This window comes from Homalodisca vitripennis, unplaced genomic scaffold (genome assembly GCF_021130785.1).
Source record: "Homalodisca vitripennis isolate AUS2020 unplaced genomic scaffold, UT_GWSS_2.1 ScUCBcl_57;HRSCAF=856, whole genome shotgun sequence".
NCBI lineage: Eukaryota > Metazoa > Arthropoda > Insecta > Hemiptera > Cicadellidae > Homalodisca > Homalodisca vitripennis.
This window is the reverse complement of record NW_025776193.1, coordinates 62,495-134,583: the sequence shown is the minus strand read 5'-3', so window position 1 is coordinate 134,583 and position 72,089 is coordinate 62,495. Positions and strand designations below refer to the sequence as shown.

Here is a 72,089-nt window from a genome sequence, read left to right as displayed (position 1 = left end):
ACAATGTTTGTATTACGGATGTGAATACAAAGAAGCCTGAATTTTTTATGTGGTCTGAAGAGCAGGCGGGACGTGGATCTACAGAAGTTGGGTCTGCTCTGATAAATTTTTTGAGCTCCTACAAATTCGATGAATCTATCACCCATCTTAGACTTTTCTGTGATGGGTGCACGGGCCAAAATAAGAATAACCATATTTTGCATTGTTTGATGTACTTTTTGGCTAAAACGGAAGGGAACTTGGAGACAATTTCAATTACTTTTCCTGTCCGTGGACATTCTTTTTTACCCGCAGACAGAGTGTTTGGCAGAGTAGAAAGAATATTGAAGAAAAAACCAACAATAATAAATAAAGAGGAATATTTGGAAGAGTATAGGAAAGTGGGTCCTGTCAAAGTTCTAGGCACTGACTGGAATCTAAAGGATTTGAAGAGTTTGGGGGGGAAAGAAGGTTTTCTCAAACCATTAGCTATGATCAGTGAAAAAAAGAGAATATTTATGACAAAGAAAGTATCCTCTAAAGGCACCATCTCAGTGAGGGTAAAAGCCAAAGAATATTTTAGGTTCGAGGATGAAAACCTTAAACAGTTAACCCTACTAAAAAAGGGAATGAATTGGGCAACTATTTTAAAGGCTCCGCTTCGAGAAGTGCCTTTGATTCACCCTATTACCAATGCAAAGAAAAAGGATGTTGATGGCCTATTGAAAATCCTGTTTGGTGAACATTGGGGTAGGGATGAAAGCCTCTCCTGGTACAATGATATAATACACGGAGAAAATACACCAACCATTGAGGAAGAGATCGAGGTGCCCCAGTGTGACTGCCTAGAAGACGATTGTGCGCTTCACATTTAGTGTAAAGACTTATTAAAACACAATGAGAGATTTTCATTTCACTTTATACATGATTTTTTAATTCCTAGAATATAAATTCAACTCTTTAATATTCTTTAAGTAATTTATCTTTTTGGTATTTTAACTTTGTGGTGTTAAATAATATAATATTGTAATCTGTATATAATGTTCTTATTAACCTTTACCTAGACATAAATTTGTGCTTACTTAAGTTTAATTTATCATTCAATTACTGCAAATGAATCCAGTCAAAACAACACAAAATGAACCTCAGTTCTGAACAAAAGCTCACATGTCCCAAAGATTCAAACAAAACCTCACATGTCCAAAATTTAAACCTAAATATTTAGTGAACCTAGCACATTTTAGGCTCGAAAGCTTTAGAAAATGTGTTTTGGGGACAAGGAAAAGGTGTAGGGCAGCTTATTTTTTGTTTCAATTAACAAGGTTGCTGGAGAAGAGTTTTTCTCTTTTCGTGTAAATTTTGATTTGATGGACATGTGAGGTTTTGAATGTTACCTCCTCATTTATGTCCTTGAAACATTGTTTTTGAACAGAAATAATATGTTCATTGAAGTTGAGTTTGTTGTCTATTATTACTCCTAGTAGTTTTAATTTTATCAACATTTGGGATGAGCAGTCCACCAAGAGAGAGGGTTATATTATTTAGATCAAATCTCTTTTTTCTGGTAAAGCAAATAGTCTTACTCTTTTTAGGGTTAAACTCCAGGCTATTTTTGTGTGAGTATGTTTCTAGGTTACTAAGAGTTTCTTGTATCTTTGTATGAACTATTTCGTAGTTTTTATGTGAACTATAAATTATTATGTCATTTGCGTATTGTAGTGAGTTAACCTGAATAGGGAGTTCCAGAACTATGTCAGAAATATATATAGAGAAGAGTAGGGGACTTAAGACACTGCCTTGAGGTAAGCCTCTGTTGGCTATTCTACTACAGTGCATGCTAGGGTGTTTCAGTGTTACTTGTCGTCCAGTTAGCCATTTATGGGAATGTTGAACAATTTTTACCGGTATATCATATTTAAACATTTTTCTGAGAAGGGAAGTAATGTCTACCTTACAATATGCTTTGGTAAGGTCAAGTGATACAGCAAGTGAATATTCGTTGTATGTCATTGCAGTGTTGATTTCCGCAATGAGGTGAAGTATCACCGCATCCTTTTTTCCTCCTAAATCCATATTGAGTGTTCGGTATTATGTTGTTTTTTCCACAAACCATTCAAGTCGTTTTTTAATTAAGGAATTGAAAATCTTCATTAGACATGAGATAAGTGATATCGGTCAGTAAGATTCTTCATTGTTTTTATCAGTGTTAGGTTTGAGGATAAATTTAAGATAGGTGTGTTTCCATTCCTTCGGCATAGGGATTCTATTGTTCCAAACTTCATTTATTATATTTAAAATGATAAATTTTCCATTGTGGGGAAGATTATTTATCATGCTATAAGTTATGTTGACAAAGCCTGGGGCAGTATCCTTCTTTTTAGATGAAATTACTTTCTCTAATTCGGTTATTGTAAAGTTGTTTTCCAGTACGTGAGTAGGCCTATTTTCTGGTATTGATTTAGGAAAGTTGATCTCTGTAAGTGTTGCAACATAGTCTGGTACAATTTGTTCCATGACCTTGTCACACAAATCTGTATTACATATAAGAGGGTCTGAGTAGTCAGGGTTCTTCTTTTTAATTTTTTTAACGACTTTCCATGCATATTGTAAACATTTTTTGTCACTTATTTCAGCACAAAAGTTTTCCCATGCTATTTTTTTCATGTTTTATGATTTCTTTTGCTTTTAGTTGTGCTCTTTGATAATTATTGTAATTATAGGCTGTCATGTTAGTTTTAAATATTTTAAATAATAATCTGTGGTGAGCAACTGCTTTAGAGCAGTTTGGAGTCCACCATTTTTTTGTCGTAACATTAAGAATGTTGTATAAGTTTTCTGCATTACAATTTTTATTTTCCGAGAAAGGCCTATTATTGTCAAGACTTATTTCGTTGGATATTTTTTGTTCTAAGAAATTTTTATTTTTATTCAAATATGTCCTTGCCTTTCCGGTCAGCATACGAACAATTCCAAAATGGATGGTGTCCGTTGAAATCACCGCTTAAGATTTTGTATCCTTGATCATCTTCAAAGAGCTTATTCCAAAATGTCGGAGCAATTTGTTTTTCGGGGCGGTATATGTTATATATAAAGGGCTCAGGGGAAGAAGGGGGCAAGTCAGTTTTTGTAGATTTTACAGGAAAACTGATTTTTAAGTTTTAAGATCGAAATCTCTATATAAAATTTGAGTTTTCTTAATTTTTTTAGATTCTTTATACAGTTTTATCTTAAATCTACAAAATTTTATAGGTTAGATTGTCTTACCTTCCTTGATTTTTTTAAAAATAACATAAATTGTTTATAAACTCCATATTTACACGTTATAAAGGGGGTAAGTCATAGAAAATAAATGGATGTCCAGGGAAAAAAAGAGTTAAGTCATCTACTACACAAAGTGATTTTTTGTTAACACCTGTTTTAATTGTTAAAAAACTATTACAAACTAAATATTCATGACATTCTGCAACTTTCTCAGCTTCTCTACTTGTATGGCAAGTTTTCTAAGTACTCTCTAGCTTCTCTTTCGCAGAACCTGGACAAGTGCTTCACATCTTCATACTTTGCCTTGGGTATCGGTATCAAATCTATAAATGTAACAAAAACTGTAATGTAGAGATGTAAATTAATTACAATTCAATTTATATAAATGAATACAATTAATTACATTATTTTTATTTTATACAATTTTAATTTAACACTAACCATTTACATTGAAAAATCAAATGAGTGGTTCAGAATGTTTTCTAAATTATCCCTCCCTCTCCATATCCTACTCTTTATAATTTCTTATTACAAGAACATAGAAAAATACAGTTCATAAAAAAATAAAAATAATACTGTGTTAAATAGAATATTATTGTCGTTTTGTTGATTAAAGCACGATAACATTAGAGCCTTCACTCAAACACTTATTCTAATACTAAGCTTCTTAAATTAATAACGTTATAAGACCTACCTTCATATAGATAATCTGGAAGAATGAATTCGTTGTCTGCCAAGTTCCTTCGTTTTTTTCACTTGTCGGTTACAAACCACTGCAGAATCAAAATGCCCACTGTAGGAGCTTCGATGAAAGATGAAACGAGGATGAGTTCCAGTTATCTTAAGTTCTCTAATTGGCCTGGATTTGAAGGGGCACTTGTTAACATACATGCTATTGAGAAGTCCAGACCAGTTCCGAAACATTGATTGCTTTACTTCTACAACGTCAAAGGGTCGAGGCTTAACCCTGGCTTGCCTGAACACATCTGCCCATTGGCTTGGTAGCTCGACTCTAGTCTTTTGCTTAATAACTCCCATATTCTTATCTGTCTCCATGTAGGAGTGACCTCTTATGGGGAAACAAACAATGATTTCATCAAATCTGTGTTGCTCATGTACCAGTTGGTGAAGGAATCTAAAAACATTCCAGTTCTTGTTTTGCCCTCCACATGAATCGCAAAAAATGCGCAGTCGTCTAACATTGGGATCTAGAAAGTTATATACAAAATCGTGAATCATGGAGCAAACCTCGTCACTGCCTTTGCTACCAACAGTCTGTGGATACGTATAAAAAACGCTGGTTCCAGTGGATAAAATGTGAATGTTAAAGGTATAAACTGACAGCTGGCGTCTATAGTACACATCATTTGTCGACAAGTTGGGGACTGGCAGATTTTTCTGGAAATCAAAGCAAATTGCCTCAAGGTCTTCATTTTTTCTGCTAATGAGCTTTGCAATCCTTTTTCGTTCATAGAACCTTTCAGCTTTTTTCTTATGAACTGTGTTCTCAATACGCAAGCGTTTTAGTTCAGTATCCTTTTGCTCTATTTGATCGGTGTCTGTATTTACATTTAAATGTAATTTTTCTGCTTCTAAGATTTTTGATTTTGCAATGTACTCATCGCATGTGCCACAAGTGTCCATGCGGGGATAGCCAAATGATATATTAAATTCTGTGGAGAAAATTGTACGGTATGTTTCATAGGACACTTTTATATTTTCATGCTTAATACAGAACATATCAAACATTTTTTTTATGTTTAATTCTTCTGGTAAATATATTTTGTTGGACTGTGACAGGTTGTAGTGGCCTTTTCTGCCCTTGAAAGACCCTATATGTTCTACTATAGCTGTTTTGGCTTCTTCTGAAAGTTTATTAGGCCTTACATTGTGCTTACCTCGACCGTCTCGGGGTGCCTTACCTTCTTTTTTAAGACCTCTTTGGAGGATTTGTAGTTTTTTCTTTCCAATTCCGTGAATTGAACGAAATGCTTGCTGGCAAACCTGTACTTCCTTTACTGTTTCATCACACAAAAATCTGACTCTGTAAGAATAGGTTGCATCACGAAAATTAGCTTCATCTTCAGCTAAACGAGGGCGCCTGTTTTGTATTTGTTGCACAGAAATAAGCCCACAAAGATAAGTATTTTGTTCGTCAACAGAATTCATTAAATTAAAATTCAACAAAATACTTTTCCGGCAATGTTGTGGGACATTTTCAAAGCATTTGAGATGTTTACATTGGCAATCAGGCCCTGGAGTATGGCTCTGAAGGTTCAACTTCTTATTCGCATCACTTAAACGTCCAAATTGTTTTCTCTTCTTCGTATTTTTCACTTCATTCACTGCACTATGCTCTTCATACTCACTTTCACTCTCCATTATTCACCACAAAAGATTTTAAAACTGCAAAGAACACTATTACAACAGCAGAACATTAAAACATAACCTCAAAATCAACTACACTGACGGATCAATACTGGAGAACAATCAATATTACAGATACGAAAAGCCTGCAGACGATTTCCTGTTTACTTCGCCAGCTGACTTGCCCCCTTCTTAGCCTGAAGCGCTCAGACTTACCTCCTTTATAACCTGTATGGATATTTTTTAAATACGATTTTAAACTAACTAGCCTCTTTCTTCTCCTGTATAATTTTAACACGAGGTAGCTACTTATCTGACCTATCCGCTGGTATAGCAAACTAAAAAAAAAAAAAAATTGACTTGCCCCCTTCTTCCCCTGAGCCCTTCATATGGTTATTGGTGCTTTATATTTTTTTATTTTAATTATTGATATCTGTATAGGTTCCTGAGTAATAAAATCTATTTCTTCGTATGTAATGTCTTTATTGACCAAAAATGCAATTCCCCCATAACCATCTTGCCTGTCTTGTCTGATGACATTGTAGTTTTGGTGTGTAATTTTAATTTCTTTATTGAGCCAGGTCTCTTGGAGAATTGCTACGTGGATTTTTTGTTCTTGTAAAAAATGGGTAAATTCAAGCCACTTTGGTTGATGAATCAAATAATTCATCTAATTTACTTTGGGTAGTGTTTTCCTGTATGCTGTTTCTAAGCTCTTCTATTTTTGCTTTTACCCGTCTTACCAGCCATTCCCTATCGTTGGGTGGAATTATTATTGTGGAGGGTTTTTGATAGGGTTTCGGATTACTATTCTTTTGGCTATGGTAAGTGTGGTCTAATAGGTTCTTATTGGGTTGATTTTTATTTCGTCTGTTAGCCTGCCTAATGGGTCTTTGGTAGGAGAAAGTTGATTCTGTTTCAATGTGATTATTGTCTTTTTCAAGACTATTAAGTGTTTCAAATTTATTTTTCAGAGGGATTCGGTTTTGCTCTGCTAGGGATTTTACTGCTTCGGAGTATTTTTTTGGTTGAACTGGGATGAAGTTAGGTTGATGAGTTTTTTTTTTGTATTCAATAGGGAAGAACTGGCTCGCTGTAAAATAAGATTCTTTATGTAGGCTCATGCGGTTCTTAATGTTTTTTTGCCGGAAGAGTTCTGGACAGTTTCTGGAATTACTGCTGTGTTCTCTGCTGCAGTAAACACATTTCACTCGAGTGCATTGGTCCGTACTTCCCGACCTGTCAGGGAGTGACCATGCGCCCATTGCCGTGGCTTTTGAATCCTTTCCGTCTTCGACAGGCAGGTGTCCCAGGTGGAAAATTAAGAGTGCTGACTGGAACGAGTACAAAAATAACATAATTTCTCAAACTATTAATATCCAATCAAACGACATAAATACAGCCACTATATTATTTACATCCAATATTATAACATCCGCAGAGCGCAGCATTCCAAAATCCTCGGGTTCACCAAACAAACGCCAGGTATCTTGGTGGTCTGAAGAATGTTCGGCGGCTCTAAAGGAACGTCGAAAATGTTTAAGACAGTTCAACAGATCACCGACTGAAGAAAATTTAAGTAGGTACAGAAGAGCACGGGCCAAAGCAAGACAGGTATTTAGACAGAGACGGCGGCAGTCCTGGCTGGACTACACAGATCGAATAAAACGAACAACTCCTGCTTCTGATGTTTGGAGGAAGCTTAGATCTGTTTGCTGTAAGACCTCTCCACCTTCTCTTATTGCTCTGAAAAATGGTACCGATGTGGTAACTGATCCCTTGACAGTTTCCAATCTACTCGGCTCACATTTTGCGGAAATTTCAAAAACGTCATCTTACAATAGGGAGTTTCAAAATTTCAAAACAAATACAGAAAGACATCCTCTAAATTTAAATATTAATAATAACTCTCCTTTAAACCTTCCCTTTACCATTGATGAACTTGATTCATCACTAAAGGCGACATCAAATTCTGCTCCAGGTCCCGATAACATACATTATGCCATGTTGCGGAACCTGACGGAGGATGGAAAACAAGATCTTCTAAAATTATATAATAGAATATATTTAGAAAACACATTCCCTAATTCTTGGCGTCGTTCACACATTATTGCTCTCCAAAAACCGGGCCAAGATAGAACTTCTCCAGGAAGCTATAGACCAATTTCGCTTACTAGCAGTCTCTGCAAAGTACTCGAAAGGATGGTCAACAGACGCCTTGTTTGGTTTCTGGAGAAAAATAATCTTCTTTCACCTTCCCAGTGCGGATTCCGACAAGGCCGGTCTACAAGTGACCATCTACTTGCCTTGGAATCGGCAATCCTGAATTCCTTTATTGAAAGAAAACAGTTGATCGCGGTATTCTTCGACATTTCCAAGGCTTATGACAAGGCTTGGAGAAGGGGGATATTAAATGCTTTAATATCTTGGGGTGTAGGGGGCCACATGGTTTCTTTCATACAGGGCTTCTTGTCGGAAAGAACCATACAGGTCAAACTTGGGACAACAATTTCCGATTTATTCACGCTGGAAAATGGTATTCCACAAGGTAGCGTTCTAAGCTGTACTCTGTTTGCCATTGCAATCAATAACATATCGTCCTGCGTTACCCCTCCTGTGCGCTGTTCTTTGTTTGTAGATGATTTCTCTATTTACATCTCTACAAAGAAGCTAGCGGTGGGGGAGAGAGCTTTACAGCTTACCATCAACAGGCTTGAGCAGTGGTGCGGAGTTACGGGTTTTTCTTTTTCTCCACCTAAAACAAAAAGCCATTGTTTTCTCCAGAATGCGTACTGTTGAGCAGCCAACGCTCTCTTTGCTGGGTCAGAGAATCACTACTTGTGACAATATCAGATTCCTGGGTCTCACATTTGATACCCGGTTAACTTGGGTTCCTCATCTGAAAGACCTAAAAGATCGATGCGTGAAGCGCTTGAACATACTGAGAGCTTTAAGCGGAACAAAATGGGGGGCGGACAGGACATGCATGCTCAGATTCTACAAAGCCACCATTCGTTCCTGTCTAGATTATGGATGTCAAGCATATGGGTCCGCAAGACCCAGTGCTCTCAAAATGCTTGACCCAATCCATAATTCTGCTTTAAGACTGGCCACTGGAGCTTTTCGATCTTCTCCTATTAAAAGTCTTCTTGCAGAAACGGGAGAACCTCCTCTTTCGCATAGACGGCAACATCTGTCCCTAAACTATGTTCATGCTCTTTCAGGTAAGCCAGACAACCCTGCATTTGAACCGGTCCTGCGAAATCCACTCCAAAATTCTTTCCTAGCTAAACCAAATCATCCTTCACCCCTAGGCGTTAGGGCCAAAACCTACGCTTATGAAATAGGCCTAAACGATTACGAGTTCAAAGTCGTCCATCAATGTGATATTCCACCCTGGAGCGTCTCAATGCCAAAAATAATTTTAAATCTCTCTAGGTTTAAAAAAGACTCCACTCCAGAAACAGTCTACCAACAAGAACTCCGTCAAATACTAGGCAGCCTCGCACCTTGCGATGTTGTCTATACTGACGGGTCAAAGGAACGTTGTAGAACTGGATGTGCTTTCGTCACTGGGGTTAGACGATACGGGTTTCGTCTCCCCAACGACTCTTCCATTTTCACGGCCGAATTAACAGCCATCAAAAAGGCCTTAAATATAACGTGTGCCATGACAAATAAATTGGTTATCTGCAGCGACTCCCTTAGTGGTATGCAAGCCATCAGCGATATGTATTCTAAACACATAATCATCCGCGAAATATGGCACTCTTTGTCTTCCCTTCAGTCCGAAGGTGTTGCTGTCTTTCTTGTCTGGGTACCTGGACACATTGGAATATCCGGAAACGAGCTGGCAGATAGAGGAGCCAAAGAAGCATTGGAACTCCAGCCTTACACCGCACGGATGGTTTCTTCCGATATTATCCCGGTGGTGAAGGGCAAACTGAAAGCCAAATGGAATACCGAGTGGCAGGCAGTCGTTAACAACAAGTTACGACGTATTAAAGACTGCGTTGGACTCTGGGAGACAGCAAACCGCCCGAGCCGTCGTGAGGAGGTTGTGCTGTGTCGCCTGCGGTTAGGCCACACGCTTCTCACACATGGCTTCCTCATGGGTAGAGATGATCCTCCGGTCTGCGACACATGTGAGACTGTCATCACAGTTGAACATGTGCTTGTTGACTGCCCTCGCTACTTGGTACATAGGCGCAACTCGAATCTGCCGGCTTCGTTGAACGGTATTCTCTGTGATGACGAGACGGCAACTCAAAGACTGTTATGTTTTCTGAATGCAACGTCGCTGATGAATAAAATATAGTATTATGTTAAACTTATTTATTCCGATTATTGATTGTTGTTTATATTTATAAGTTTTATTATTTATGTGTATTTATCTATAATGACAGCTGCCAAATTAGCCCCTTTACAGCTTTCTTGGGGGCAGTAAAATTTGTTAAGTTTGCACAGTTTATTTAATTAATGTTGAGTACCTTGTCCTTATTTATGTTCTATTTATCTCTTAGTCCTTATATAGGTTAAGACCTCTCTACAGTCTTTCCCTTGTTATATTTATTGTTACCTAGTTTTAAGTATTAATTATTTACTCACCTACTTGTCGTAATTCCTATTTTTGTTATATTCAATGTAAGCTTTATGTACCTAATTGACACTACCAAATACGAGTAGGTGTCAATTCTTTCTTGAGGGCAATGATAACCTCAGCGTTTTTTGCCCCTTATAAAACAAAAAAAAAAAAAAAAAAAAAAAAAAAAAAAAAAACATTTCAGTATTTTGTTACAATCTCCGTCATGGAACGGCTCTGCACAGTTTCAACATAATCTTTTGTTGTTACAAGGGGAATTTGCTACGTGCCCATAGAAGAAGCATCGGTAGCATTGCCTTACTGTTATTTGGTAAGGTTCTACCCTCATCAATACGTGATTAAGTTTTATTTCTTTTGGTAGTACGTCAGAGTCAAAGGTTATTTTCATGTAGTGTGTGTCTACTAGTAAGCTTTTTTTTGTTCCATTTTCATTTACCCAGATTCTTTTCTTAAGTCTATACGCATTTAGAATTAGGTTTTCACTAATTGCTTCATTAGTGACTTCAGACTCTGTTACCTCCGGATCTATGAAAACTACTCCTACAGATTGTACCCGCAAAGTGGGTATAAATGCTTTGTAACTCACCAAATCTTGTCTGCTTATTAAGTTATCAGCGGATACATAGTCTGAGCGTGTTATAGTTACGTTATTTCCAGATCTCTTAATAAATTCAATACCGATGCATTTTTTAAGTATTTTTCCAATTTGGAAGGGGCTTATTTTCTGTTTATCTTTGCTTTGAACAACTACTTCCCACTTGGTTGCATAGAGAAATTATAAAACTCATTAGATAGAAGGAACCAAAACACTTGATACCTTTTTGTAAAATATAGAATGGTCATAAGTAAAAAGGTTGATTTTCATATGATTTTTACTATTAATACAGCTTCGGATGAGGCTTGGTTCTGTTTTGCAAAAAACATAGACGTCTGAGCTGAATAGCATCGTAGTCCTATCTCATAATGCTAAAATTTGTGGGATGGATCCTTTTTGCATAACTACGTCCAATTAACAAAAAATAATGTTTAGAAAATGTAAATGTTTTACAGCGGTATTTTTCGACATTGTTTATTGTATGAGAATTGTGTCATAACTGACAGAGCGCGGTGTACACCATACCCCATGAGTTTGCGTAAACATTTCCATCCACGAATATTTTAATTGTTTTGCTTAACTCATGGCTCATAAATTCATTCACATACCATATCATACATGTATATGGCTCTAAAACAAGTACGAGCATTGTCTGATAAAAAGGTAATGTATTACTTAAATAACTACTAAGTACAAACCACAAAGAAATTTAAATTCATTACAAATTCTGATTACACAAATGGTCTTCTGACGGTCGAAGGCCAGATGTGGGTACAAAGTATTATTGCGGGCACTTGTTTGGTTTAGTCTCAAGAGTAACTTTTATTCGAGAACGCCCGTCTAACGGCGCATTTAATTTAGACGATAGGACGTCTGACGGCCGACACCACCTTTTTGATGTTGGTATATTAAAATTCAGCATACAGAGCATCTGTGTACAAAGTTTCATTGCGGGCGCTTGTTTGGTTTAATCTCAGGAGTGACTTTTATTAGAGAACGCCCATTTAACTCTAGAAGTGGCAGGCGCCGGATATACGGCGCGGTCGGCCGTCGTCTAAAGCAGGAAACCCACTATGGCTTGCTTCACACTACTGTACAAAAACCAACATGATATTTAGAACAGTAACTGTTATCAGGGGTGTCTATGAAATGTTGGGAAAAGCAGGTTTTTTTTGTTGCTGCAAGTTATAGTTTGTAGGAGCAATAGTGTTTCTAGTTGTTCAAGAGCAGACATGGAGGGAATAGGCAGGATCAAACCAAGTAAGTTTTAATTTTTTATATATTATTTATGTTTAGTTAATATTTTAAGACGTGCATACAGTAAGTTAAATGGTACATTTCTGTTACATATACCTTTCTTTTCCCGAAAGTTTAAAAATTATCCAATTTTTTAGGTTGTAAAATCTAACCAGCACAATTGTAAGGGTTAGGACTGAACTAGTACTCAGGTTTGTTATCGGTACCCTCACGATTGTGAGGGTCCGGACTGACCTAGTATTCGGGTTTGTTATCGGTACCCTTACGATCGTGAGGGTTAGGAGTGACCCAGTGTATGGGGTTGCTATGTATTAAATGTAATGAAAACGATATAATTAATAACTATATGTATTTTTGTAAAATTAATGCATATCATACAGGGTGGGGCAGGGAAACATCCCTACTTTCGAGGTGGCATTGTGAGTAGTGGGGACATGTTGGAGGAGTGGGGGTAGGTTCGAATGACGCTGTGGCCACGGAATTTTCCGATAGTAGCGCTGTCAGTTGTAGACATGGCTTGGTCGAATGAGCAACGCGCTTTTGCTGTCGAGACGTATTTTTCTCAGAATAAGTCTATTGTTGCAGTGCAGCGTGCGCTGCGAACTCGTTATCGGATTCCCCCTCGCAACCCTGTTCCTGACCCCAAATCCATTTTGTTGTGGGTGGAAAACTTCCTTGCATGTGGTAGTGTAGTGAAAAAGAGAGTTGGGGCTCGGAGAACTGTCCGAACTCCAGAAAACATTGACCGTGTCAGAAGATCGATCTTGCAGTCTCCTAAGCGTTCTGCCAGCAAGCATGCATCCGCCCTTGCATTGTCTAATCGCACTGTGCGTCGTATTCTCCACGAAGAACTCCACTTCCATCCATACAAGATGGTCATCGTTCAAGAACTCACACAACGGGACTGGCAACAACGAGTACAGGCATGTGAAACTTTAATTGCTGACTTGCCTCATGATGCACGAGTTTTGTTTAGTGACGAAGCGCACTTCCACATTTCTGGAGTTGTTAATAAGCAGAATATGCGTTATTGGAGTGGTGCAAACCCTAGGGTAGTTCATGAGAGGCCTCTACACCGTGAAAAAGTGACTGTTTGGTGTGCAATCAGCAGTGAAGGCATAATTGGGCATTATTTCTTCGAGGAGGACAATCGTGTTGCCATCAATTCCGAGCGGTATGTAAACATGCTCCAACAATTTCTTGCACCACAATTGCAACAGAATAATTTTGGAGTAGTGTGGTTTCAGCAGGATGGTGCCACAGCCCATACTGCTAGACATTCGATGGCTGTTTTGAGGGAAATGTTCCCCGGGCGATTAATCTCCCAGTATGGTGACATTCCATGGCCTGCGCGCTCGCCGGATTTAACTCCGTGTGATTACTTTTTATGGGGATACCTCAAGAGTGAAGTGTTTAAACATCGACCCAGAACCCTACAAGACTTGCAATTCGCGTTGAAGTTGCCCGCATTCCACAACAAATGCTTCGCAGAGTTATGCAGAACTTCAGAACCAGACTAGATCAGTGTGTTGACAATGAGGGACATCACTTGAATGATGTATTGTTTAAAACAAAGTAAGAATTAACTTCCATCTGTACCCTTTTGATGCCACAATAAAGTTTTTGTTCTAACACTTTTCGTTTTTTTTTAATTTACCTTCAAAGTTAGGGATACTTCCCTGCCCCACCCTGTACAACAGAAAAAAAACTAATTAGGCCTTTAATATACAGTATATAAAGTCTTTACTGTAAAATATCTGAAATTTACCTACTTTCATGCAGCGTTAAAAGAGGTATTATTTATTTTAGGAAACAAAGATGAACAAGATATGATTTTGGAGGAGTTACTGAAAAGCGTTGGTGACGACTCAGAAATAGAAGGTATGTCGGATGATGATGTGGAAGAATCAACAATAGTCAACTTGACAAATTCTCTTAGGCAAGATCCACTTGGTCATTTATTTCAGTTACTAAACAATAACGAAGAAGATTTAGAGGGGGAAGATCAGAGGAAAAGAATATTATTGAAAATGAAGAATTAACAGATCTATATGAAGAAGTAGTACAAGAAGAAATGGAAATTGATGATCAAAACAATTCAGTAGACAGTAACAGAGATCAAACTTCAAATAATGAAAAACAACTTCATCATAATAGTAGTATTAAGAACAAAAATAAGAATGTAAATAAAAAAGTTGGTGGTGAATATAAAAAAACAACACAACACAAAAAGGCGAGACTATCTTCAAATAAAAATAATTGGGAAGCTAAACAATTTTCCTGCCAAACATTTTCTACAGTTGTTGATGAAACACTAGAATGTCAAGTTCTAACTCATTTAGAGTATTTTTGTAATTATTATGACGATGAATATTTTAAAAAGGCAGCCGAATTCACAAACCAGTACTGTTTAAGTAAATATGGTAAAATATTAAATACTGATGCAGCAGAAATCAAGAAAGTATATGGAATGCATTTAATTATGGGATGCATAAAATATCCCAGGCTGCGCATGTACTGGTCCATTGGTATTTCATTGGATCCAATACAAAAATCTATGGCTCGAGATAGATTTTTTCTGATAAGGAACTCGCTTCACGTGGTTGATGTAAATAACCCTCCACAAAATAGAGATAGACTGTGGAAAGTGCAACCAGTATTGGAAACAGTCAAAAGGGGTTGTGATAAGATTTTGCGTCAACCTAGCAATTATTCAATCGATGAGCAAATGGTCCCTTTTGTAGGGAAGACAACGTTAAAACAATATGTGCCTAATAAACCCAGACCTGTTGGACTTAAAAATTTTGTTGTTACAACATCTGATGGAATAATGCTCGATTTTGAACTGTATCAGGGTATAGATACCAATCTTCCAATGGCTAAAGAGATGGGGTTAGGGCCAGCAGTTGTTGTAAGACTGAAAGAGAGTATTCCTCCATTAAGTGTATTGTACTTTGATAGATATTTCACAACTATTTCTTTCATGGAAAAACTGATTGCTGAACAATTTTATGCAACTGGAACTATGATGACAAACAGACTTAGGGAAATAAGATTTAATCCAGAACATCTAAAGCGGGGGCAGTATGAAGAAAGAGTGTCTCCAGATGGCAAGTTGGTGGCTTTGAAATGGATGGATAATCATAGTGTTGTTATTCTTTCATCGGTGTGTGGGAGTCAACCAGTGACACTCGTTCAAAGATGGTCCAAGAAAGAAAGCGTGTACATAAACGTTGAGTACCCTGCAGCAATAGTAACATACAATAAGAATATGGGAGGAGTTGATCTGTTAAACCAACTGATTGAAGTATACAGAACCTGGTTTAAGACCAAGAAATGGACACTTAAAGTCATCATTCATTTTTTATTTCTAAAGCGTATTTCATAGTTTGAGTAACAATGTCTTGCATTATGTCTGTTGTTAGTAAGCTTTCAAATATTTCAACTGGTGATTTGCTATGAAACCTTTCTTTTAAATCATTGAGACACTGTAAAGAACCATCTCCTTTAGCTGGAAAACCATACTCAGGTAGACACTTTTTCCAAGTCCGAGGGGTAGTTCTACTGACTTTCTTTTTCTTACTATCAGTGGATTTATGTGGTTTGTTAAACTTTCTTTTCAATACTTTTCTAGAGTTAGTGTTCTCGGGTTTTCCTTTAGTAGGTTTGCTTTCATTTGACGTTTTACAGTCTAGATAATTATTTTGCTTCAACTCTAATTCTAAAGTACCACATACCTCAGAAATATCCACATCCTCAGTATTATCATCATTAAACTGTTCTTCATCAGTAAGACAATCGACATTTTGTGGCGGTAAAACAACAACATTAGCACTAGCTACATTAGCTTCACTTTCTTCTAAATCTCCTAATAAAAGAAGTATTTCTTCAATCGTCATGTGTGATGTACTTGCCATTGTTTATGAGTAAAAATACACATTTATCAATAAAAAAACACAGAACTAAAATGATTCATCACAGTAAAGACAACGTTCAGCAAAAGTAAACTGCAGGCACTCCATTGAGACTCTGGTGGGGAGAGATCAGGTTGTAACTAGTCTCTGGAGCAGATACTGCGTAAGCCACTGCTATTTACCACTGTCATATTTATAGGACAGCTTACAAAAAACATGGCTGAGAGCTAAGTTTAAGCTTTTTTCATGAAAAGTTATACTTTTATTGAAATATGACTATATAAATAAGAGATTTGTGTTGTTTAGCTCAAATAAAAATAAGTAACATTTATTGTACATATAAATGTATCATGAAAGGTTCGCAAGTAGTTTTTTTACTTATTTAAAGGCAGTAAATATAGGGCTTAAACCTAAAAATTTGACAATAAAAGTGTTAAAAATATTAATTCAGTATATAATTAGTAACACAAGAGGGTTTTTAACTATTATCCTAGTTTTATATATTAAAAAATAAAATATTTTAAATATGTCCTAAAAATATGACAGTGGTAGGCAATGGGTTAACCATACCTCAATAAAATACTGTACAGTGGTTGACATACCTTCATACCTCAGTTTATTTGGCTGATATTCAATTGTACAGCAAGTTCTTTGTACACTGTGTGGCAATAAAAATGTAATACTTGAATATTTTTAACATAGGCGTCATAATTAAAATACACATTGTTTTTATTATTGTTGTTATAATTGTTAAACCCCGATTTTATATTTCAATAATGACGCACATGTCTCCATAAAAACAAGATAAATTGCCACCATCAACATGAAAAACATACCATCAGAACATAAAAAGCAAGTTGGGCTGTTATGAAGCTGGGCAAAAAACAACTCAGTCATCTGCATTAAATTATAGACACGTACACAATTACAGATGTGTAAATAAATACCAAGAACTATGTGAGCTTAACAGTTAAATATTACTTTACTGTTTAAAATATAATATTTGTACAGTAACTATACAATGTCACATGTTAAATATATTTTACAATGTTGAAATACATAGTAAAAATTGATTTTGATAGAATTCAAAGTTGAAGGTATCCATAGTGCTGTCTGTATAATCTGACAAATCTGTAGAAGCAGGTGACACTGCACTAAGCACTTGGCCAACATTTTCATAGTAGTCGGTAGCAGATGTGGTTGAGGAACTCGCATTTTTTGCCGGGTATGAAGATTGCAATACATGATATCTACGACACATAGAAGAAACAATTTGGTCTTTTTCTGCCTGTATTGGAGAAGGCTGGCTTACTTGTTTTCTACGAATGGAATGAAAGCGTTTTTGTTTTTTCTGCTTTTTCATGTTTGAAATTAGTTGCATAACATTGAGTTGGAATTCTACTATCTCATCATCATCAAAAGTCTCAAGCGTGGAGATTATTCCGTTAAAAAATTATGTATGTCTATCAGGCTTTTCTTTTAATGCTGAGATTAGTTCAAGTTCAACAGGCTCCGGTCGTCTTTTTTTCTTGGTAACAATGATAGACTTTCTAAAATGTCAGATCTCTTCATTGGTTGGTTGGTTATTTCTAGGACTTACATGCGTTTCACTACCTTCGTCATGGCTAAGACTAGCTCCGGAGAAGTCATTGGGCTGTGGGTCGATTACACTTTCCGATAAACTGTCATCTGTAGCACGTGCCTGCGTAGATTTTTTCAAAAACTGAAGTTAGACGTTGTAAATATACGTTTTTGGTGGTTGTTTGGCACTGCCTGACTTCATTGTAGCTTTGTATTTCCTATCACTCACTGCGTTGAAAACAATCCCATAGATTGGCCCATTTTTCATAACAACTTTACTTAAAACAAAAATCAAACTTATAATATGCACTATGTGTAGTTTATTGCCCTAAGTATGAATTTTAGAGTTTCATTACCCCCAAAACAATTACAAAATATTATTACTAAAAATTTGTTATTATAATGTTTTAGGTACCTTGCAAATTTTATCACGTTTTGTTTTTTCACATATTTGGCTAGTGGTTGTACATTCACGGATCTACACTACAGCTACAGACTTGGTGTTTCCACTATCAGTCAAATAGTCAGAGAAGTGTGTACAGCTCTTTGGTCTTTAAGATCTGAATGCATGCCAGTCCCCACCACAGAAACTTGGAAAGAAATTGCCAACAACTCCTCGCAACGAGCCAACTTCCCTCATTGCACAGGAGCTGTAGATGGGAAACATATTCGCATTGTGCATCCGTGTAACTCTATGTATTACAACTACAAAGGATTCTCGTCTATAGTGATAATGGCTGTGGCTGATTCGCAATATAGATTTATATATGTTGATGTTGGAAGTTATGGTAAGGACAGTGACTCTACAATATTTTAAAATTGTTCATTATGGCAGGCACTACATAACGGTATACTGGGATTGCCCGAAGAAGAGTGTCTTCCAGGTACGAAGAACCCCAAGGTACCAAAAACTTTTGTTGCTGACGAAGCATTTGGGTTGCATAAGAATCTTCTACGCCCATTTGCTGGACATCATTTGACTGTTGGGAAAAGGGTATTCAACTACCATCTTTCGAGAGCTCGGAGATACATAGAATGTACATTTGGTATCCTTACAAACAAGTGGAGGATCTTCCACAGACCCTTAAATTTGGATCCTGAATTTTTTGCAGAGATTGTGGAAGCTTGTGTCATTTTACACAACTTTGTTATTGTGCGGAATGGTTACAATACTTAAGATGCTTTGAGAGTAACAAGTCTAGAAAGCTTCTGTTCGTGCTGGACTATCGGCAAACGAAGTAAGGATGATGACAGACTAATTTTTAACACCAGTTGGCTCAGTAAAATGTCAATTATCTAAAATTTAAGGTACGGTGTATCAAGTACATTTGTGTATTTGCTTTAACAGAGAAAATGCCAATTACATGTATACTACTTTAACTCGGGAGAAGTCACCCTAGATATTTTACGTAAATGGTCGCACGTATAGAAAAAATCTAACATCTGACACCTTTTGTTTTACAGCTTTTCAAACATATTCTTATACCAAGTATCAATTAATTAATTATTAGAATATTCTCCGAAAGTCCTAATATTTTTAAAAATCTGTATTTTATCCAAACCGCAAAGTAATATTAATTTATTTAAGTTAAGTGTGCAATTCTAACTAAACATATTGGACAGTAAAAAATAAAAGATCAACTTTTTAAAGTGTTTAATTTTTATTGTACAATATCAATACAAACATAATTTTTACTTTTGCATTGAGACAAGTTTTAGGCAAAGTTTGCATCATTACAATTTATACAAGTTAGTATGGTGAAGGCTGTGTGCTCTTTACAAAGTGGTGTTTGACAGCCCTCACATTTGTGCTGTGTGAATCTATTTTTCCTCTTCGGAAAAATGTGCTATGTACATCCTTCTGGGAATGAGATTACCAGTATTGGCTTTAAATATTATTTGGCTGTTGATTGTTCCCAAGTTTAGCAATCCATTGAACATTAGGCCAGCGGTTGCTAATTCTCTTGATAGAATATTCTTTTTTCATACGATCAACAACATCTACACCTCCCTTAGATTACAAAACGTTATGACCTCTGGTTTGTAAAGGTCACCGCTGCTTATATCAATTGAATCATCAGTGTGAAATGTAGAGATCAAAAGAACATTTCTTCTCCTCTAAGGGACATATGAGACAAGAAGAGTATGATTTGGTGCAGTCTTAAATCCGAAAACACTACTGCAAACAGGTCTTGTATTTACATCTTTGAAGACTTCAGGAAGTTGCTGCTTATTTTTTCTTATTGTACCAACAGTGGTAATTTTGTGATTCACAAATAAGTCGTTAGCAAGTGGAACCGACATATAGTAGTTGTCGGTAGTAAGATTCCGTCCACTACCATCAATTGGTTTAATCAACCTTTTTACAACACTACCTGCATCGTTATCTAACTCATATGGCCCTACAGGTTGTTTTCCACAGTATACTTCCATATTTAAAGTATAAAATGTCCTAGAGTTAACCAATGCATGCATTTTTACCCCATATTTATCAGGTTTATTTCCAATATACTGTCTAAACTTGCACTTGCCCCTAAAGGCTTCGTGCATTTCATCTGTTACGACTTATTCCCCTGGAGAGTAACTTACAATAGATAGTCTGACAAACTCCTCAAAAACATCCCTAAATGCTGCTAAATTGTCTAGTTTTTGTCTCTCATCACGTGTATCTTTGTCGTCAAATCTTATCCCTCTGACAAGGGTATGTACACGTGTTTCACTCATTACTGCTTGGAAGTACTCCGGTGACGTTCCATCAGTGGCCCACATCTCAGAAGTATGAGCATGGTTTGCCTTTTTTACCCCTAACAAGTATAAAATACCAAAGAAAGCTGAAAGTTAGAAAGCTGAAAGTTCTTCAAAATCAGTTTGTGGGCAGTCTTTTTGGCCACGCGAATAGGACTCACTCATTGATAGAAGTTCTTTGTTAGTCCAAATTAATATTCGATGAATCATTTCATCTGGAAAAATACTTTCCAGCAATCTAATTGAGTCACTTTGTTTTTTGCCACTGATTTGACTCCAGGTAATGAAATAATATTTGCCACTGATTTGACTCCAGGTAATGAAATAATAATGCTTTCCTTTGTGGTTTTGGTATTGCAAATGTTTGTAGGCTTGTGAACCAACCATTCTGTGTATGGACCTTTCCCTACATAATACATAGGCTGACTTACCAGAGGACCTTGTACATATTGAACATTTGATGTCGAAGCTAAAGGTGCAGTTGCAGCTTGTGAATGTTCTATTTCCATTTGCACAGTGTCTTCTTGTCGTAACACACTTTCACAATCTGATTGGTCTGTATTTGTGTTATGGTCCGAGTATTCAGTCTGGACATCACTTTCATTCATAGAATCGCAGTTGTCAAGCTCACTCTCCTCAACTTCATCAATCCATCCCAAAATAAGGGCTTCATGCGATTTTTTAGCCATTGCACTAAACTAAATTAAATAATTACAAAAAACAGCACTCAAAACGAAATATATACTGACATAAAAGATCGCACCGTTAGAAAAAATTTAACAATAGGCAGTACGTATCCGGTTGAGCGTTAGATTCCGACTGCGGGTCCGTGCGCACCCCACTTCCAATCCTACCACCCCCCCCCCCCTCCAGCTGCATGAGTCATTGGGAAAAAACGTGCAACAGGAGTCTTATATAGTAAAGGACACATACCTAGGCCCTCAATCCCTACGACTTCAGATAAAAAAATTTTCAATACAACGATTAGTTATGTTAGAAAAACTCTAACAGGGTGACCGTTCCCGGGTTGTTATTTATTTATTTTTGTTAATTAAACAATACTCTTACCATATTCGTTTTTTTTTTTCATTGGCTTCCATCTCTTCAAAGTTGTCATTTATTTGTTTAACCCTCCGAGTGTTGTATTACATACCCCAGGAGTGTTTTGCCATTTTTGTGACTTTTGCATTGTTTTACATAACATAACATAAACTTCAAAAAAATTTTAAAACTTTTCAAAATAAGGATTTTTTAATTTTTTCTTGTTCACTTTATACAAAAATCAAAATAGCCATTTTGTACACAATTTATTACTGAACAAAAATATATATACATTTACACACTTTTTCAACACCTTGAGTAAAAAAAACATATAACATAAACTCTAAACACTACGTACAAAAACTGTGTTTTCAGTCTGGTTTTAAGGGAAAACCCACTAACACACTTTCTTTATCTTTCGGGCCATTAAGGGCCCCCAGAAGTGTTGTAAGTGCAAGAAACATTCCTTATGTACTCCACAGTTACATCCTTGGCTCCACAGTGGTAAGTGCTTCTTTTGTTGCTGTTGCAGACTGCGCAAAATCTTGCACCCTTGTTTAGTAAAATTGTCAGTTTGTGTACTGTGTCTCCTGCAGGTTCAGCAACTGGTTGTACATCAGTAGATTCTGTCAATGAATCTACCAAATCAATAAAAAAATCCCTCCTGGATTTAGGCCTGTTTGTATTTTGGGAATACAGAATATAGGCATTGAAGAGACAAAGGCCGAAGAAGTTGAAGAATATCTTCTTCCAATATTTTACTGTCGCTCTGTTGCATGAAAGGTGGTAGACACACTTGTCGCTTACGATGTCAACTCCTCCCATATGCTGATTATACTTGTAAATCGGCAGTGGCTTTAATCCTTCTCGTCCCTTTTTACTTTTTATAAGTTTATCCTCAGCACGACAAGCTGTCGTTATCAGGAAGACACTTTTCCTTGTAACCGTCTGACGATAACCACCTAAGAGGACATCTTTATGTCTAAAGTAAATACTTTCTCTTTGCCCCAATTTAGCTGTTTTTACTGTTGTAGCCAGATATTTTGATTTCTTTTTTATTGTCCCAGTTAAGAAAATTTTTTCTATCTAATAACTTCAGTGCCAGTGGTACATTTGTGTAGTAATTATCGGTGAATAGGTGGTACCCATGATCTAGCAAACCACTTTTCTCCATAACATCTAAAACAAATTTCTCTGTAAAAGGTCCTTCTAAATGTGCTAAGTAATCAGTACCAGTGTATAATTCTACATGTATCACATAACTTGTTTTACTGTCACACGTTTCAAACTTCTTTATTCCGAATTGCTTATGCTTTTTATTTGGAAGGTACTGAATAAAAGCGCAACGATATTTCAGATTCAACGATGTCTAGAAGTTCCTGCTCCTTATGTATTCGTAGCAGATGACGCTTTCCCATTGAAACAGAACATCATGAAACCATTTGCTGGACCACAACCACAGGGTTCTAAGAACAGACATTACAATTATAGAGTTAGCCGCGCACGAATTGTTTCTGAAAATGCTTTCGGTGTTTTGGCATTTGTGTTCAGAGTGCTTAGGAAACCAATGTTGCTGGAGCCTGAAAAAGCCAGGACAGTTCTTAGCGGTTCTTTACCTACATAACTTTTTAAGAGCTGGTACATCAAGAGCCGTTTACAACCCCATAGGAACTTTTGATTCTGAGCGGCAAGGGGAAATTTTACCTGGCTCTTGGCGAAACAACATCTCAAGCTGTTCCATGCAACATTTGCCTAGACCAAGGGCGTATATAAGGGGGGGGCTCAGGGGGCTCGAGCCCCCCCTGAAATTTGAAACACAAAAAAAATATTATAACTTATATACGATAATTTATTTTTATTTTCAATAAGCTGTGCTTCTATACTTTCGACTACATTAGTATTATAGTTTATAGTGGAATTTTAAGAATACATTATGATACCTAACAATATTCAATATTTATTTTTTTCAGAGGTTGAAATTACTAATATTTTGTAAGCATGCAAATAAGCGTTGCAACTGTAAAGAGTGCGAGGTAGCCTGACGCTCCTGACTGTCGCGTCGGCCGCTCGTGTAGTGCCAGCGCCAGGCATGCGTATATGACGATGACGTGTCGCCGCGGCCCCGCTGCCTAGCAACCCTCCTCCTCCTACAACCCCCCACCCACTCCCACCACACCTGACCTCATTCCGCACTACCAGCGACGTAACTAGGGGGGGGCACGCGGGGCATGTGCCCCGGGCGCAAGTTGTTGGGGGGGCGCCAACACGGCCACAGATTTTTCTAATAAAAATTGTTGAAAATATTTTTTAATGCGAGGTGTGTTGCAAAAGAAAATCATTATATTTATTATTTTTATTTGATTTAAGTCTAAGAAAATGCAAAGTGAAATGATGAATGCTATCTGACTATTTACGAATCATGTTTACGGTCTGCATGAACTTGTACAGAACGAGTATGGGCACACTGTGTTATCTGTGGAATGACTCACTAGGACGGCGCGGCGTCAGACACTTCCTTCCCCTCCCGGCTCCCACCCGCAGCTCCCCCATCCCTCTCACCGCACCACACATGCCACATTGCCACAAACACAACACATCGATGCTCGCTGGCCTGACCTTGACTAACAGACTAACTGCGTATGTTGTGCAGTTGTGCACTACTATTGTTGACAATAGTTCATACTTCTACTTCATTATATACATCATCAGTGGTTCGGTTCACGTAAAGTGGTTGCGGAGCTGTTTCTTTGAGTGTTACTAGCAATATTATTTTCGTGTTTGTGAATATTAGTCATGTCGAAAAAACTGTCTGGTGCGGAAAATCGCAAAAGAGCTAAAGAGAGAAAAAAAGAAGCACATCAATCCTCGTCTCTTCTATCATCATGGCTAAATGAAACAAACAGTAAAGGTAGGTAAGATAGATATACAGTACTTTGTTACTTTGTATTTATTAACTAATACAGATTAATGATTAACTTATTGAAACCTTAAAAATATATCATAATTAACTTTTCTGTAACTGTAGCAGCGTACTATTGATATGAATCTGTGTTTAAAAAATATATAATTGAACACAGGGTTTAAGCTTTCTTCTTCTTAAGCTATTTCTTAGAAACGCTAACAAGCAGCAAATCTAGTCATCGTCACACTTGAAGACGACATTTCGCTTTAACCAAGAACTAAGAACGTCATAATTTATTTAAAAAAAATAGTATAGTAGGAGATGCTTTGTCGGCAGTATTGTTTAATTTAGCGTTAAACTATGCTTTTAGATAAATACGGCACAATTTAAACAGCTAAGTTCTACCACAAATTGACAAATATACCAATAATATTATTTTATCGAATGAAGGTAACTCGAATTTTTTATTTTTTCAGATGAAATCAGCTGTAGTACAAGTACGACTTTTGAAGATGGAGGGTCATCAGCTGATGCAGTCCAAGACGTGTTTTCAACTAATGCTAATCTTGGTACGGAAAATCTTCAGCTGGAAGAACTTCCAGTTGTACCAACGGTCACCCAGGATGACGTCGAGGGTGAAGAGATCGAGATGTTTCAACCGGAGCAAAAGTATAATAATGGTACGTCTACGAGTTTGACAACTGATCCAACCCATGGTGAGTCTACTAAATCTATTGATCTAAAAGATCCGGGGAAGTGGCCTAATACCATTTCGGATGCAGACAGATGTTTTCTCGTATCGAGATTATTGAATGAAGGGAAAATAGAACCTGATCTTAACAATACTTTAAGAGATGGGAGACAGTTGACTAAAGAGTGGTTTACAAAAATTATGCCTAATGGCTTAAAAGTACATCGAACATGGCTAGTCTATAGCAAATCAAACAATTCCTTGTATTGTATCCCATGCAAACTTTTTTCGCACACTGAACATCAACATCCACATAAGATTTCTGCTTTAGCCAAAGATGAAGGGTTCACTCAGTGGAAGAAATTGAGTGAACGGATTCCTGAGCATGAGAACTCCTTAAATCACAAACAGTGCTTTTGTGCTTGGAAAAATTTAGAATCTAGTTTAAGTAAACGTTCTGGCATTGACAAAGAACTACAAGACATGATTGCACTTGAAGAGGCACACTGGAAGGGTGTTTTGTATGCTATCATTGATGTAATCTTACACCTAGCAAAAGATGGCAGCCCATTACGAGGCTCCAATGAAAACCTGGATTTCAGTGACCCTAGATGCGGTAGGTTTTTGAACACTATTGAACTAGTATCTCATTACCATGCACCTCTGAAAGAGCACATTCTTCGCCATAAAAAAGGCCAAGTCAGTTACTTTTCGCCGCTCATCCAGAATGAATTTTTAGACATTATTGCAGGAAAAGTCAGAGAAAACATATTTTGTGACATCAAGGCTTCAAAATACTTTTCAATTATGTTTGACTGTACTCCCGACGTAAGTCATTTGGAGCAAATGTCTCAAGTCCTTCGTTATGTGAAAATCACCGAACAGGGTCCGGAGGTAGTGGAGAGTTTTATTGATTTTGTAAAAGTTGGTGAAAAAACTGGATTGGGTCTTTCGCAAGAAATTTCAGAGAATATCAAAAAAGATGGCTTAGATTTGAAGAACTGCCGGGGCCAGTGCTATGACAATGGTTCGAATATGGCTGGCAAATACAAAGGCGTCCAATCTAGGATTCTTGCCGAAAACAACCTGGCTTATTTTGTGCCTTGCGCGGCTCATTCCTTAAATTTAGTAGGTGCAAATGCTGCTAGTATGTCAGGGGAGGTACAGTCATACTTTGGAACTCTTAACTGCTTGTACAATTTTTTTGCTTCCTCGACCAATAGATGGGAGGTTTTATTAAAACATGTCCCTCTATCTCTAAAACTACAAAGTAACACCAGATGGTCGACTAAGAGGGAAGCTGTACAAGTTATATACAAGCATCTAGGTAAAATTATAAATGCTTTAAATGACCTCAGAACCAGCCTAACTACCTCAGATGAAACAAAAACTGAAGCAGCTAATCTTTTGAAAAATGTCAAGCAGTTTGAGTTTATAGTTCTCTCCTGTTTTTGGTACAAGCAATTGACCCGCATTGACATTGTGAACAAGCTCCTACAAGTGGAGAATATCACCATACATAGATCGGCCAAACACATCAGTCGATTGATCTCTGAACTAGACTCGGAAAGGGCAAACTATTCAAACGCTGCAATGAAAGAAGCCAAAGAAATGGCAACAAATCTTGGCCTTGATCCTCATTTCAAAGTAGTTCGAAAGAGAAGAAAAAAGCGCATGTTTGATGAGAATGCCGAAGATGAAGCACCTGAATTCTCAGAAGAGAAGAAATTTCAACAGCAGCTATTAGAAATCGTCGATCGCATTCTTTGTGAACTCAGAGAAAGATTCAACTCTATTCAAAACATAAATCATTTGTTTGGTTTTCTCAACGGAGCTAGCTTTGGAACAATGAGTGGGGATGACCTAAAGGCTAAAGCAATTGAATTAGCCTCCAAATATAAAGAAGACTTGGACAAAGACGAATTGGCAACTGAAGTGGAAAGTTTCAAATACCATGGTTTGGATTTAGTACCAAATATCCAAACAGCCAATTCGATTGATCTTCTGAAATTTTTTGTGTGTGAACAAAATGGAGGATGTATATCCAAACATAATGACTGCCTTACGGATCTTCTTGACAATTCCGGTTTCAGTGGCTTCGAATGAAAGAAGTTTTAGTAAACTTAAAATAATAAAAAATTATTTACGGAATTTGACAGGGCAACAGAGGCTGACAAACCTAGGGATTATTTCCATTGAGCACCAGGTAGCCTCAAAACTATGCTTCAGTGAGATTGTCAGTACATTTGCTGCAAGAAAAGCCCGAAAAGTTAAATTCTAAGAACAATTAAATGTTTAAATCAATATTTTACATAATTTACTATCATAAGTGTTTTAGTATAAATGGTGTTGTTTTGAAATAAACTATTTGTTTTTGAAAATACGTATTCTATTATTTACCAAATATATTTAGGCCTATATACTTTGAACTTGAGGTTGAGTATTTTAAGATCAAGATTCAAGATAGTATTAATGTAGCGTACCCGGTACCGATGGACACACCACACTTTTTAAGAGGAGTTATAAGGAATTAGTTTCAGTTCAATTGGTGGGGGGGAGGGGCGCCAAAATAGGTGTTTGCCCCGGGTGCTGAATAACCTAGTTACGTCGCTGCGCACTACCACGCCATTGTCTGCTGTTGTCTAGTGCGTATCACCCGTGGTGACATTTTAAGTGCTGTATGCATATGTGCTGTGATTGTAGTGACTGTTATCAAGTGATATGTTTTGTTGTCGCGTTATTTAAACATGATCTGATTACTTTATAGTTGACAGTTTACGTGTGAAGTACATAGGCTACATTAAACATTTAAAATGAAGAGACAGAGTTCGATTCAAGCTTTTTTCGTGAAGAAAAAACGTGTTTCGTCTGAGATCGACGAGCAGACATCGTTTGAAATAACACCGAGTCCCTCCACTTGTGCTACATCAACTGGCAGCGTTGTTGAGATCAAGGATCACACAGGTGAAATTGAACATAACCTTAACGAGAGTAATCACACTTTGTTAGTTCACAATATCAATGACTGCTCCTCAACTTCCTTTTCACTTCAAAATGAAGAGAAAATTTCAATTATTGAGAACTGTTGGAAGCCTCAACGTAGTTACGAATTTCCTAAAGTTGAAAATAACAGAAGTTTTCAATATAAGTGGTTGGAAGACTTCAAATGGTTAGCTTATTCGGAAGCAAAGGAAGGGGCCCTGTGTAAATATTGTGTTTTTTTCTCACACAACACAGGTGGGAAAGGAAACCATCAGAGTTTAGGAGTATTAGTATCAAAACCACTTACTACAAAGCTTAAGAAAGCTAGGGAGGTTTTCATGCAACATGAAAATAAACAATATCATAAAACTGCAATGTTAATGGCTGAAGACGTAAAATCCTTAGTACATGGAAAAACAGAAAGTGTGATAAACAGTATCAACATGCAGAGAAAAATGAATGTTCAGGAAAACAAAAATAGAATTATACCGATAATCCAGACAATTAGATTTTGTGGAAGGCAACAAATTGCTCTTAGAGGGCATCGTGATGGTGGAAGAGTGGATCTTGACGAGCCTATACAAAATGATGGTAATTTTCGCTCTTTATTAAGGTACAGGGCTAATTACGGGGACAATAATCTTAAAACACAGCTAGAAACTGGTGGTGGCAAAACTATGTATACTAGTTCTGTTATCCAAAATGAAATTATAGGTATTTTTGGTTCCCAAATACAGTCAAAAATTGTATCCAACGTGAGAAAATCTGTATTTTATTCAGTATTAGCAGATGAGACAACAGACATTAGCCAAATTGAACAATTTTCCCTCTGTGTCCGATATGTTGACGAGGAATTGTTTAAAATTAGGGGAAGATTTTTCTGGCTTTTGTACCCGTGTATGATGTAACAGGTCAAGGTTTAGCCAATACATTAATGTCAAGTCTAACCAGTCTTGGACTTGATTTAAACAATTTACGTGGTCAAGGATATGATGGGGCTTGTGACGTGTCTTTTCTCAAACACAACCATTTACTGTTAAGAATGACACGTATCGCATACCCTAGATGAGCCTCCAATCAAGCGGGGGATTCGATCCAGGGGTCTAAATTTTATTCTTATGGATTATGTATGTCAGTTGGGTTCAGATATATTGCTATTGCTAAGGTGGTGGGTAACGTTCAAGCATTTAGTAAATCATCATTACCCAACTGGTCTTGAAAAAAAAATTAAGAATTTGAAATAAAATGATGTCGATAAATAAAATATTTTCTATCATCAATTAAAGAAAACACAAAAGCGTAACTACCTAGATCTCTACTAAATCAAAGCTACCTCAGATCGCAAACAACACTGTATGTTATGTAAAATAGTATGAGCAAAAGTAATATCAACACTAAGAACAATATATAATGTTTGGTCAGAATCGCATTAACAAAGATTAAGTAAGAAAAGTGTAAGAGAAATAATAATAGATCCAGAGCAATAATCTATTTGTTAGGTCCGTATTGCACGAACATAGGTTAAGTAAGATAGTAAGTAAGGTAAAGAACCAATAACCAATTTTAAAGGTTAGGTCCGTATTGCACGAACATAGATTAAGTAAGATAGTAAATAAAGTAAAGAACCACTAATACCAAATTTTAAAGGTTAGGTCGTTATTACACGAACATAGATTAAGTAAGATAGTAAGTAAAGTAAAGAGCCAATAATACCAATAACCAATAACCAATTTAAAGGTTAGGTCCGTATTGTACGAACATAGATTAAGTAAGATAGCAAGTAAAGTAAAGAACACTAATCCTAAATTTAAAGGTTAGGTCCGTATTACACGAACATAGATTAAGTAAGATAGTAAGTAAAGTAAAAGAACCACTAATCCTAAATTTAAAGGTTAGGTCCGTATCGCACGAACATAGATTAAGTAAGATAGTAAGTAAAGTAAAAGAACCACTAATACCAATAAACAATTTAAAGGTTAGGTCCGTATTACACGAACATAGATTAAGTAAGATAGTAAGTAAAGTAAAGAACCAATAATAACAAATTTAAAGGTTAGGTCCGTATTTCACGAACATAGGTTAAGTAAGATCGTAAGTAAAGTAAAGAACCAATAACCAATTTAAAGGTTAGGTCCGTATTGCACGAAACATAGATTAAGTAAGATAGTAAATAAAGTAAAGAACCAATAATACCGATAAAACAATTTAAAGGTTAGGTCCGTATCGCACGAACATAGATTAAGTAAGATAGTAAGTAAAGAACCACTAATACCAAATTTAAAGGTTAGGTCCGTATTACACAAACATAGATTAAATAAGATAGTATGTAAAAATAAAGAGCCAATAATACCAATAAACCAATAACCAATTTAAAGGTTAGGTCGTATTACACGAACATAGATTAAGTAGATAGTAAGTAAAGTAAAGAACCACTAATCTTAAATTTAAAAGGTTTAGGTCCGTATTTCACGAACATAGGTTAAAGTAGTAAGATCGTAAGTAAAGTAAAGAACCAATAACCAATTTAAAAGGTTAGGTCCGTATTGCACGAACATAGATTAAGTAAGATAGTAAATAAAGTAAAGAAACCAATAATACCGATAAAACAATTTAAAGGTTAGGTCCGTATCGCACGAACATAGATTTAAGTAAGATAGTAAGTAAAGTAAAGAACCACTAATACCAAATGTAAAGGTTAGGTCCGTATTACACGAACATAGGTTAAGTAAGATAGCAAGTAAAGTAAAGAACCAATAATACCAATAAACAATTTAAAGGTTAGGTCCGTATTACACGAACATAGATTAAATAAGATAGTAAGTAAAGTAAAGAGCCAATAATACCAATAACCAATAACCAATTTAATGTTAGGTCCGTATTGCACGAACATAGATTATGTAAGATAGTAAGTAAAGTAAAAGAACCAATAATACCAAATTTAAAAGGTTAGGTCCGTATTACACGAACATAGATTAAGTAAGATAGTAAGTAAAGTAAAGAACCACTAATCTTAAATTTAAAGGTTAGGTCCGTATTTCACGAACATAGATTAAGTAAGAAAGTAAGTAAAGGAAAAGAATACCAAGAATAATACGTTATAAGTAAATTTCGTGTGGCACAACATATAAAAACTATACAGAATATTAATGAAAAGTTAATTATGTATAGTATAGTAATTGAAAGTAATATATTACCAATAGCAAGAAGAAATCGATACGTCCGTATCTCACGAACAAGTCGGCAGGAGTGAGGTTAAGATCGCAAGCGCAGTGTACGTCCTTATCGTCGTGATAGAATGGTGTAGAATGACCTCTCGCTGCTCTGTTGGTCGGTCCGTCTGACGAGTTTGCGTTGTAGCGCATGCGCGACTTATCGTACATGCCGCAACCCGTCAAGCGGCGAACATGTCGTGGCACGACAGCTGAAGCGAACTTGTTTCATCTCGATCCCGTTAATCATTGTTGACGGGAAAGCTAATCCCACAATAAATCTTGAATGGACGACCCAAGATAATAAAAAAAAAATACACTATACATTTTAGTACCTCACAGGCTTCTGTCATGAGTGGCCAGTTCAGAGGGGGTACAAGCATACATAAGTGAAAAAGTACCCTCAGCCATATACACACATTGTTCCTCTCACTCTCTTAACTTATGTCTATCTGATGCATCAAAAATCCCTATGTTAAGGAATTGTATGGGTGTCATCAGTGAGGTGTGTAGTTTCTTTCACAAGTCAGCTAAGAGAACTGCGATATTTAAGTCAAGTATTTCTGAATGCTGCCCTGAGATGAAATGAAAAAAACTTATATGTCTGTGTGAGACTCGCTGGGTGCAACGCCACGATTCAGTTATAATGTTTAAAGAAGCTTTGGAGCCTATAATTACCGCTCTATCAACTATTGAAGAAGAATCGACTGCAGAAGCTTCTGTAAAAGCACACACACTAATTGCCTCCGTGACCAGTTTTCAGTTTGTTGCATGTCTTTTTATTTTGAACAACTTGCTTTCTTTGACTATCCGCCTTTCAGAGATGCTCCAAAAGAAAGATATAGATCTTGCTCAAGCCAACAAACAGATTTCCAATGTATTGGAACTAGTAAAGGAAAGGCGAAGCAAAGCAGAAGAGACATTCCAGGCTTTGTTCAGTGAGCTAAAAGTAAGCACTGACAAATTAGGTATCAAAGAGGAAACCCCCCGTACATGTCGCAAGCAAACTAATCGCTGCAATACTCCTTATACAAACGTGGAAGAATACTACCGGCGTGTAGTGTATATACCATACCTTGACGATTTCTGCTGTTCACTTCAGGAGCGTTTTAAAAACCACAGGGAAGTAATCGACTCACAACAGAATGTTCTTCCTGAGCACTGCATTAAAACGGAATTTTCATCCCTGGAACCTGCCCTGACGTTTTATGAAAAAGATCTATCTTTCAGAGATGAGGTACGAAGTGAATTTCTACTGTGGAAACAAAAGTGGAATCGTGAAGAAAAAGAAAGTTTGCCAAAAACTGCAATTTCTGCTCTTGAAAAATGTGATAAAGACTATTTCCCAAACATGTTTAATATTTTGAAATTGTTAGCGGTTTTACCCGTTTCAGTGGCTTCTGCAGAAAGGAGCTTTTCATCTCTCCGAAGACTTAAAACGTATCTGAGAAACACAACTTCGGAAAACAGGTTGAATGGTCTTGCACTTTTATCTATTCATAGAGACATTACCATAACTGATGAGGAAGTTTTAAAACAATTTTCACTGAAGTCTAGAAATTTGGATTTTGTTTTGTAAAATGACAATAAACAGTGTTTCATGAATACTTTTAGCTATATATCATTTTCTTCCCTTGTAACAGTTCATAAAGTAGGCCTACAATAACTGGTTATTGTAGCTTGGAAGGCTGTTTGAGATTTTAGTTTTTTAACGATATAAATATTTGAATTGTGTGCATACTGAAATTACTATTTCTGATTTCATTAAGGTAAAATTAAAAAAAACTAAAATAACAATCCAATTGCTAAAATAAATATAGTATATAGTCAACATTTATTAGTTTCAAACTTATAATATTGTGGTGTGTTGTGTTTTAGATACGTAGGACAATATATTTCTTTGTATAACAACAACTATTTTAAACCAAAGATTTTAAAAATAGGACTTTATAGCCTCTATTATTTTCTATTTTAAAAACTGAAAACTACCAAACTAGCAGACACTTAAGTTTTGAATTTTAATTTTATACAAAAATAATATACAAAGGATACAGGTCCTTCTATATAAACATAATAACGCTAAAATGGAAAAGTGAAACCTGCTCGAAAAGAAGGAAACTCGCCATGAAAAACTTAAAAATCTCTCCGAAAGAGTGATTTTCATTCTTTCCATTTTAGCGTTTATACATGCCAAAAACCTTAAACCTGTGTTTTTAAGACTTAAATTGACAAAATTCCATACCCCCCAGACCCCCCGTATTTCAGCCCCCCCCAAAATATTTTTCTATATACGCCACTGGCCTAGACAGCCAAGAAGAAGTAAGAACCAGGCCAAAACCGTGAGGTTATTGTTTGCAGAATACTTCTCATCTCAGGCTGGTAAAAAGTAAGGAAACAAGTGTGTGGGGGCAAACATTTGGACAACTATCAATCAAGAACTATACTTTTGTCACGAACTAATTATACTTATGTATGAATAACTTTGAATAAACTTACTTGTGTCCAGTGGCGTCGGGCCGGGGGGGCACGGGGGGGCACGTGCCCCCCCCCAACATTATGCAAAAAAAGAAAAAAATAATATAAATTATCTTTAAATTACGTATATGTATACACTAAAAGTTACGAATGAATAACTAATATAAATCCCCCGTTAGTCTATTTTTCTGTATGCATCTAATTTGATTCTGTGTGTGTAAAGTATGCGCGTGTTACAACTAAATTTACAAGTGCCGGTGAGCCGACTCTGGCCGGTTGCGCCCGAGCTGGAGCAGCCGATCGAATGCACCCGAGCCCAGCCGACGCCGGCCGAGGGCCTCCGAGCATTGACGACGCCTGGCGGAGGGATATCATACCAGCTCAGTGCGCGTGTGTTGTGTTGTGTAGGTGGTCGCCACGTTTTATTCGTTCAATAAGCTTATTGTTACTAGCTGAGCTGCTATTGTTTGTGTAATTTTTGCGGATGTTCGTTTGTTATCATGTCTAAGAAACAGTCCTCTGTACTAACATTCTTTAAAAAAACTTGGAAATTCAAGTGAAAGTGTAAATGAAGATAGACATTTAGCGGGAAGTAGCACTGGAGGTAGCGTTGGTGATGAATCGCCATCTTGTTTACGCCCAGATCGTGATGCTACATTCCAGGGCGAAAGTAGAGATCCTTCATTGGGAGTACAAAGTGCAGATATTGCAAAAGGAGCATTTCAGCCTGTTGATTGTTTTAAGGTAAGCAAGATTCAATCCAAATCGAGGCAGTTCAAAGAATCCTGGTACAGTGAATTTAATTGGGTCGAATATAGCCCCATTAAAGACGCTGCATTTCGTTACCCATGCCGACTATTTTGTCAACATAAGTCTGGTCGCGGGGAGGAGTCATTCACTAAACTGGGCATGAACAATTGGAAGAAAGCTTTGGAAAAATTCAGGAAACATGAGAATAGTGAAATGCATCAAAAATCTAAACAGTTTCTCAATGAGTATAGAAAAGCAGGAAGCACGGTAGCAGATTCGTTGTCCTCGGCACATACTAAAATGGTTGAGATGAATAGGAGGTATTTAAAATTCATAATTGAAAACATCCTATTCCTTGGAAAACAGAATCTTGCCTTAAGAGGACATGATGAGAGTACTGCTTCATTTAACAGGGGGAACTTTATAGAACTGCTACAACTGAGATCTACTCAAATGGAGGAAGGAATCCAAACATTAATGAAATCCCCAGTCCATTCATACAAAAGTGCCCAGGTACAAAATGAGATAATAGATTGCATAAAAAGTGAAATGCTTCAACAAATTGTCCAAGAGGTGAGTGAGGCTTTGGCCTACTCAATTATTTGTGATGAAACTACGGATATTTCAACCCGTGAACAGCTTAGCATTTGCATTCGATACATTACTAAAATAGATGGACACATTAAAATCAATGAAAGGTTTTTGGGCTTCGTTGATGTGTCAGACACTACTGGTGAAAATTTACATCACACTATTAAACAGTATCTGCAGCAGTTGGGTATAAGCTTAAATAAAATGCACGGCCAGGCATATGATGGAGCTAGTAACATGAGCGGCAAATTCAAAGGTGTTGCCTCAAGGTTCCAAGAAGAAGAGCCTAAACCTTTGTACACACACTGCCATGCCCACTTGCTTGATCTGGCTGTTCAGAGATTTTGTGAAGAAATAAGACAGCTTCGGAATTGCTTATCCATAGTAAATCACCTGTATAACTTAATTAATGCATCAGCTAACAGGTTTTCAATATTTGAATCAATATGTAAGCAAAGCGGAGAAACAAAAATGAAAAGACTGGTGAGCTTGTCTCGAACTAGATGGACAGTTCGACACAAAGCAATCCATGTAATTCTAGAGCAGCTCCCTGAAGTGTACGAAACTTTGGAAGTTATTGCAAACGATGTATCAAATCGTAAAATTGCAGCCGAAGCTGATGGTCTAGCCAAACAAATCAGCACATTTGAATTTGTATTCAGTTTAAAACTATTGCACAGCGTTTTGAGTCAGACTGATATACTCTCCAAAGAACTGCAGAGTGAATCTCTTGACATTTCTAAGGTTTTTGCAAAAGTTGAATCAGTCATTGACTGTTTAAAACTGGACAGAAATGATGATGGCTTTATTCAGATGTGGAATGAGTCAGAAGAACAGTGTAACAAATATGGTATGAAAGGTTTGTCAGTTGAAAGGCCTTCACTACCACGCAAACGGAAGATTCCGAAAAAACTTGAAGCTAGTAGTAGCTCTTCAGATGCTGCATTTCATCAATCACCTGAACCTGAACCTGAACAGATGTTCAAGACTGGCATTTACTTTGCTGCTTTAGACACAGTAATTGTAAACCTGCAATCTCGTTTTTCCAAGAACGATTATGATAAAATCAACTGCATTGCCCAGTTACTATTTAATTGGACCGAAATTGACAACAACGCTGTTATGGCAATCCAAAAGTTTTATAACTTGTCTTTAAGTTTCTCTGTACATCTTAAGTTTTTTCACTGTTATGCAAAGAACAATTTTGTCAAAACAGACAAAGCAACCACAAGAATAACGTTCCAAGAGTTGGCTGATTTTTTTATTGAGAATGATCTTCAAGCCAGTGCACCAGATGTTTGGCAGCTACTAGAAATATCACTTTCGTGGCCTATCACAACAGCAAGCGCAGAAAGATCGTTTTCTACACTATGAAGGCTAAAGACATTTCTTCGAAGCACCATGACAGAAGACCGCTTAAGTGGGCTTGCCCTGATGTCTATTGAGCAAGAATTGACGTCTGAATACATGAAAGATAAAAAACTAGATCTGTTAGTTAACAGATTTTCAAATCTAGCCGATAGGAGGCTAATGCTTCATTAGAAGTAACGAAAATTGGTTCGTTGAAAACCATTACTGTAGTTCTGTTCACCTTAAAACTTTGTCTTGTACACAAATTTGTTTTTTGTGTTATAAATGTCCTTGCAGTTATGTCTAGAATAGAATAAACTTGTATAATTTGAAATTGAGTCTTTTTACAATCCATCAATATAGTAAAAATTGATTAAAACCAATGTTTAACAAAAATACACATATACTTTACTTTAGTTCTTAAGTGGTAGTTTTCAAAACAGTTTCCACGGGACCACCCCCCCCCCCCCCGGAGACCCCGTGCCCCCCCAAATTATTAGGTCACGCTACGCCTATGCTTGTGTCAGTTGTATTTCTTGGTTTGTTACTGTCCGTTAAGAACCTCATACTCTCGTAAGCAAACCACTTGCTTGCATATACAGTCACTACCACTACCAGATTTTGCACTTTGTTTTTCTTTCTTCACTTCACGGGAAAAATGACTTAGAAGATTTTTTATGGACTTCCACTTTTTTCAACGTCAAGCAGTACCGTAAAATGGGGTGAATAGCAACAAATTATTAATTCATTGTTTCCTAATACCTATTTAAAACTTAATATTGGTCAAAAGCTCAATATTTTTAGGGTTGGACACAATGCAGGAAAATTTGGTTGGTTAGGTTGGCAGTACTTGTTCCACGGCTGTTATGAAAAGTTGATTGTTGCATAACAGTTTTCTGCAATTTTTACATTCCTCAAACTTTACCTGTAAGTATCTCACTTTTAATTATCTAGCATTACAATTACTAATCAGGTATGACATAAGTCATTGTACAAATGATTATCACTGCAAAACTACTATATCTATAATAGTTTCATTACAATACTTATTTGAGGTTAACCTAGCCCATATTTGAAAATCGTGGGGTGAATAGAAACAGTGATGAAATCTGTTTCTATTCACCCCAAATAATATTTTGCAACAAAGAGTAGTTTCATATGCACACATAGTTAACAACCACTTGATGAGTATAACATTTAGTAAATACAGAACTATTAGGCATGTTTTTGTTGCAGAAAAAGAAGAAGTCAAGGAAAATGCCACGGACTTACGTACCAGCTAAGAATTTCAAAAATCATCCAGAGAAAACAATCAGTGACGCTCTACAGTTTATCAAAGGCGGTGGATCTCTTAGATCAGCAGCTGCAAAATTTGATGTAAGTCATAGTGTACTTTATAGACGGTTTCAAAAAAGGCAATCAAGTGAAGAAGCATGGAAGACAAACCATTCTGACCCAGGAAGAGGAAAAGTTATTTGTCTCCCGGCTACAAATCTGTGGTGACTGGGGATACCCAGTAGATCCTTTAACAATATCGGTACAGGTAGCACCAGTAAACCCAAAAAGAAGAGAACTAAAGTGCCTGTAACTCCAGGTAAGACTGTTGCTGTATCAGATTTTGGGGTCGAACAAGACACTTCAGCGATACCCTCTACCAGCAAGGATACTGGCAAGTTAAGCACACGACAAAAGACAAAAAGAAAATCATTAGTATCTGATTCAACATCAGAAGACTCAAACTACTCCTTACAAGATTCTGACCAAGAGTAAATTTTGTCTACTACTTCTGAAGATGAGCAGGACCTTGATTCAAATAATGCGCTTCCAGATGACTCTAATCTTGTTGCTGGAAACTTTGCGCTTGTTAAAGTATATGAAAAATGCCCTTCTTCCTTCAGACTGTATGTGTGCAAAGTACTAGAGCCAGATACCGAAGGTTACATTGGGTTATTCTGCAAGTGGTTGAAGCAAACTATGAGGTTCGTTCAAACCGATGAGGAAGCATTGTTTGGAAAAAACTATATTGTCCTTAAGTCAAAGCAGCTGCCTGATGACACATCTTCTAGATTTAAAGGATCCTTAAGCTTCGCTGATGATCTTTCAATTTACAGTGGTACAATTCACTAAAATTTCTTTGTCAAAACCATATGTGAGTTTGGTATAATATTGGTTGAAGTAAATTTTGCTTATATTTTTAAGTTTTCTCCTGTTTTTAACTCAATAAAATCTTGTTTTAAACATTTTAATGTGTTTCTAATCACCCCTCTCATACCAAGTTAAATCCGGCTTGTTTCTATTCACTCAATACGTTTCTAAATAGAAACACGACGCTCAACACATAAGTAGAAGCAAGATTTCATATTTTTAATTTTTTTTTTGTATTCCAAATCAAACATTTATACTAATATGTTTGGAGGAGAGCTTAAGACCAGTATTTTAAGCAATGTTACAATGTTTTAAAGCGAACAGAACGGACATTGTAGAGTGTGAAAGATCCAAAACTGTTTCTATTCACCCCATTTTACGGTACTGAGATATTGTTCATAGCATCGTTCCGCCTATTACGGTTTTTATAAGCGGGTAAACTGCAGTACCACAATACCGGAGCTTCGCGATAAGCATCAATAAGTTCTAAAACCTTTTCGTTGGACCACTACATAGCTATGCATTAGTGCCTCTTCAACGTCCTGGGACACACTGGGGAGGCTAGTTTATGTTACTAGTGCCGCGGCCTGCCGCTTGGCTTCCTTTGATCTGGACCGACGACCTGTCGGTTTGGAATCGGCACGCGGCATTGCCGTATGGCACAATGCGGCACAAGCCGGCCAAGCGTCCACACTTCCACTTGGCAATGCCGATAAATGCCATTCGGCATAGTGGGGATGCAGCTTTAAGCCGTGTCCACACTATGCCGCGGTTGGCTTTTGGCAATGCCGCGTTGGCAAAGCCAATGCAATGTAGACGTGGCCGTTGGCATATGCCGCTGAGCCAATGGTTTGCCAACGAAAATCGCTCTAGTGTCGGTCTCCATCAAAGGAAGCCGGTGAGAGCCGGTAGTGGGGACGAGCCAACCGTTGGCTTCACGCGGCATGCACGTGGTTCAGTTGTGGCTGAGACAGTGCCGAGTACAGTCATGGAGTGGACGAACGATAAAGTGTGTCAACTTATTGAGCTCTACCGTGATAAACCTGTTCTGTGGGACTGTCGCTTGAAAGGGTACAAAGACAGAAACAAGAAACAAGATGCTCTTCAAGAAATAGCAGATGTTTTTGGTGTTGACAAAGCAGTAGTGGAAAAGAAAATTAAAAACCTAGTGTGCCATTTTTTACGTGAAATAAAAAAGGAGAGAGACTCAAGTAAGTCTGGTGCGGGAAATTCTGATGTGTACAAGAGTAAATGGTTTTGCTATAACAACATGCTATTTCTCCAGGATCGAAATACACCTAACGAAACGACGGACACAATCACGCAGGTAAATATATATTGACACAGTAAGTATTAGTAATTATATTTTACGTTCATATCAAACACATATTACATAGTTAGGGCTAATTATTTGTCTTGTTGAAATGATTATTTTCCAGCCGGGGAAGCGAAGAAGTCTGCAAATTCTTTTCTAGTGGCTTGTGCCTCATCAGTGCTTCTTCTTGAAGTTCGAGGAATGTTGACCAAAGCTTGATTTGAAGGGGATTGTCTCCAATGTCCTGGATTGATCTCACCTGTAGTTGAGCACTCAGAGTCGAATGTTCCCACGGGGTTGTACACTGATTTGGAATTACTTTTCCTCAAGTAGTTGTGCAGATAAAGTACTGCCAACACCACCAGCGTAGCCCATTCTGGTTTTAATAGCATAGGTCTTTGTAGTATGCGGTACACAGAGGATATTATGCCGAATGCATTCTCAGAAACTCTACGTGCTCTACTTAACCGATAGTTGAACACTCTTTCTTTAGAGTCCTTTTTTTGAATACCTGGATATGGTTTCATGATGTGCTTCGATAAAGGAAAAGCATCATCGGCCACAAAAACATACGGTGTTTTATCTGTTCTTCCAGGAAGAGGAGTAGGAGGAGGAAGATGCATTGTGTTGTTCCTCAGACAATCTCTGAATGTTGTGTGACTAAACACACCTCCGTCTGATATTCTTCCTTGACAACCAACACTTGCGTAGATAAAGTTGTAGTGCGCATCTACCACCGCAAATAGAACTATACTGAAAAACCCCTTGTAGTTGAAATATTCTGTGCCACTATGGATAGGTGCTTGCAACTCAATATGCTTCCCATCAAAGGCCCCCACACAGTTTGGGAAATTCCACTTATCATTGAACTCTTTTGAAATAACTTTCCACTCTGCTTCTGTTTTTGGCATCTGAAACAAAATGACAACAATATAGCAATATTCATTATCCAATCATTAATCTTTTCCTTTTTTTTAGGACGAGCATACAAATAAAGATGGAGATACTGCAAACCAATCGCAAACTGTCAACCAGGACCAAGTTGCTGGACCAAGTGGAGAAACGCCTCGAAAACGTGTAAGTTTGCCAAAGGAACAGTCTGATCGGCCAGGCGGAGGCCCACAAAAGAAAAAAAGACTACAACTACAGAAGAAGCTCTGTCAATTATGAGAAGTATCCAAGGTCGGCATAAAGGTATGGATCAGTTCAAATCTTTTGGAGAGCAAGTAGGACTGCGTATTAAAGACCTCCCATCATCAAATGCTCAGAAAATTGCAAAACACCTTATTAGTAATATTCTGTTTGAAGCAGAAATGGGCAAGTACGACTATGGCAACCCAATCGGCGGAAGTTACTCACAGCCATTCTACCCAACACCGAACTACGTACAACAACCGATTTCTGTCCCGATGCCACCAGCTTGTCCCAATCCAAACCCATGTAGTGAGCAGCTGTCTTTTCACGGAATCACACAGGCAAACTCTCCAGATTCAGTCATAAGCTCCTCGCTATCAACCCATACGGACAATGACTCTATCGACAATATATTGATGCACCTGTAATAATAATTTTACAAATTTTAATAAAAGAGAATTTTACACCTCATCTCTTCAAAATTCAAATTTGAGTTAAGACTTTTGTTCATTTTTGTTATTGTAATTAACTTAATACTCATTTTAACTAAGTAAATAAGGGTTTCATTTGTAATGGAGAGTGTGTTTTGTTCGGAACTTGAGACGCATGTCTACCAAATAAAGGTTTTTTTCTAATATACAATTTTTTCTTACCTTGATGTAATCCTGTAATACACTGACAATTGCTTCACAAACAGTCGGGATGATGGTTGATATTATTTGCTTTGAAATCTTGAATGTGTAACTTAACGAGTGGTAAGAGTCTCCCGTTGCCAAAAACCGCAGAGTAACTGCAAGGCGTTCATGTGGAGGAATAGCACTTCTGAAGGACGTGTCTCGTTTCTGGATGATACGAGCTATCTTATTTAGAAGATCTTCAAAGTCACTACTTTTCATTCGAAAAAAGTTTTTGAAACCACATCCATATCTGTACTCGAGATTTAATTCGTCTTCATCATCCAATACCAAATCCTTCATCAACTCACTAGTTCCGTATTTTCTTCTACTTTGAAGGCTTGGACGCACCCAAAACCGTCGTTTACGCAATTTTTCGTGATTGATAATTACAAACGCGCCTAAAGCAACTAGTACATCCTCCTCGTCAGACATTTTGCGACTGAATGCCAACTCACGTGTAGACGACAAGCCAAAATCTAGGTTTGCCGCGTTGGCTTTGCCAACGCGGCATTGCCAAAAGCCAGCCGCGGCATAGTGTGGACACGGCTTTAGACGCTGGCGTGAAGAACATACAGGGAAGAATAACATCAGGTAAGAGAAAGGAGGTTTTAAAGAAAATCATTACAATTATTTATATTGTGAAATATGCATTACTTAATTATATTTTATTTATTAATTTTTAATCATGAAGTTTTGGGGTGTATTGTTTATACACCAATTTTATGACAGATGAATGAATACGAAACACTGATGTATAAAGAATCCTGAGAACAGGGACAATAAATATTCAGACTGCAGCGGGCCAAACATTGGCGGATGTCTGCAGAACAGTTGTTATATCGGGCAATCCACCCGTCCCCCGCCGTAGTCCGCTCGGTTGACTCGGAGCCGAACCTTCAGCGCGCGTACTGTAATTGTTTGTGGAACTGGGGTCGTCCTTTTTGAAAATTGGATTTACTTTCGCGAGTTTGAGGAGTGAGGGAAAAACTCCTTGGTCAAAAGACAAGTTAATTAGAAGGGTTAATGGTCTCAAAATGTGCTTAGAGCATATTTTAAAGAGACGCATTGATATCAAATTGGAATCATTTAAACTTTTGGCTGGGAGCTGCTGAATAATTCGTTCGAGCTCTTCTTCAACGACAGGTGCTAAACCCATTGAGGATACAGGACTCTGCCTACGCGTAGGGTTCACTCGGGGCTGTAATGGTCTTGGATTCAGCTCACAAGCAACAGACGCGAAAAATCTGTTAAACTCATTTGCCACCTCCTTTGCATCATCCACAAGCTTATCCCCAATTTTAATTTTTGTTTATGAGGGGTTTCTTTATTGTTAATGATGCCCCAAACAGTTTTAGAAACGTTTTTTGATGATGTTATGGATTTAGAGACATCATAGGTTTTCGCTGCAAGGATCACTTTCTTGTAGGTTTTCTTATATTTTTTGAAAAAAAAAAACACTTAAATTCTTCGCTCGTTGAATTTTTATTGATTTCCGAGAAAAATCTAAGTTTTTCTCTTGAGACCAATATGCCTCTAGTGATCCACTTGGAGTTTGTCCTTGTGAGACAAACTCTTAATGTTTTTGTAGGACAGCAAACATTCAGATGGAAGAGAAGAACCCCGTTAAAAATTTTAAACTGCTGTTCTACGGATTGCGTTGAATTTAGAAAATTCCACTTTTCTTTTGAGAGGGTTGCATTGAGATGAGCGATGTTTTCAGGCCGTATGTCTCTTACTGTTTTGATAATTTTGGGCTCCCTTTCGAATCTCTTTCCACCAATTATAGCTTCTTGGCCGTAGTGGTCCGAGATTGCTGTGTTAACCACGGAAACTATGACGCTCGGAAGATTGGTGATCACGTTATCTATGGCTGTCTGAGTTGTTGCAGTTACTCTAGTTGGAGTCCTGATCAATAACTCTAAGCCGAAAGACCTCAACAAATTTTCAAATTTTTTTGTGGTTGGATGATTGTTGTCCATTGCGTTGATGTTGAAGTCGCCCACCAGGACGAATTCCTTGAGTTTGTGCGTCAGGTCTGTGAGCAGAGACTCTAATTTTGTACAAAAAAGACTTCTTCGTTTCCACTGGGAGACCTATATATTCCAATGATGAAAACATTTGAGTTGTGTGATTGAATTTTGACACCGACTGCTTCGAAATCTCGGTCAACTGTTTCCTGAATTGAAAATGTGGAAAATGAAAAGTTGTTCTTCAGGAAAATAGCAACGCCTCCTCCTTTGGAGTGGTGTCGACAGTAAACATTTGCCAATTTGTAATTTGGAATTTTGCAGATGTGGATGTTTTGTTTGTTAAAGCCGTTTTCGGATATAACCTGTACCGTAAATTAGTTAATTAAATTTCATATAATGTAAATTTCGCAACCTAGTCAGCCAGTATAATTTAATATTATTTTTATCCAATGTTCCGGAACTCCCAGTGGAAACGAAGATATTTTTTTTCTCAAAATTCGAACAATTACTGACAGACCTGACTGATCAACATCAGGAATATGTCGTGATGGGGGATTTTAACATTGACGCGTTTGGACAACACACCACACCATTCCACAGTTCGATTAGTTGATTTACTTAGGTCATTCGACCTGGAGTTGTTAGTCAAAACTCCGACGAGAGTGACGGCTACAACCCAATCAGCTATCGACAAACATCATCACCAAACCATCCAAGTGTCGCGGTGTCTGTGGTAAACACAGCTATATCTGACCACTACGGGCAAGAAGCTGTCGTCAGTGGAATGAAACTTGAAAGGGAGCCCAAAATTAACCAAACAATAAGAGACACAAGGCCAGAAAACATCGCTCACCTCAACACTTCCCTGTCAACAGAAAAGTGGAGTTTCCTTCACTCTTCTCAATCTGTTGAGCAGCAGTTCAAAATATTTAACGACGTCCTAAATTTCCATATTAACACATGCTGTCCTACAAAAAACGATTAATATTTGGCGAAAAAATGTCAAAAAACAGATGGATCACAAAAGGTATTCTGGTCTCGAGAGAGAAAGTGAAATTTTTCTCTGAAATTAACAAACGTACTTGTAATGAAAATTTCAAAACATTCTTCAAAAAATACAAAAAAATTTACAGGAAAGTGATCCAAGCTGCGAAAGCATACGATGTCTCCAAATCTATTCTATATTCTAAAAATATTTCAAAAACAACTTGGGACATCATTAATAATAAAACAAAAGTTAAAAAACAAATCAAAATTAAAAATGGGAATATACTTGTGGAGGATGGAACTGAGGTTTGCCAATCATTTTAACGAATTTTTCGCATCCGTTGCTGTTGGGCAAAGTCCTCGGCCGTCTGAACCGCAAGTACGTCCCTCGCGAAGACAGAGTCCAGCAGCCTCAATGTTGCTGACGCCTGTCACTGAGGATGAGCTTCACCGAATTATTCAGCAGCTCCCAGCCAAAAAGTCAAATGATCTTAATCTAATGTCCACATGGCTCATCAAACAATGCTGCAAGCATTTGGTGAGACCTTTAAACAAATTGGTAAATTCTTCATTCCAAACAGGAGTTTTCCCCTCCCTCCTGAAAAAATTGCAAAAGTTGTTCCAATTTTCAAAAAAGACGATCAATTTTCAATCAATAACTATCGGCCTGTCTCAATTTTGCCAGTATTGAGCAAAATTTTTGAAAAGCTTTTTCTCATAAGAATGCTTCAATTTTTGGACAAATACAGTCAGCTCTCATATGAACAATTTGGATTCGGAAAGGGCAAATCGACGACGACGCAGTAGTGAGTCTTGTCGATATGATTGTAGAGGGAATAGAATGTCGGAACCACACAATGAGTGTGTTCTTAGACTTGTCCAAAGCATTCGACTGTGTTGACCATAGCATACTGCTCGACAGACTTGGGTCCCATGGCATCAGAGGCGTGCCCCTTAAATGGCTTAGCTCATTTCTAAGTCATAGATCCCAAGTTGTCCAAATATCAAATCAATTGTCAAAACCAATAGAACTGAGGTACGGTGTTCCCCAGGGATCCATTCTCAGTCCTGTGCTTTTCCTGCTTTATGTTAACGACATAGGATCATCACTTCTGCATGGAGGACTAGTGCAGTAATGCTGATGATACGACTCTCTGTTTTAGTGCAAGATCAAGTGAAGTGTTGGAAACAACAGGCCTTTGTTGACATCAATAACTGTGTACAATACTTCCAAAGCCTCAATCTCACAACAAACTCCTCAAAATCCAACGTTTTAAATTTTGCCTTGCGCGATGTAGGCAACCATTGTGGATCTGCCGTCTTGTTAGCTGATTCCACACTGGAAGAAGTACTCTCTTCAAAATTCCTAGGAATACACCTTGATCGAGGGTTGACTTGGAATGAACACATCAATCATGTTTGCGCAAAAATTTCCTCAGGCATTTATGTCTTGAGATCCTTAGCAAAATACTCTGCCCAAGTCAGGTACTGATAACGGCGTATTATGGCTTAATTTACCCCCATTTGTCTTACGGAGTGGTCCTGTGGGGAGCGTGCGCAAGCTCTCAGTTTCAGAGAGCATTCAAACTCCAAAAAAAAAGCTATTCGAATAATTGCAAAAATAAAATTCAGAGAGTCTTGCAGGCAAGCTTTTAAGAATTACAGCTGTTAACTCTCCCGTGTCTGTACATTTTAGAAACCACTTTGTTTTGTATGTATAAAGTGTGCCTTAACCAGAGGCCGGGGACATACATACGCATGAGACACGAGGTAGAGAATTACTACGAACTGCAAGCCACAGAACAGTGGTTTTTGAACACCTGCCCTCGCAGGCAGGTATTAATTTTATTAACAGACTGCCAAATTCAATAAAAAATTCCCCAACGCCCAAGGCGTTCAAAAGGCGCCTTAAACATCTCTTGGTGTCACAAGCATTTTATAATGCAGGGGAGTTTTTTGGCATTTAACTGGGAGAACCGCCCAAATTACATGACTGATTCTGCTGTTTAAAGTGGGATATATTGGCGAAGGATGAAAGGTGCATAAGTGTAAAATTGTATGTGTAAATGAGAATTTTGTGGCATGAATGTAAAAAATTTTAGATTAAAATTTGTGACGTTTGCTATACAGTGTAATATTGTCGCTGCAATAAAGCTGATTTGATTTGATTTGAACTATATTATTGGGCGGAGGAACTACCTAATTGGCACGCGTATGAATATTTTCTTGTAACCCTTAAGCAGGGTCCACACTATGCCGGGGTAGGCCGGGCGGGCTGACCCGGGCGGCCTAAGCCGCGTTGATGTAGACGCCCCGGGCGGCTTTGCCGCGTTAGAAAATGCCGGCCCGGGCCGTGCCGATCCCAACCCGCATAAAGTAGGTACAGATCAAAGGAAGCCGAGCCGAGCCGAACAAAAAGATAGAGTGGGGACGTGCCGAGCGGCTTCAGTTACAATTAAACCTCCGACCGAACTAGACGAATTATTTTATTTTCGACTCAGTTTGTTTAAGTAGGGTTTTTTATTGTTCATTTTAAGTGATGAAGTGGAATGACGAACAAGTTTTAGTGTTAATAGACTTATATAGAGAACGTCGTCTTCTATGGGATAGTTCAGATTCCAAACATAAATTAAAAAACCAAAGACACGACAGTCTCACAGAGATTGCTGTGTCTTTTGGAGTGGATAAAAATGAAATTGAGCGCAAATGGAAAAATTTAACCAGCCATTTTTGGAGGGAAAAAAAGAAAGAAGCTGAAACGAAAAGAACAGGGAGTGGCGCTGATGAGCCGTACGTTAGTAAATGGTTCGCTTACCAACCGATGAATTTTTTGGGCGATAAAAATAAACCGAGGAATACTCAGGATAGCCACAAAGAAAAGAAGAGGTAAGTTTGTAATTTCTATTTATTTAATTTTTTTAACAACTATGCTAAAAACTAAGTTCACTTTCCAACATAATATGTTTTAATGGTTGTGTTGGAATGCCACTTCACCCTGTGGAGAAATAAAAAAATCGGCAAATTCATCTCTTACTGATTGAGCCAAAGTTGTACTTCTTCTGGGGACTCCAAAAAGGGAACGTAAAGATGAAGAAGCATCACGCCTCCATAATCCTAACGTAACTTCCCCATCTTCCGTAGATTCGCTATCGAACATTCCTCTAGGGTTATAAACTGATTTTGAGGAGGTTTTGCGTAAAAAATTATGTAGGTAAACAGCAGCCAGAGTAACTTTCGTTGCAGCTTCAGGTTGTAATGCCATTGGAGATCGGAATACACGAAAGCAAGCAGACAGCACTCCAAAGGCATTCTCAGAAACTCTTCGAGCCCTGCTGTGTCTATAACCAAATATCCTTTTCTTAGATCCTTTGTCATGTATTCCAGAGTACGGTTTCATAATATTTGGTGAAAGAGGGAACGCGTCGTCTGCAACTAACACAAATGGGGTTAGGGTTGTCCTTCCTGGCAATGCCCGTGGGGGAGGTAAATGTAGAGAGTTTTCTTCTAGAGCTTTCTTGAAAAATGTATTATTGAAAACGCCTCCATCGGAGATTCTCCCTTGACAACCCACATTTACATATATAAAATTGTAATTGGCGTCCACCACAGCCATCAAAACTATGCTAAAAAATCCCTTGTAGTTAAAAAAACTCAGAGCCTGAATGAAAAGGTGCTACTAAAGCGATATGTTTGCCGTCGATAGCACCGATGCAGTTTCGAAAGTTCCACTTTTCCTCAAATACCTGGGCGATTTCATTCCACTCTGCTTCACTCTGAGGCATCTGAAAAATGAAAGTAAAAGAAAAATTAGTCATATTTTTTAGCGAATTTTTTCTTTGTATATTTATTTATTAGTGCACCTCAAAAAACCTCAAAAAATATAAAATAAGTCTATTAGTGCTTGTGAATAGTTTAATGCCCATCAAATGCAAATCATTAAGAAATATCCAGCAATAACAAGAAATGGAGTTGTCTCACTTTCAAAATCAACGGCTCAAATTATGCACTAAAAGAAATGCACTTTTTCCGACAGCTAGCTGCCGGTACGCCTTTTTTTAGTATTTATTTTAGTATTTATATTTTCAGGAAGATGGACCACAAGACAGTCAAGAAGAAGGCATTAACGATGACAGCCAAGTTGTTCATCCCCAAAATTCTGAAGACAAACAAGCATCAACGCTTTCCCCTTCAGAGGTTGCCGGAACCAAAAAAACCATTCAACTCCAAAGGCACCAAAAAGCAAATCTGCAAGACGTCGATTAGTGGATAGTCCCGGTTCTTCCAATGCACTGGATGAGGCTCTGAACGTTATGAGATCTCTTCAATTAAAAAGAGCGAACATCGATGATGAATATTCATTGTACGGTGAACAGATAGCAATTAAACTGAGAAAGCTTCCTTCGCCCCGAACCAGGTTAGTTGTGCAGAATAAGATCAACCTATTATTATTTGAAGCTGAAATGGGATATCTTGAACATCAGCATGGGTACAATGTGCCACAAGTTAATACACGGCAAAACTCTGGACCGGCCAATCCAATGGTGCCTTCATTCCCCCAGACGCCCACTCAAACGCAACCACCATTCTTCACTGACAACATGACCAATTCAACGTCGTCAATTTCATCGTATTCGCAATCGGCATCCCCGGCATCCACTAATTCAGAACTGTCCAATATGGACCCCTTCCCTCAATAGTTTTTAACTTTTGTACTCAATTATTTTTAATTATGTCAATAAAGGTACTGTTTTAAATTAATTTTGATCAATTTTCCTTACCTTAATGTAGTCTTGAAGGGCCTCTACAATGGCGTCACAAACTTCAGGTACGATTTTAGAGATACATTGTTTGGAGATCTTCAAAACATACATTAGTGAGTGGTACGAATCACCAGTCGCAATGAAGCGCAGAGTGACAGCTAATCGTTCGCTTGCTGGAATAACATCTCTATAAGAGGTATTCTTTTTTGATATTTTGGGTCCAACCTTGTTGAGTAGCATTTGAAAGTCCGATCGCTGCATTCGGAAAAAGTTGGTGAAACCAACGTCATTTCGGTATTCCAAATTCAACGGGTCTTCTTCATCCAACATTAAATCTTTCATTAATTCGCTAGCCCTGTACAGCTGCCGTCCTCTCCTAAGGCTCGGGCGAATCCAAAATCTTCTTTGACGTCTTTTTGGGCCCTGATTTAAAGCGAGTATCACCACAGCCATGGCTGACATAGCGACGTCATAGTCGGTAATCATTTTGAAAACACTAAAAACACTTTAAGGACACTTTAAAAAAACTTCTAAAAAGTACTCTTCAACGAAGTCACCAGTCTGGGTGTTGAAACTATGTAGGTAGAAATAACCCGGTCGGTTTCGTTTTCGGTGTAGACGTCGGGCCGGCCCGAACGTACCCGCCCGGCTTAGGGCGCTCCTACACTGGACCCGTTTTTTCTCCCGATTTTGACGGTCGGCTCGGTCGGCTCGCGTCTGAAGTAAACAAACACAAGACGCGCAGTGTACCCTCCTACACTGGCACCGGCGGGCCGTCCCGGTAAACGGACGCGTCGGGCGATGCTAAAGACGGATCGGCCGAGAACCAAACCTGTTTGTTTTTTTTTCGTCGTTGTCGGAGTCGTCGGGCCAGTCGAGAGTCGATGTAGGACCGTGTCATTCCTGTTTATTTAATTTGTAGTCAAGTTTTAGAATAGATATTGTGCAATGGTTAGTAGACAGAGGAAAACTGATTTCGTTAGTGCGCGATAAAGCGACATTATGGGACCAAAGGGATAAGTTTTATCACAATCGGGACTTCCGATCAAAGTTATGGGAAGAAGTAGCCAAGGAACTGAATGTCCAAGGTAAGTACTGTACAGTTCTCATACATTTTCGTTTTATCGTTTACCTACGTAACAAGTTATAATTATTGCTCTCAAATTGCAAAACTTGAGCTTTGAGCTCTTGAGCAAAAAAGCTTATCAAGTTCTTTTGTGACATCCTGTAGACAACTTGTCATTTCAGTTAAAATACCTTAAAAACAGGTAACGCAGTTATTTGGTTAACTTCACAAAATTCCGGAATTCGTTCTCTTAAACCTATTAGGATTTTTGGTATATTTTCTAAAAATTTCAAACAAGAAAAATTTGCATTATTATAAAGATCTTACCTTAGCAGTGCGATCCGATAACACGTCCACACCTAGTCCTACTCCAGTGAACAACGAGTTTCAGCGTCCTCGGCAAAAGAGAAAGCGAGGATCGACAATACAAAACGAGGCTCTTAATTTGGAAAAAAGGAAAGTCCAGCTACTGGAAGCTCGGTTTGCTGTCCAAAAATCCAGCTCAATGGAGGAAGAGGATGAAGACTTATCGTTTTTTAAAAGTTTGCTGCCTGCACTGAAGAAGCTACCATACCTTCGAAAAATGAAAATTGAAAGCTTCAATCTTCAATAGGCGTCATTCGCTGAGCTCGAAGCAGAAGAAAGATGCAACAGGCCATACCAATCCGTAAATACTCCTCTTTCTAGTCCACAATCAGGGAATTTTGGAGGATACAACTTAAATAATCCCTATGCATCAACTTCAAGGCCTACTACACCACATACTGAAACCTGGCCTACCCCTAATGACCAAATACAGACGCCTCCCTACACCAATACCTTCGAGAATCTCTAAGTACAAACATTAACAGATGAAACATTAATGATTAGTTCTCTTTTTTTACATAAGTATTGTTTAAGCTTTTGCTTAAAAATGTTTGACCGTTTGTTAGCTAGTATTTACTTATATACCCTGTTGATAGGTGTAACAACTTTTATTCTCATTTATTACATACATTTTTTACAATTAGATTTAATTATTATAATTCTCTTCACGTTAGACATTATTTGATACATGCGCTCAAATTGTATTGTAATAGATTAACATTAAGATTATACATTATAATCTTAGTTATACAAATAACATTTAAGAGTCATTAGATTCCATGGGTTATATTTATTTTACATTATTTTACAATTATATTTTGATAAAATAAAAATGTTTTCAATCCTGAATACTATGTTTATTTACTTACCTCAAGAGAATCGATAGCTTTTCGGCAGGTTCTATACAAGTTCTAAAGTTGGACCATTTCTGTAAATCTCCCTTGATGTGGGGACAGTATGTAGTCATATGTTTCAACAGTCATTCGATAGTATTTCTTGAATTTGTCAGCATGATCACGTAAGGGTAAACAGGTCACATAAAACTCACTTTGGGTGTGATCTTCATTAAACTCATGTACCCAAAACTGTCTCGTGTTTGAATTTAATAATAAATTCCTGTCTAACAACAAAAAATCCGCTAAATCCTCGTCCATTGTAAAATTCAAACAATAATCAACAACAAAACTTAAACAAACTTCAAAGTGTTAAAGCCACGATCCGCACTTCTTGAGAGCTGACAGAGTTACTGAGTTTCTCATCTCTCTGCCTCTGTCGGGTTGAAATACCGGCTGCAGTGTAGGAGGGTCAAATCTGATCTGTCTGATCGGAACCGGGTTGATGGTCGTACCTGACTGAGCGGACCGGCTCCAGTGTAGGAGCGCCCTTAGCCCACCCGGGTCAGCCCGCCCGGCCTACCCCGGCATAGTGTGGACCCTGCTTAGGTAGCAGCCCAACTACGTGACCGATCAGACCTCGCGCGCTTTGTCCGCGAGTTCACGTAGCCGATGTATCTCACGTGTTGTTTGAGTAGATTGCTACCACTTTCCCAACTCTACCCCTCTTCTAGGAATAACCATTCTTAGACTACAGCTTCAAAGTCTCGTGCCAAGACGCCGACGCCCGGGTTGTGAGTCTACATATTGCGAAGGGAAGTGGAATCTTATTGTTTTATAAAGTAAAACATCGTAGGCATAATTCCACAGAACATTGGATATTTTAGGCCCACCTAGCAGATATACATTTTTAGTTCTTATATTCTAATTGGCAGCAACGTGGTATTACATACTTTTCCTTTACCATCTAAAAGTGGTGCTTGTAAGTATTCATAATTAAACTGAACTTATAAGTAAACTTTGCAATTCGAGTATTTAATACTACGACCTCAGAAGTCACCACCCCCATGTGTTATCGTCATACGGTACACATATTTATTGCGCGACTCTGCTATTGATGTGCCTACTCTGCTATCAACTGGGTGAAACTGAGTGAAAACGCCACAATGCCTGCCATTAAGATAGAATATTTGTCTAAAGATGAGTTGGTATTTGAACTGATATCTAGAGGTATTAAATTAAATAGTGATAGTACAGTAAATGAACTTAGAAAGTCCTTAAGACAGTGTTTGAGAAACAATATTTTACCTACTGCAAGTAGCCTATTAAAAATAGATCACAATCAGGAAGTACAACTTCTCAGTGAAAAAGTGATGTTATTAGAACATGGGTGCAGTGAATTGAACAGTGATAGTTCACCTTTAGAAATCACTAAATTTCAAGAAAAATGTAAACATTTAATGAACCGTTTATTTTTAGACAACCAGCTAGAACTAAGTACTGTACAAAGTGAAACTTTATCAGCATTAAAGTGTAGGCTAGTAAATGTTGAACAACACTTGGCTAAAAACTTGCTACCTAAAGTGAACCTAGAACAGCTTAAAGTGTTAGAAGCCAGTTTAAATGAATCATTGGAACAAGATGAGGCTATGGAACAGGCAGTGAAAGAACAAATATGCCCTATTTCTGTACAACCACCAACAATATCACAGCCTACTTCCAGTACCCCCACTTTGCCTGTAATGCCTAATTATAATGCAAACAATAATGGTATTAGTCAACCTATGTCTAGTTTAAATATGTTTAATAAGTTAAACAACCCTGTAGAATGTTATTTACAAAATTTTACAGTAACAAATGGTTTAATAGTACCTGAGCTTATAAAATTTTTGAAAACTTTGTTAAAACTAAAATGTGAAACTAGCCTATCAGATAATGAAATTTTAGCATTGTTACCATGTTATGCAAAAGGTCCACTTTTAGCCAAATTAATACAGTGTAAGTCTGTCATGCCTAATGTCAACTATCTACACATGGAATTAATTAGTGCTTTTATCCCTGTAGGCCTAATTGAAAGACTTAGACTAGATTTATTTTATAGGCCACAAAGGTTTGATGAGCCACTGTATGAATACATCTATGACATCAAAGAGCTCAGTCAAGTTTTATTGTGTAACATAAGTGAACAGGACTTGGTAACTTGTATAAAAAGAGGTATTAAGCCTACAGATAGAAATAAGTTAATTTTTGAAAACACTCCCATTTGTTTTACAGATTTGGAAAAATTGTGTATAGCTAGTAACAATATAACCTTTAATGATAACTTAAGGGACAATTTAAGTAGGACATATGTTAACAACATGTATCCACCACATGTTGAACCTAGAAATAGTAGGCCTACTGTAAAAAACCCAAAGTTGTGTTTCAATTGTAATAGGCCTGGTCACTTAGCAAAAAATTGTTTTAGGAATCCAAAAAACTAGTTGGTAGGGGAGTGGTATTACACACAACACCTAAAAATATCCCTCCCTGGTTTCAGAAGTCTAAGAATAATAATTTTATAAATATTAATGCAATAAGAAAAGAAAAACACTATTTTATGAGAGTCTATGGTAAGGTAATTAAAAATTGGAGTAAATTAAACTATAGAAAACCTAATTTAAGACTAGAATAGAATAGAATAATTTATTGGCCACAAGATATTTCACACAAATACATAGCAGGTCAGTATAATTTATAATTGTACTTCACTATTAAAGAAGTCATTGTCAGTCCATTGACTCAATAAAAACTCACTTATTGAATAAAAGCATTATTTAACAAGAATTTATATAATTTTGATTTAAAAGAACAGTCTTTTAATTTTTTCATTTCCATAGGCAATTTATTCATGAATTTAGATGCAATGTGCAGAGGGTTTTTTTCACTTTTGCTAAGTCTATGTGGAGTAAATTTATTAAATGGCTATTTTCTTGTATTGTACGAGTGGATTTCATTTCTGAGCATAATTCTGTCTTCATTTTTTATAAGATACAACAAGCATTGCATTATATATACAGACAAGGTAGAGTGAGAATCCTGAGCTGTACAAAAATATCCCTACAGTGATCAAGCCTACCAGCTCCAGCAATGATACGGACAGCCTTCTTCTGTAGTATAAATACCTCTTCGGCATGGGAGGCTCCACCCCATACAACAAGACCATAGGTAATATGTGATTGGAAAATACCAAAATAGGCAGTGCGGATCCCGTTCTGGTCCAATTCACCACATAAGCGTTTTAAGGCATAAATGCTTCTGCTTAAGTTTAATTTTGAGACCAATTATGTTGTTGATGCCAACATAATGTTGGATCAAGGGTTAAGCCCAAAAAAGTTGGATTTTCTGTGTGTTGTTCTGGTTTTTCTTTAAGGCCAAAAAAGGTTGTCACTGTTTTATTTGTATTTAATACCAATCCATTAGCAGTCAACCAATTTTGAATGAGATTTTGATTTGATTTAGCAATGTGCCAATGCTAGACTGCTACTAGGTTGTTTATTTATGATTGTAGTGTCATCAGCATAGAGGACGACATCCGCAGGTACACATTCACTCAAATCATTGATCATAATAATGAAAAGTATGGGGCCAAGCACTGACCCTTGCGGGACACCACAATTTACATCTAGGCTGCTTGATTCCTTGTTGTTGCTTACTACATATTGTTTGCGATTTTTCAGGTAACTTTGGAAAATTTTTAAGGCAGAGCCTTCAATTTTATAGTGCTGAAGTTTATTTACTAAAAGCTCGTGAGACACACAGTCACCACCAATTTTATTAAGGCATTGGCTGTAGAAAGAATTTTTCTAAAACCAAATTTGTGAACTACAGATTAACTTGTTAAACTCCATGTAAATGCATAAAGCTGTTTGCTGATTATAATTTCTATACCTTAGATAAGACAGGAACAATTGCAATAGGTCTAAAGTTGTTAAGTTGATCTTTTTTACCCTTTTTAAAACACAGGAATCACCTTAGTAACCTTTAAAATGTTAGGAAATTCACCTTGAGACAGACACTTATTGATTAGAGCAGTAAGAGGAGTGATGTAACAGCAGATGGTATCTTTTACCAGTCTGTTTGAGAAACCAAATGATCTTTGCTTGACTTATTTGACAACTGTTTAACTACATTTAATACATCATTTTCAGAGACATCATTAAAACTACAACAAGTTACAGTCTCAGGAACATCTCTACGAACTAAAAAATCTAAAGCACAATGAGTTGTAATTTTGACTAGTCAGGGTCTGTTTGATTTCTTTTGAAAACATTTACAAAATAATTATTAAATTCATCTGGAGTAAAAACATTATTATCAAACCTATGAGTTCCACTTGAACCCTTCTTAGACTTATTTACAATATTCCACAATGATTTAGTTTGGTTTTCTGAACACTTTATTTTTAACATATTTGCCTCCTTTTTGGCTTCTCTTATTTTGTTCCTATAACATTCTTTAAGCCTATTATAACTAGTTCTAAAGAGATTGCAATTTTGCTGTTCACTCCCATTTTTAGCTAGTGAGTAGAGAAAGTCTAGCCTATTCTTTATTTCTCCAAGCTCAGAGTGTACCAATGTGTACCTCCTGTAGGCCTATTGGGTTTCTTAGTGTTTCCAGGGTTTATTCTAATATGTTTAGTAAAACTTATGTCGTAATAATATTTAAAACTATTTTACAAAGTTGTTAAAATTCTCATTAATACTTTCGTCAATAAAAACATCAGACCAGCTTTCTTACTTAACAGATACTTAAACAGATTGATGGTTTTATCATTAATATTTGGCACATTTTTATAGACTAGACAAGGGTTGCTATTAAAATTTGAAACTAACTCTACATTTTTTTAACACAAAAAGTTGACCTAAAGTGATCACTAACATGGAAGTTTCTTAAGCTAACATTTAACTGATCCCCAAAGGAAGTGAAAACATTGTCCAAACAAGTGTTATGTCGAGTGGGGTCAGTCAGTTATTGTGATTTTAAATGTTAAACAGTATAACAATATGCCTTTAATTGAAGCTATAGTGGGTAAAAATGTAAAAACAAACTGCTTATTAGATACTGGTGCTACAAGAGATATAATGAGTAAAGAATTTTATGATAGCCTATAGTTGAATAAAAATGTTTCTAAATTAATGAAATCAGATGATAGAATGTTTGCTGCAAATAACACTGAAATAAAATGTTTTGGTTACTGTTATGCTAAGATAAAAATTTCTAAATTTTGTTGGAAAGTAAAACTTATTGTATTGGATAATTTAAAGTGGGACATTGTATTAGGAAACCCATTTATAACTAATAGCAAATTAATTTTAGATCTTGATGGAGATTCATGTTATTTTAAATTCAATTGTAATGAGGAAATAACTATTATTGTACAATTCACTGAAAGTATTTTGAATGTAAAAAAGGTTCATAATGTATTGGATTTAAAGTTAAAATAAGACGTGTTCTATATAAAAAAAAAAAACAAAAAATTTGTAGCATCCCTAGCTTAAGAAACCACTTGCTGCCAAATTTAAAATATAACATAAAACCCAGGAAGTTAATTGTTTGGTGAATCCTAATCGAATGTTCGAATGGAAATAAAATATAGAAAACAAATTTGTAGGTAGACTTAGTATAAAGAAATGAGACAAAGTTGATCCTGACTCTTTGTAATGAGGGAAGCAAATATGAAAAATTGTCTGTCTTTTGTATGTATGTCGAAATGTTAAATTTTGAATTTTGTAGATATATTTGAAGTGTTAAAATTCGTGTAAATGTAAGATGTATAGGATGTTGTATGTAAATATATATTAAGAGTAATGCAGTATTAATAAGAAATGTGAGACTTAGCTTCTCGTGAGGGGACGTTTAATTCCAAAGTATTCAATCCATATTGGTAATTTGTCCGCAAGTCTCAGGGTATTTAACGGCAAAACACTACACACAAAACACTGGTATGAATGCAAAAAAATGTATGAATGTGGCGCCTATATAACAAAACAATTCACTACACTTGTTCTCTGTTTAATCGCCTTAAATGCCCTCATTCTCGCAACGACCCGCAAATTCTAAAACGCTGCAACGTGCACTGCTTGAAAATAGTTTGCCTAAATCGATGTTCTATTTTTGGTCTCTAAGCGAGCAGATAAAGGAATCAGATACCGGGATAACTGCATTGGTGTGCGATCTAGCGGATTTCATAGGAAACTCTTGAAACCCCGCGCTATCGTATTGTTATGGTTGAATTTGAATTTATGTAATGAATAAAAGGTTGAATTAAGTTTGTTAATTAGAATATGTTTAAAGTAAAGTGACTAACTAGGGTGCGAACTCAAAACAGGGGGGATATTCTGTACCGTAAATTAGTTAATTTTTCGCAACCTAGTCAGCCAGTATAATTTAATATTATTTTTATCCAATGTTCCGGAACTATATTATTGGGCGGAGGAACTACCTAATTGGCACGCGTATGAATATTTTCTTCTAACCCTTAGGTAGCAGTCCAACTACGTGACCGATCAGACCTCGCGCGCTTTGTCCGCGAGTTCACGTAGCTCACGTAGCTGATGTATCTCACGTGTTGTTTGAGTAGATGGCTACCACTTTCCCAACTTCTACTCCTCTTCTAGGAATAACCATTCTTAGACTACAGCTTCAAAGGAAAGGCTGCCTAATGAACCCGACATCGGAGCAACCGGTAATACCGTTGTGCGTCTTACCAGAATCCTCAAACCTCACCAGAATCATAAAATATATTTTGATAATTATTACACCTCAATTAGCCTTTGTGACTACTTGTTGTCCCAGGGTGTACATTGCGTTGGAACCGTACGAACAGATCGTATACCAGACTGTCCGCTTCCTGACAAAAAAAAAACTCAAAAATCCATGGTAAGAGGCCAATCAGTGGAGTATGTGGGTGAAATGAAGAATGGGAAGATAGCAGCAGTATCCTGGAAAGACAATAAGTGTGTCAACCTCCTGTCAACATTTGCAGGGGTTGAACCAGAAACAAAAGTCAAGAGATATGATAGATCTCGAAAATTGCATGTGGAAGTGAACTGTCCTAGTATAATATCTGAATACAACAGACATATGGGTGGAGTTGACCTCCTGGATAGTCTCCTTGGGAGATATAAGATAATCCAGAGAAGCAAGAAATGGTACATTAGACTGTTTTATCACCTGCTGGATTTAACTGTTGTAAATGCATGGTTAATTTACGTCCGGGTCCACAAAGAAAGACAAGAACCACACCTAAAACTAGCTATGTTCCGGTTACAACTAGCTCAAAGTTTATGCAAATTCGGAATGACAACAACACCAACAAGAGGCCGCCCCTCACTTGCCAGCAAGAAACCTAAGAAAGCTGTGGCTTGTTCTGGTCCTCCTAAAGAAGTCAGATTGGACAACATTGGACACTGGCCAGACCATACAGAAAAAAAACAGCGTTGTAAAATGGAACAGTGCAAGGGGTTTACTGTTATAAAGTGTGTTAAGTGTACAGTTCCATTGTGCTTAAACAAAACAAATAACTGTTTTGTCAAATATCATACTCTTTGATAACTGGTCAGGCACTGAGATTGTCAGGTCCGAACATAGACAATGGCAAATGTAAGGTTGTGACATATCATATTTTGAAAGGAAATGTTAGTAATAAGAAATAAAAAATGTGTTTTAAATGTAATATGTGTTGTTTTTATATGCAACAACAAATACAATTAAAGTTGTGACGAAATATCATTCGTTGCCATATGGCTACAGCATGCATTAAGTGCATAACAAGGTATATTGTAGAGCAGCACACTGCATGTTGTTGCCAAATGGAACATAATTTTAATTTCCAAATTATTTGCACTCTATGAGTGGTGGAATTTTAAAACTATTTTTTATGATGTATAAGACCATTTTTCTAACAAAATAAATTTTTTCCAACCAATAAAAAAAATCATGCACTGTAGGGTTAAGTATTAAGTCAAGTTTTATTGTATACGTCCGGTGTTGTTTGAAAAAAAAACTGGTATGTGTGGCTCCACTAACGTATTTCTGGATCTGGTAGAACTTGATGGCGTTACCGCTAAAGAAGTATTTGACTCTCTAATGAACTGCCTTCATTCAAATGGGTTGTCTGAGCAGTTTTTAAGCGATAAATGGACAAGCTTAACTTGTGATTGTGCTGCTACCATGCTCGGAAAACACAAAGGAATTGGGGCATTATTTTGTCAGAAATTCCCTTCTATTATTGTCTGGCACTGTGCAAACCACAGACTTGAGCTGTCAGTTTCAGACGTTATTAAATCTGTTTCAGGAGTAAGCAGATTCAAATCCTTTATTGATAAACTCTATGTTATCTATCATGCCTCACCAAAGAACAGTAGGGAACTCAGGAACTGTGCGAATCAATTAGAGGCAGAAATTTTAAAAATTGGAAGAGTTTTGAGCACCCGTTGGGTCGCACCTCTCTTCTAGCCTCAGGGGGTCATGTCTGCGCCTGGAGGAGGTAAGAGGGATGCTGATGTCTTCAGGTCGTCGGGCTTGAAGAGGAAACCACCTGGATCAGCGCTGACGACACCGGTTACTGACCATCCCCCGGCATTTCCGTCCTTGTCTGCTCCGCTGTCTAGGGCAGGATCCAGCGACAGTGTGGCTTCGGTGTCGTCCAAGCGGCAGAGTGGGGATGAGGAGACTGCTGCTGGAGCCCTGGAGAAGCGCAGTCGTGGGGGGGGGTGTGACAGGTTGGAGGTGATTGTGAGAGAGGCTTTGGGGGTTCTTGAGCTTAACACGTCCAAAATGAGTAAGGCGAATGTCTTTACGATTAGGGATACCATTCTGGAGCTCGAGAGGGAGATTGCGAAGCAGCGGCAAGATGTGGCGTATTATCGCGGAAGAGTTGATGAGCGATCCTCGATCCAGCGGTTCTTGTCTGAGCGTGATAGGGGGTTCAGTGAGGCGCTGAAATCTTCGGTGGGTGAAGCTATTGCGGAGAAAGCTCCTAAGTGGTCTGAGGTGGCCAAGTCTTCGCCATCTGCGGTGGTTACTGTGAGGGGTCGACATAAGGATCTCCCTAAGGCCGTTAACCCCACCATCTTCATCAAGCCGGCTGAGGGGAAGAGGGCAGTCGAGGACATCCGCATGGATGTCCTTGCCTCCCTTAACCCGGTAGCCGAGGGGCTTAAGATACGTAATCTGAGGGCTGCTGGAGACGGGAGAATGGCGCTGGAGGCTGGTGACTGGGAGACCGTCTCTAAGATTAAGAAAAGTAGGGCGCTGGCTGATAGGGGTCTTAACGTCTCGGATAGCGCCAAGGTTGCGCCCCGTTCAATTGTCTATGATGTGGTCAGTGCCTTGTTCGATAAGGATTTTGTTTCTGCGGTCTTTGACCAAAATGAGATAGCTGTTGTTGGTTCGTTGGAGCAATTCAAAAGGGAGTTTAGGCCTATCTTCAAGAAGGGCAAGAGGGGTGGGCCGAAGCATCATTTTGTTGTTGAGGTCTCTCCCTCTGTCCGCAAAACTCTGGTCGATGGGGGTAGGCTGTTTGTATCGTGGTACTCCTGCAAGGTCGAGGACTTTGTGGGTTTATCGCGGTGCTTCAAATGTGAAGAATTTGGCCATGTGTCAAAATTCTGTAGGGGCAAGGAGGTATGTAGGCATTGTGGGGTTGGGGGTCATTCCCATGAGGCTTGCCCTGATAAGGCTAAGCCAGCTGTGTGTGTCCCGTGCAAGGATAGGCGGCTTCGCCATGATCATGCTCCTGGGTCTGGTGACTGCGATACTTTTCTTCGGGGGGTGGACGCTATGATGAAAAGAATAAACTATGGCTGAACCTGTTAGTGATTTGGTTGCTGGTGGACCAGGGGCTCTCGCTGCGTTGGTTGGTGTTGGTGATGTATGCATTGCTCCTTGGAGACCTTCTTCGTGCGGTAGTTGTCTTCACTGGTTTGAGCGGCCCGGGTTGATTGCAAAGCACTATGCTGAGCAGCATCCTGGGGTTCCCGTCTCCTTCCGGTGTGGGAATTGCTCGCGCACGTTTGGTGGCGTTCACGCATCTCTTTGCCATCTGGGTCGGTTTAGGGGTCCTGTGGAGGTCGCCGATGGTGATTTCTTCTGTACTGAGTGCGGTAGGAGTTTTGCTTCCCAAGTAGGCCTGTCACAGCATAAGCGACATAGGCATCCGGCGGTTGGGAATATCGAAAGAATGGCGCCTCCACAACGCCCAGATCGGCCTTTGGGACACTATGAGTGGTCAGAAAATGATACTTTGCGATTGCTTCAAAAGTTAGGGGGTGCTCCGCCTCTTGGCCGTTATGCTGCTGCACTCGTTCCAATTTTCCCTAGTAGGTCTATTAATCAAATTAGAGACAAGGTTGCCTCTCTGGTGCGGTCTGGTCGGTTGAGGGCTGTTGACCAGCCTGATATCGGTCCGGGCCGTGGTGGAGGGCTGGTCGATGTTCAGGTGCCTCCCCCTGCTCCTATGGGCCTCCCTGGCGACGGGGTGGCCCCCGGGATTGGGGGTGGGGATGTTAATGAAGGGTGGAGCACTGGCATTAGGGAGTTCTGGCTGAGGGAGGAGCCAACTCACGAGTTGGCTCTGGAGCTCAGGGAGCATTGGTCTTCGGTGGTTTCTCCTGATCTGGAGTGGATTGACTCCTTTGTTGATAGAATCAGCGGATCTCTCACTGAGTCCGATCAGACGCCGGTTCGGCGTCGCCCGGTTAGGTGTGGACGCACTAGGGACGTCATCAGAAGGCGGATTTATGCATGTACACAAGAGTTTTATAGCAAATGTCCAGCTAGGTTGGCCGAGTGTGCCAGGGCCGGGCTTCCGGTATGTTCCCTGGCTGACTCGCCCAGTCCGCCTTCCGGTAAAGATCAGGGGGGTATACTCTGCCCTGTGGGACTCTCCTGGTTTATGTCGTTTTGATCCGTCTCCTGAAAATGAGGTTCACTGGATTGACCCGGTTTCTTCGCGAGAGGTCAAGGCTCGCATAAGGGGCATGAGGCCCGGTTCGGCTCCTGGTCCAGACTCTATTAGGAAAAGGCATCTTCTTGGCGTACCGGGTGCTGAAAATCTACTGGCATGTCTGTTCAATCTTCTTTTAAGTACAGGACAATATCCGTCAGGCTAGTATGTTAACTCTACGACCATGATCCCCAAATCTGGGAAGGACCTGTTAGTGGCTTCTGGGTGGCGGCCCATTACCATTGGCTCGGCCCTTGCGAGGATGTACTGCGCCCTCGTTGAGGCCCGTGTCCGGCGGGTGGTTCGGTTATCTGTGAGGCAGAAGGGCTTTGTGGAGGGGAATGGTTGCTTCGGCAATGTTTTCCTCTTCCATGAATGCATTCGCAGGGGTAAGTTGTCATCTGTTGCATGTGCTCAGCTGGATGTGAGCAAAGCCTTCGATAGTGTTCCTCATGACGCTATCTTTAGGGCCCTTAGGGGTAGGTCGGTCCCTGAGGTGCTTATTGATGCTATCTCCTCCATTTACCGAAATGCGTCCACCTCCTTTAAGAACTGTGGAGGGTTCAATGTTGGTAATCGGCGGGGGGTTAGGCAGGGGGATCCTCTCTCACCATTGCTCTTCAACATAGTCATTGACTTCTTGTTAGTTGAACTGGCGAGCTCTGGCTTGGCGTTTACTTTGGGTGAGCACAGGGTTCCTGTTCTGGCCTTTGCTGATGACCTCATCTTAATGGGGTCCGATGTTGCTGAGCTCCAAACCCTTCTAGATATTGTGTCCGCCTTTTTTGCATCTGTCAACATAGAGCTGTCGGTTTCTAAGTGTGGTGGGTTCTTTGTTAAGAGGCGTACGAAGCCCTGGGTTCAGGAGCCCCTTGGAGTACTCCTGGATCGGGTCCCGCTCCGCAACTTTGGAATCGATGAGCCATTTTCTTATTTGGGAGCTTTATTCACTGTCCATCGGGGGCTCAGCAATTCCAATGCTTATCTTTCAATCAGGGATGCAGCAACCAGGTGCTCTAGGCTTTCCCTGAAGGCAATGCAGAAGTTGAACCTGCTATGCAATTATGTTCTCCCAGCCTTCTATAGACTCATTGCGGACCCGCCTGGTTTGGTCGCCCTTCGGGAGTTGGATGCCTTCCTGAGGTCTCTAGTTCGGACTATGCTCCACCTGCCCTCCGCTGTGGCGTCTAGCTATGTCCACATGCGGAGGGCCGATGGAGGTCTGGGCGTGCCGCGGTTGGTCGACCTCGTGAGGGCTGCCAATGTTCGCGCGTTGGCCGCCCTCTCCAGGTCGAACGACTCGGTGCTGCGGTCTGTGCTGGGCGACCCTCGGGTTGGTGCCCCTGCTTCTGACTCGGCTGCGGCCTTGGGTCTTAATTGGCCTCCGCGCGACGAGGATGTTGTGGCCATCAAAACTCAGCTCAGGGACACGGATTTTGTCACCTTTTCCGGTTTGGGAAGCCAGGGTAAGGGAGCGGCTTGTTTCCGTAGAAATAAGCTCGGCAACAAGTGGTTGTGGTCGGAGGGAGAGCTGTACCCGGGAGAAATTATCGACCTGATCCAAATTCGCACGAATACTTTTCCATCACGCGAATGTCTTGCCAGGGCATCTCCTGCTGAGGACATCTTATGCAGGAGGTGTTCCGCCAAGCCGGAAACTCTCGGGCACATTATTGGCGAATGCCCTGCTGGTCGAGGGCCCAGGATAGCGCGGCACGACCGCATCGTTGATGCGGTTGAGGCTAGCGCTCTTAATCGGCAGTTTATTGTCGCGAGAGAGCAGCTCTTCACTCCGACTGGTGAGGGGGTGCCGTCATTGCCGAACCGCTCAGGCCGGATCTCGTCGTCATAACACGAGACTCCGCCCTGGTGGTTGACGTGACTGTTCGCTTCGAGCAGGACGATTCACTTGCTGCCGCTGCTCGGGAGAAGACCAATAAATATAGTGTGCTGGCCCTAACGGTAATGGATAGATTTGGGGTCAGTAATTTTAGGGTGCTGCCTCTGGTCTTTGGATCTAGGGGGTTTTCCCTGCAGCCACCAGGAGGAACCTGGGCATCTTGGGTGTGGGCAACGATGTCCAGCTGGGCAACCTGCTGATGGGGGTTGTCCGGTCCACGGTGGCGATCGCCAGATGCCATTTGGATGTGAGGTGAGTTTGGATGTGTGTGAGTGGTAAGTGGGTTGGGTGAATAAGTATGGAGCGAGTTTTAGATTTTATTTCTTTACTTTTGAGTTGCCGACCTTAGTTAAGTCATCTAGATCTTCGGTGATCGAGTCGCTGGGCGGACCAGTGCTGGGGCTAGAGTGGCGTCTAGTCCCGCCCTAGCCTGACATTTGTCTAATGGGGCTCATCCGCGGCGAAGGGGGTCCTCTCCCGTGCTGTTGGGGGAGTGGGGGCTGGCGTCCCTCCCTGCCTGCTTCTGGGCCGGTCTGGTCTTGCCCTAGTGCGACGGTGGGGTGGAACCCGGCCGACCAGTGCCGTGAGAGATACTGGTACCGCGCGGGGTCAGGGGTGCCCCCGGCTGGCTTACCCCAGCCAGCGGGCCCTGACACATGAGGTCGGACTCGCGGGGGTAGTGGTTGTATCTTCGGGCGCTGATAGTTTGGGGTTCTTCCATTCATGTGCGCACTATAGCTTTTCTTTCTTTTAGCCAGTGGCTCTTTAGTTTGGTTTCCTTCAACCTTTTTGTAGGTAAAGTAAATTTTAGTTTATTAGGTTCTTTTTTTTTATTACACGGAGCAACTCCTTGTCCCACCCAGTTTCTGGGGAATTTATGGATAAAAACTACCCGGTACCGGAATAGCCAAATGCCTTCATCTAGTTGTATCTGTCTCAGCTGTATGGGAGTCCTACGAGGCGTTAGTACAACACTTCAAAGAAGCTTCAAATGATACAACTAGAGACAACAAAGAAAGAATTACTTTTGCTGGCCTCCTCAACAAAATCACAGATACAAATTTCATATTAGACCTGGGTTTGATGGCTGACGCTTTACAAGAGCTTTCAGAACTAAGTGAAGCTTTACGGCATTGCAACGCAGATTTGAGCTATGCAAATAGAAAATTGCAAATCGTAGTTGCTTTATTCGAAGAAAGGAAAACAACTCCTGGTCTATACTCTAAAATGGCCCAAGAAGCAGTTGAAAACTTGTCTTTTTTCAGTGTTCCTCTCCAAACAAAAGCTGGTCGAGTAAACGACCAACCGATGAACCCGTAAATATTTTACGGAGTACTGAAAACGTCTATTAAATGAAGCGAGACTGTTAAATGAAAAAGACACTAAGTTAGCAGATACTTTCAAAGTTATGGACATTAGAAACTGGCCTGAAGACATCCCAATAACGTTCGGAGAAAACGAAATGAGGGAACTTGCTTCCAGGTTTAAGCTTAATGAAAGGCAGTTAATAAGGGTTTCAGAGAATATATCTACTCCAGAACGTTACCAGACAGCCTCTGTCTCGAGCAATCGATCAACTCGGTTGCCATTTCATCAAGTGAATGTGAAAGAGGGTTTTCTCAAATGAATTTAAGAATAACATCTATGAGATCGTCACTCAAAATTACAACAGTGTCTGGCCTGTTGTTTATAAAAATAAATGGACCTCCTCTCCGGCTGTTTCAACCAGAAAAGTACGTTGACACTTGGCTTGTTCCTGGACACCACTCAGCGCTAGCTGTCAAAAGTAAGGAGAGATCAAGAGAAAAGAAATACGATGAAAACACGTTAACCCGCCGTTAGTCCCCCTGTGAGAATAATTCTCACATTTTCGTATTTTTCAGCAGGCTGCGCATTCTATTGGTCATAGGTTCAAATCGTTCTAGGAGTTCCTCACTATGTACACTAGGAGTGCTATGGTAGCTCAAACAAAACTTTATTGGATGCCGGTTGTCTGGTAGAGGGGGGTAGACCTGCCCATGTCGCGTCAGTGAGGAGAATCTTCTACTCGGGACTAGTCGCGTCACTGTTGTTGTGAGTTTTATCCTCTACACCCGACTAACCGCGTGACATTTTTATTTTATTTTTTAAGTGACAAGTTTAAGTGACATTATTTTACTTGCTTGATTTACATTAGTTTTTACATTAGATATAAGTTTTCAATATGGATCAAGACAGTCAGTTGTTGAGTTGGTTGAACAATACAGACGATGCTGATGATTCAGAGGACTCTGATGGACCCAGTGAACATGACGATGATGATCGTCACTCAGAAGTATCTTGCTCTGATGTAGAAAACTCAGATGAGGTTGATAATGATGTTTATATGGTTCCTGATATACCTGTTTCAACACCTGAACCAAATCAAGATTGTGGCACTTTTATTGCCATTGATGAACAATTTGGTTTACAAAATGATCTGCTACCCATAAATCATGTTGAGCCTTTACAGCCAGTTAGTTAGCTTCCAGAATGATATTCATGATTTGGAAACCAATGAGTATACTGTACTTGAACCAGGGCCTCCTTCCTCATGTCAAAGTGAGCTAACTGGGAGTAACCAAATTGGAATTGGTAGGCCTAGTGATTTTTCGAGTCAAGCTCGAGGGCGAGGTGTTGCTCGTGGACGAGTAACTAAGAGACGTGACCATGCTCCTGTTCGGTCACATGGCACAAGAGGTCGGACTGCTGTGCGAGGCCCTGGTGCTGTACGACGAGATACTCGTGGTCGAGGAAGTAGTAGCAGTCAACCTGTCAGTCGTGAATGCCCTCAGAATTGTTACATTGGGAAAAAAACTAACGTCATTTGGAATAAGTTTCATACCTCGAACACTACCAAAGCTCGCCCTCAAAACATCGTGACGAAATTACCTGGAGTGACAGGAGTAGCCCGTGAGTGTAAAACTATAGTAGATTGTTGGAAACTTTTTTTCCCTGATTCTATGTTGCAGGATATTGTGAAATACACTAATCAAAAGCTTTCCAAAATGAGTCAAAAATATACTCGAGGGGAACAAGACTGCCGACTTACAGATGTGACAGAAATATCTGCTTTTTTTTTTCGGGCTCTTATATATATTAGGGGTCAAGAAAAACAACCATATTCATTTGGATGAACTCAGGACAGTTGATGGAACAGCGCCAGAAATTTTCATTGCTACTATGTCACAGAGAAGATTCCGTTTGCTATCACAGGCCCTAAGATTTGATGATGGAAATACTCGTGCTGCAAGGAAAAAGTTAGATAACTTAGCACTGATTCGAGAGTTATTTGATTCATTTGTAAAAACTTGTGGAGAAAGCTACAGTGTTGGCGAGAATGTTACTATCGACGAAATGATGGAGCCGTTTAGGGGCCGTTGCAAATTTCGTATTTACATGAAAAGTAAGCCCTGCAAATACGGTATAAAAATTTATGCAACCGTTGACTCCGCAACTTTTTACACAGCTTACATGGAGATCTACCCCGGCAAGCAGCCCAAGGACAGTCCTTTTACAATGGACAATGATGCAGCAAGTGTGGTGAAACGTTGCATTTCTATAATAAATAAAACAGGACGAAATGTAACAATGGATAATTTTTTCACGTCAGTACCTCTGGCAAATGACCTTTACGTCAACCACAGACTAACAGTAGTAGGAACGTTACGTAAAGACAAACGTGAAATTCCTGCAGAACTACTTGATGTTACTGGAAGGCGTAACTGCTCTTCTATTTCTTGCTTTTTCCAGGCCACCAAATTACTGTTCAATGGTATTGTATAAGCCTAGCACTAAAAATAATAAGCTAGTTCTTCTTTTGTCCACGCTTCATGATGATGACAAAATTGATGAAAAAAGTGGAAATGACATGAAACCCGAAATAATCACATATTATAATGCAACTAAAGGTGGAGTAGATGTGGTAGACCGGCTGAAGACAGAATACTGTGTATCTAGAATTAGCAGAAGATGGCCGTTTACGGTTTTCAATGGACTTTTGAATGTTGGTGCTGTCAATGCGTGTATAATTTTCAAAGCAAACACGAACTCTGAAATGGCAAGAAGACAATTTCTTATGGAACTCGGCAAGGATTTGATCAAAAATCTTCTTTTGAGAAGAGTTGAAATAAAAACACTGTCGATCCCAACGAGACAAAAAATTAAAAACTGTCTTGGTAAACATGAAGAAGCCAATATTAGGAACCCAGCTGAACACACTTGTGCACAGGAACCTGGGAAACCCCCGAAATGTGCCTATTGCCCAAGAAGAAAAAACCGTTATACGAAGAATACTTGCGGAGAGTGTCAAGCACCCATTTGTAAAGAACATGTTGCTACCACTGTCTTAGTGTGCTCAGAATGTGCCAACAAAGAAGACTAAGTACGAAGTTAAGTGTTCTGGAAGAAAGAAAACAAAGACTTTTTCATATAACAGTAGGTATATCATTATTTCACTTACAAAAAAAAAACTTAACTAAACTCATGTTTAATATGGCTAACTTTTATTTTATGTATTAATAAACTCTCTCTTAACTGTAAATGTGTTTTTTACTCTACCTTGTTTAGCTTAAATATTATACTAGGGGTTGTATTAAATGCATTTACATTTACAAACGACTAAAAAATTAAGAAAACAAAGGTTTTTGACAATAATAGCATGAGTGAATCAACCTTTTTTTGTGTAAAAAGTGACTTTATTATGTTTATTATTTAAATATTAAGTAATAATGTCAGTTTTGTTAACAATATAGAGAATATTAAACAAAGTATTTGAAAAAAACAGGGTGTGAGAAAAATTCTCCACAGCCGACTAACGGCGTTAAAAGCTTTACGGGACTAACGGCGGGTTAAAAGTTTTGGACTATATTTTAAAAAGAATCCGAATACAAAAAGTAACGCTGTATTGCTCTACTGCTATTTATGTTAATAAAAGAAGTTTGAGTTCTATAAAATCTTCTTGTTTCCTTTCAAGAACCTAATTCTTTACACAGGCAAACACTGTTTTGTGGTGATGGAATAATATATAATAGAAGGGGGTGGGGGATAAGTCTCGGCAGGTTGTAGTTCCGGTACCTCAATTTCTAGAAATCGAGCACTATATATATATATATATATATATATATATATATATATATATATATATATATAAAATTATGTTTATTAAAATATAAAGAAAATTTAGAAAAATTTTAGCTCAGACAAAATATACATAATTAGACCTATAGTATACGGAACAAAGGAAAGCTAGATATGGTAAATGTTAGGCTAGATAAAACTAAGAAAAGTCATTTATGTATGGAAATTAAACTTTTCAACAACTTGCCTGATAACACATAGACAGTTAGTATTGTTAAGAGTTCTATTAATAGTTGGTTGAAGGACAAGGCCTTTTATTCAATTTGACGAGTATCACTAGTGAAATAACATTTTATTCTATTATTTCTATATTAAATTATTTCTTGTTTCTTTTAAAATTTATTTATTATTTCTCATTGGACAAAGCCTTTGATGAGCATTTGTCCTGTGTCAATTTTGAGGCCACCGTTACAGATTTGTTGAATTGTTTGTTTTATTCTCTGTTTTTTTTATATATGTTATTTCTTGTTGTTTTGTTATGAACTTATTTATTGTAGTTGAACATTAGTTTTTAATTACAGTAAAAGCTCGCTAATTCGGCACTTTCGGGGATCGAAGTGTTCCGGATTATTGAAAATTCCGGATTACCGAGCGTTATATGAAAATGCTGGAAAATTCGGTTTTTAACCGCTAAAATCGTATCACAATAAAGTAAAAGGAGTGAAATCAAGTGATATTAACTCAGAAAAGCTGAAAAACCCAGCGAAAATACAATCACTCTTTAAAAAATATTGGCTGGGTTTTCAGTCCCAAAGAGATAATGTACAGCAGCTTGATTTTACTTTTTCTACATTAGCGATGATAGCGGGCTAAAAATCGTCGCCTAACTTTCAGAGTGTGGCTTTAAAAAAAATCACTCTTTACGTGTTAAACAATTAAAGAATTACTAAGGAGATAAATAAAATTAAACAAACATTAGTTTGAACACAAAATGAACATTTAATGCCTAGAAAAAACATTTCTAAACTTAGGTTAACTTAGATGTAGGCTAACTAGTGCGTACATTATGTAATAAAATATTATGGTAAACATAATTTTTGTGTACAGTATTTTATTTGAAAAAAGACCTGATGTCTGTTTGTTTTTTTTATCATGTTTCTTCTTTAAAAAGTCATTTCTCAGAACATATAAATTTACAAGCTCTGAAGCATTGTAGGAGCTGCTGCGTTTCGGCAAATCGTATAAACGTGTCGATAGTGGCACTTGCTTCACTCCACGTAGGCACGGGTGTTGGATCATCATATGCTCCCTCTTCATCATCTGATTCGGACTCCACAGGATTGAGGCTCTGACTGAGGTCCAAGTACACTTTTGATGAGCAGTTCATCCGTAATTTCTTCTTCAACTGGCTCGTCGCAATCAATGTGTATCCACTCCAAGATTTCTTCTTGTGGCACTTTCCTTATTTTCGTCTTGGGAACACTGTGGGGCCACCAAGTCCAGTATTGCTTCATTGTCGACTGAAACAGCAATGTCCTCTTCTTGGTAGCAGCTGGCCATAGTTTTCGCCAAGATTTCTGTAGAGTGGTGGGCTTGACCATTTTCCATGCCAAGGCGATTCCGAAAATTGCATCTTTTATGTTGAATTTTTTCTGAAAATCAACCACCATACACTCTGAGTTTAATCAGGCCTTGAAGAAAGGACGCTCTGTAAAAAACATTTAAAGTTCTGAATCACTCCTTGATCCATTGGCTGAATCAAGGACGTGACATTTGCCGGGAGGTATGCAATAAAAATATTTCCCGATATCAACTCAGACGCTGCAGGGTGAGCTCTGCAATTGTCTAGGATGAGCACAACCTTGCTGTCTTCAGGTAAGCCACGGTTTTTCAGATTGCCTTTAACAGATGGGACAAAGTGGTGGAAAAACCAATTTCTAAATAAATCGGAGTTCATCCACGCATTGGATTGAGCATCGTATATTACGGGTAGGTGGGTAATGGCTTTCAGAGGTCTTGGCTTTTTTTGCTTTTTCGATGACGAAAGGCATTCAACATGTGGTCCCCTGAGGCATTGCCACAGAGCAAAATTGTCAAACAGTCTTTGTTTTTTTAAAGCCTTTGGCACATTTCTCATCCCCTGCTGCCAAGTCGAATTAGGCAAACAACGCCAAAGTAGGCCAGTTTCATCAGCGTTGTAAATCCGGCATCCTGACAAGTCGTAGTCTTCAACTAGATTTTCAAAGTCAGCTTTATATTCTTCAGCCGCATTTTGGTCGGCTGATCGGAGCTCCCCAGCTACATCAAGCTTCCGTATTCCGTGTCGATTTTTAAATCGGTGCAGCCAACCATCAGAAAAGGCACATTCTTTCTCATCTATTTTTAATTCCTCACGGATCTGTTTAGCTTTTTCCATGATCATGGGCCCAGTCACAGCTTCCTTCAGACCGCTTAACGCTAAACCATTTGAATAAAATTTCGTCAAGGTCGTCAAGTTTAGGTTTTTTTTAAAGTTATGTCGAGGGACTGCATGTCTTTGACATTTGTAGTTTGAGA

General features: G+C 38.5%; 4 protein-coding genes across 4 annotated transcripts; 2 read left to right on the top strand and 2 right to left on the bottom strand.

Moving 5' to 3' along the window:
* The first annotated feature begins 39,102 nt into the window (after positions 1-39,102).
* Positions 39,103-40,923, top strand: LOC124370248. Its single transcript, XM_046828537.1, has 2 exons — positions 39,103-39,765; positions 40,732-40,923. Exons 1-2 carry the CDS (start codon positions 39,103-39,105, stop codon positions 40,921-40,923), a joined length of 855 nt encoding a protein of 284 aa, XP_046684493.1.
* Positions 39,852-40,738, bottom strand: LOC124370255 (protein ALP1-like). The gene has a single exon (XM_046828543.1). The coding sequence runs from the start codon at positions 40,662-40,664 to the stop codon at positions 39,867-39,869; it is 798 nt and encodes a 265-aa protein (XP_046684499.1). The 5' UTR covers positions 40,665-40,738; the 3' UTR covers positions 39,852-39,866.
* Positions 40,924-41,450: 527 nt separating the features above from the next.
* Positions 41,451-42,152, bottom strand: LOC124370247. The gene has a single exon (XM_046828536.1). The coding sequence runs from the start codon at positions 42,150-42,152 to the stop codon at positions 41,451-41,453; it is 702 nt and encodes a 233-aa protein (XP_046684492.1).
* Positions 42,153-48,760: 6,608 nt separating this feature from the next.
* LOC124370254 lies at positions 48,761-49,304 on the top strand. The gene has a single exon (XM_046828542.1). It carries the CDS (start codon positions 48,832-48,834, stop codon positions 49,216-49,218), a length of 387 nt encoding a protein of 128 aa, XP_046684498.1. The 5' UTR covers positions 48,761-48,831; the 3' UTR covers positions 49,219-49,304.
* Positions 49,305-72,089: the final 22,785 nt, after the last annotated feature.

Bases quoted from the DNA above. Each gene is read 5' to 3' on its own strand.
- LOC124370248 (XM_046828537.1), top strand. From the start codon at position 39,103: ATGCGGCACAAGCCGGCCAAGCGTCCACACTTCCACTTGGCAATGCCG. The intron at 39,766-40,731 runs GTAAATATATAT...CCTTTTTTTTAG, and splicing joins CGACGGACACAATCACGCAG to GACGAGCATACAAATAAAGA.
- LOC124370255 (XM_046828543.1), bottom strand. From the start codon at position 40,664: ATGCCAAAAACAGAAGCAGAGTGGAAAGTTATTTCAAAAGAGTTCAAT.
- LOC124370247 (XM_046828536.1), bottom strand. From the start codon at position 42,152: ATGTTATTCTTCCCTGTATGTTCTTCACGCCAGCGTCTAAAGCCGTGT.
- LOC124370254 (XM_046828542.1), top strand. From the start codon at position 48,832: ATGAGATCTCTTCAATTAAAAAGAGCGAACATCGATGATGAATATTCA.